The sequence below is a fragment of the Erinaceus europaeus genome, chromosome 14, assembly GCF_950295315.1.
Source record: "Erinaceus europaeus chromosome 14, mEriEur2.1, whole genome shotgun sequence".
In the NCBI taxonomy this organism is placed as follows: Eukaryota; Metazoa; Chordata; class Mammalia; order Eulipotyphla; family Erinaceidae; genus Erinaceus; species Erinaceus europaeus.
Window position 1 is genome coordinate 98,720,583 of NC_080175.1, and position 72,089 is coordinate 98,792,671.

General features: G+C 42.9%; 1 protein-coding gene across 2 annotated transcripts; it reads right to left on the bottom strand.

Annotated features, from left to right (window-relative positions):
• Positions 1-13,637: 13,637 nt before the first annotated feature.
• Positions 13,638-31,204, bottom strand: BTG3 (BTG anti-proliferation factor 3). 2 transcript variants are annotated; one of them, XM_060172161.1, is made up of 5 exons: positions 31,004-31,204; positions 25,277-25,455; positions 22,443-22,580; positions 16,416-16,623; positions 13,638-14,345 (listed from the first exon to the last, which is right to left on the bottom strand). In XM_060172161.1, the coding sequence occupies exons 2-5, from the start codon at positions 25,447-25,449 to the stop codon at positions 14,106-14,108; spliced, it is 759 nt and encodes a 252-aa protein (XP_060028144.1). In that variant the 5' UTR covers positions 25,450-25,455; positions 31,004-31,204; the 3' UTR covers positions 13,638-14,105. The 2 variants fall into 2 exon arrangements, with proteins under 2 accessions (XP_060028144.1, XP_060028145.1); XM_060172162.1 differs by lacking the exon at positions 31,004-31,204 and adding an exon at positions 30,754-30,873.
• Between the last annotated feature and the right edge of the window lie 40,885 nt (positions 31,205-72,089).

Sequence of the window (72,089 nt, forward strand, 5' to 3'; positions counted from 1 at the left end):
GGCTAAGTCATATCTCATTGATTGATTGGTTGGATAGAGACAGAAATTTGAGAGGGGGAAAACAGACACCTGCAGCCCTGCTTCACCACTCATGAAGCTTTCCCCCTGCAGGTGGGGACCAGGGACTTGAACCTGGGTCCTTGCGCACTGCAGTCTAGGCGCTCTACCACGTGCGCCACCACCTGGCCCCCTAAGTCATATTTCTAGTTAACTAAATGACAAATCTTAACGAGATTCAGAGAACACTGAATATAATTTGTTAATTCTAAGTCAGAATTAAATTCCTTTTTTAAAAAAATATTCCCTTTTGTTGCCTTTGTTTTATTGTTGTAGTTATTATTGTTGTTGTTGGATAGGACAGAGAGAAATGGAGAGAGGAGGGGAAGACAGAGAGGGGGAGAGAAAGACACCTGCAGACCTGCTTCACCACCTGTGAAGCGACTCCCCTGCAGGTGGGGAGCCGGGGGCTCGAACTGGGATCCTTATGCCGGACCTTGTGCTTTGTGCCACGTGCGCTTAACCCGCTGCATTACCGCCCGACTCCCTAGAACTAAATTTCATGTGTAACTTAAAGCAACACTGGGAAGATCAAGAAACCAACCCTGACAACTCAGTCCAGTCTTCTTGTTTGTTTAGTTTGTGTGTGTGTGTTTTGTTTTGTTTTGTTTTGTTAGGGGATGATTTTTTTTAACATTTATTTTGGATAGAGACAAATTAAGAAGGGAGTGAAAGATACGAGAATGGGAGAGAAAACCACACCTGCAACACTGCTTTCCCACTTCTGAAATTTCTCCCTTGCAGGTGGGGATAGGGGGCTTGAACCCAGGACCCTGTACATTGTAGAATGTGCTCTCAACCAGGTGCACCACCACCCAGCTCTCAACTGATATTTCTAAAGTGCCACTTGCTGGGGAGATTGGATGATGATGCACCCAGCTAAACACACATTACTGAACATAAGGACCTGGGTTTGAGCCCCTGCTCTCCGTGTGCAGGGGAGACATTTCATGAGTACTGGAGCAGGTCTGGAGGTGCCTTTCTCCCCCCCCCCCCCCCCGCCTTACCCTCCTCACTATTTTTACCTGAAAAAAATGAAAAAAGTAATTTAATTGAAGAGGTATAGAAAAATTTGTGGGATTCAGGACTCAGCGAGTAGAATGTAGGATTTGCATGCCTGAGACCCTTGGCTCAAGTCTCCAGTACCATCTGTTCTTGAGTAGACTTTTGGTCTCTTTCTCAAGTTGAAATAAATAAAATCTTTAAAAAAAAAAAACTTACAAGAAAAATATTCTTGCCCTAAGTTATCTGTGAAAGAAATTTTAAATAGCCCACAGAGAACTAGAAGACCAATCTCAGTCTAGTAAATGAAGGACTAGACCCTTGATCAGTTTGCTTCTCACTTCATTGCTGGGCTATGGAATCTTAACAGTAACGGTCAGTGAAGTAAGTAGACGAAGACCCAGGAAATGACAGAGATAAGGCCTGATAGTAAAGCCCCCACAGCTCTAGAAGCCATCATGCGATGTCCCTATTCCTAGTGGTGGGTTAGGCAGGTACTTGAGCCTGCTAAGAAAGGTCTCCCACTCCATTTCCTATGACTCATTTTCTCCACACCTCCAGATAGACCTTTAAGCAATAGCTACACGTGAAGGATAAGGGGCATAGCTTCATGTCTTTATGAATAAGCCATGTCCTTTGCCAGAGAACACCTGCCTAGTGTTCATGTGTCCTGAAAGTATCGTTCCAAAAACAGACGTCCATTAGGTTACCTATTCTGATGCAAGCTAAATTTCGTCTATATGTAGGACTTCGTGTGTGTGTGTGTGTGTGTGTGTGTGTGTGTGTGTGTGTGTGTGTTACAAACTTTACCTTCTGTTTAATGTGCTTACTATACCTCCTGTGAGTTGGAAGCTGGTTATTAATCTTTATTATTCCCACACCTAACTCTGACATGCCTATAGCTCTGTTCCATCTCTCTTGGTTACCACTATAATATAGCTGAGTAATATTCCATTGTGTATACACCACATCTTTCATCTATTCATCGGTCAGTGGGCATCTAAGTTGGGGATACTGTAAACAGTTGCAGTAAGCACTGTAATATATATATATATATATATATATATATTGGATTAACATTTTTATATTTTGGGGGGTAAATTCCCAGAAATGGTGGGGTACTTGGGTTGCAGAATTTTTTTTCCTGGATAGACACAGGGAGAGGGACAGTGAGAAAGAGCCACGGCACTAAAGCTTCCTTCAGTGCAGCGGGGGCCAGACTCACACTAGGGTCGCACATATGGCAAAGCAACCCACTCTTCCAGTGAGCTTCCTTCTGTGTGCTGGGAGCCGGACTTGAAGCTGGGCGCACACATGGCAAAACAGTGCAACACTATCCAAGTGGTCTGTTTTGTGGGCCCTGTTGATTTATTTGTTTGGGTGGTAGATAGAGAACCAAGCACAGTACCACTCTGACATGCAGTGATTGAGACTGAATCTGGGATCTCCATGCCTGAGAGTCAACACCCCTTCTCAGACCATCACTTTGTTGCTTTTAGTCTCCAAACTCCTTTCCACAGTGGCTGCCCAGTTTACATTCCCATCAACAAGGTAAATGTTCCCTTCCCTACACATCACCTCTGGCATTAGTTTCTTGTCTTTTTAGGAACAGGTGTTCTCACAGGTAATACCTTGTTCTTATTTGCATTTTACTTATTTAAATCTTTTTTTTTTTTTAATGAGATAGAGTTAGAAGATACAGACAGAAAAGCAAGGCTCTGCTCAGCTCTGGCTCATGGTGCTGCTGGATATTGAACCTGGGACCTCAGCCTCACGCATGGAAATTCTTTACATAAGCTTTATGTTGTGTCCCTGACCCTTCAGCTCCCTTATAAGAGATCTTGAGCATTTTTTTTCATTGACCTATAGACTATTGTTGGGCATTAAGCCAGCTCCCCCTGCTCCACCCTGCATTCCTGATACTATGGCCTATTCACATAATTATTGTTTTGCCTGAAAGATCCCCACCCATCCCATTCCTTTGATCTATCTTCTTTCTACCTTGAGACCCTCCCCACCTGCAGGGTAACACTCATCCCACTAGTTAAAACCCTCGCAACAGTTGCTAAGGAAGTTTCTACTTTCCTAGCTCGCTTTTGCCTTTCTCCACCCTCTTGCCTAGCCATTTCCGTTTCCGACTTGCTACTTCCGGTTCTATCCAATAAAAGCACTGTCTCTCTGATCAATAAAGGCGTTGCATTACCACTCCGCCACGAGTTCAAGACTCTCCTGTTGCTGAGTAAGTAGCAGCCCAGGCTTGGCTCCAGTTTGAGTTCTCTCCAACCCAGAGAGTATGCGCCTGGGAAGAGGCACCCCCACGCTAGCCTGGCAGACTATCTTTGTGTCATCTATGCAAAAATGTCTATTCAGGTCTTTTGTTCATTAAGATAAAAAAAAAAAAAGTTGGTTGTTTATTGTGTATAGCTTGGTGTGCATGGAGGAGGTATTGTGGAGACCCAATGCTGCCACCCAGTGGAAAGTCTCCCTGCAATTTAGGAAGAACCACTTGGGTCCAGCTGCTGCTGTGAAGCTGTTATTATTATTAGTAGTAGTAGTAGTAGTCCGTGTTTTCCACTTTTATAGTTTTAAAGGAATTTCAGCTTTGGATTCTACCAGGAACCCCTTGATTGAACAAGATGTATTTTGCAATATGTATGGGTGTGGTTTTCATCAGTAATTCAGACAAAGTTAAGCAAAAGGAGTTTGTAAGACAGTCCATCTGATTCTGTCTGGATGACCTTAAGAAACCCACTTAAATTCTGGGCTCCCTTTCCTTACTTAAAACAAGGACAATAAATAAGTTGGTAGAATTGTTCTGGGCCAAGGACTTAGGCTAGTACATGTCAGTGTTCCATAGAGGTTGGCTGTTATCAGCACTGTTGTATTATAAAACTTAACATTTGCTTTGTATCTTACTAATATAGGATAAAGTTAACTCTCCCAATTTTCACAAGACAGTTCTGTTTTATGCTTCCATTTGTAAAATTACTAACAGTAAACCTTTAGCTCTCAGTGCAAGGACCGGCATTAAGGATCCCGGTTCAAGCCCCCCGGCTCCCCACCTGCAGGGGAGACGCTTCACAGGTGGTGAAGCAGGTCTGCAGGTGTCTGTCTTCCCCTCCTCTCTCCATTTCTCTCTGTCCTAACAACGACATCAATAACAACAATTTTTTTAAAAAGGGCAACAAAAGGGAAAACAAATATTTTTTAAAAATTTAAAAAAAACTTTAGCTCTCAAATATCTCAAATTGGACAGTCAGCTTTATGATTACATAATCGTTGTAGTTTTTAGAGTAGCTTAGTAGTAGTAGCTCAAGGGGCCAGGTGGTAGCACACCTGGCTGAGCGCACGTTACAGTGTACAAGGACCCAGGTTCAAGCCCCCCTACCTGCAGGGGGAAAGCTTCACGCACGAGTGGTGAAGCAGTGCTGCAGGCATCTCTCTGTCTCCTATTTCTGGTTATCTCTATCAAATAAATAAAGATAATGAAAATTTTTTTAAAAGAAGTAGCTTGGTAGTACTCAGCCCAGCCCTGAGCACTTTTTCCCTATATGTAAAAGCCACTTGTATTTAAGAGTTGTGTTCCTATGGTAAAGATCAGTTTAACTGAAAAGGTGAAATGATTCACCTGGATAGTACACTTCACCATATACATGACCTTGCTTTGAACTTGAGCCTGCTCCAGGAAAGGAAGCTTCAGTATTCTTTCACTGCCTATCTAAAAACTAAATTAATCAATGAAGGTTTCTACGTAGGAATGCCATGACACTAATGAAAAATCAGTTTAGAAAAAAAGTGACAGAATGTTCCACACTTTTTAGATAACTGCATAGCAACAGTACAGAAGTAAAGCTAAAACTCTTGTTTTAAACATCTTCTGTTAAGATATTAACTGTAAATTGCCATAGCTAGAAGGCGTATAGGTGATCAAAATTATTTCAGTTTTTCCGCTGCAGTTTTATGTATTTTTTCCTAAATGCGCAGTATCACTTTTATTAACATAGAAAGTTCTGTGTAGAACTGTGGCATGGAAGTCTTCATTGCCAATGCTTACTTCTCCATGCAGCTCCATAGGAAAAAGAGGGTTATAATGGATAAAGAAAATTATTTGCCAAACTTTAGCTTGAAGTTGAAAAAGTATTTAATGCCCTCTAGTGGCCAAGAATTTTTTTTTTTTTAAAAAGATCATTTTTCATTGAATTCACATCCCCATCAAGAGAATATACTAAAACAACTATTTTATTGCTTTCTAATTGATGGAAAATACTGCTCACACAATATGAACAGTTTAAGGGTAACTGTATTCTTATCTTAGGGAATACCTTTCCAAACTCCAAACCCATAAAGATGTGCCCTGGAGTTACACTGGGTTAGAAACCCTGGTGTTTAGGTCAGCTGGGACGGTTAACTTGAAGATTCCACCAGTCAGTTTTCTCATGTGAAACGTGAGGCTAGGAGGCCGGTGGCACACCCAGCTGAGCGTTTATGCTACCGTGTGCAGGGTTCTGGGATCAAGGCCTGAATTCTACCTGCAGTGAGGGAGTTTCATGAGAGGTGAAGCAGTACTGCAGGTGTCTCTCTTCTCTAGTTCCCCTCCTTCCCTAACAATGTCTGTCAGACTTATATAAACTATGGTATTTTATTATTGCAAATAACGCGTGAATTTTATGCATTTGTAAAGTCTATTCATAGACTATCCTCTAGATACACAGCGTTTGAATTACTGGGTAAGAGAATATATGTTAGGCTTTTTTTTTTTTTGCCTCTGGAATTTGTCTTTCACCTGTACAAATACATACACATAGGTATATGTGTCTACATATGTGTGCATGTAAGTTTTTTATATTGTTAAATTGCTCTCTACAAGAAGACAAACCACAGCTAATGCTTGTCCATTTGCTAGGTGAACAATATATCATGGTTGTGAATTACTGGGTTGTCAGAAAAGTTGTATTTTTGAATGGAAAAAATGTATCATGGGGGCTGGGTGGTGGTGCACCTGGTTGAGCACACGTTACAGTGCGCAAAGATCCAGGCTCAAGCCCCTGGTCCCACCTGCAGGGGGAAAGCTTCACAAGTGGTGAAGCAGGGCTGCAGGTGTCTCTCTGCCTCTCCCTATCTCCCTTTTACTATCTCAATTTCTGGCTGTCTCTATCCAATAAATAGGCAATTTTTTTTTAATTAAGTCTTTCTAAAAAAAAAAATGCACTGTGACTCTTACAACCCAATTTACTTTCCCTGGGATAAGCGCCTCTTTTGCTTTTAGTCATTTGTAGGTCTTATATTTATTTGCCTCTGCTAACTAATTCCATATAGAAGCTTTTAATATGTTAAGGATACCAGTTTACCTTTTAAATATTTGGTAGGCATTTTTTTTTAACTTTTTTGGAATTTGTCTTTCAATTTTATGTGACAGGCAGTTTACACTTTTTTCTCAATTTCAAATCACAATTCTTTTTTTTCCTTAAATAGATGTAGAGAGGAACTGAGAGGGAGAGGGTAAGTAGAGAGGGAGGCAGACACCTGCAACACTGTTTCACTGCTCATAAAGCCTGCCCCATGTAGGTGGGACTGTGGACTTGAACTCCAGCCCTTGAGCATGGTAACATGTGCACTCTACCAGGTGTGCCCTTGCCTGGCTCATCCAGTTTGGGAATGAACGCCTAGAAGTAGGTAGCTTAATTCCTTACACAGAGAATGAGCCTTCTGAGTATTTCTGTAGTTTTCCAGAGTATAACTAAGTTCAAAATAATTTTTTAATTTATTTCTTATTGCCAGCAGGGTTACTGCTGGGGCTTGATGCTGGCACTACAGATTCGTGGCTCCTAAGGGCCATTTTTTCCTTTTTTTCTATTTTATTTTTACTTGACAGGACAGAGAGAAATTGGGAGAAGGGGAGACAGAGAGGGACAGAGAGACACCTGCAGCCCTGCTTCACTGCTGTGAAGTGCCCTCCCTGCAGGCAGAGAACGGAGGGTCACACTGGGATTCTTGTACATGGTGATACGAGCACTTAACTGAGTGTACCACAGCCCAGTGCTCAAGATTATTTAATTTTTAACAGCTCTTCAGAAAAGCTATACTCCTTACCTTTAGTCCTCTTCTTACCGCTGTGAGCATGGTCGCTTTCATGAACATGCTCACTATCACTGCACATTCTGAAGCATGACTTCCCAAATATCTTAGTCTGCTTTACTTTCTTTTACTTATCAGTCATGAAACTAATAATGCACATACAAGTTTACCCGTTAAACCTAGTCTAGATAGAAATGCTTACCACCTAAATTCTATGCAGATACACATTATAGGTATACAGAAAATACAAAATACTTTTTTAGCCATACTCCGGCTGTCTGGATCAAAATGCTTAGTATTCTCCAGTCTTATAAAATAAAATCCAATACTTTTGTGTTGATGAAGCGCGTTACGGAATAAACGTCAAACCATGCTAAGTGCAGTAGCTTATCTACTACAGGTCCTTATGGTAACTGCTTTTGATAAAGGTTGAATGTGTTTCCATTTTATTCCTTATGTGATGCTTAAAATCATGTATGATGTGGCTTGGGATATGGCAGTGGATGAAGCATTGGGCTCATGGCCATGAGTTTGGTTCCTGGCACTGCGTATGCTCTGGCTATAAAAAATAGTAAAAATAATTTTAAAATGACATATGAAATAGCAAAGGAACCTAGTGCTATTATTAACTCGGAAAGCATAGGCTGCTTTTCTGCAAAGAATAAAGTTTGCATAAACAGGACTTGCAGCAGTCTTCTCTGTAGCTAGGGCTTGTGTGACAGTTTCCCAACTGGTCGAATCTGTCAAGTTCCACCTGGAATGCAAGAGCACCCACTAGAGACCCTTGTTGCTCTAGCACCGGCACAGATTCCAGAGAATACATGGAGAACACTGCGCGCCGTGTGGAATCACCCACTAGAGACCCTTGTTGCTCTAGCACCGGCACAGATTCCAGAGAATACATGGAGAACACTGCGCGCCGTGTGGAATCACCCACTAGAGACCCTTGTTGCTCTAGCACCGGCACAGATTCCAGAGAATACATGGAGAACACTGCGCGCCGTGTGGAATCACCCACTAGAGACCGTTGTTGCTCTAGCACCGGCACAGATTCCAGAGAATACATGGAGAACACTGCGCGCCGTGTGGAATCACCCACTAGAGACCCTTGTTGCTCTAGCACCGGCACAGATTCCAGAGAATACATGGAGAACACTGCGCGCCGTGTGGAATCACCCACTAGAGACCCTTGTTGCTCTAGCACCGGCACAGATTCCAGAGAATACATGGAGAACACTGCGCGCCGTGTGGAATCACCCACTAGAGACCCTTGTTGCTCTAGCACCGGCACAGATTCCAGAGAATACATGGAGAACACTGCGCGCCGTGTGGAATCACCCACTAGAGACCCTTGTTGCTCTAGCACCGGCACAGATTCCAGAGAATACATGGAGAACACTGCGCGCCGTGTGGAATCACCCACTAGAGACCCTTGTTGCTCTAGCACCGGCACAGATTCCAGAGAATACATGGAGAACACTGCGCGCCGTGTGGAATCACCCACTAGAGACCCTTGTTGCTCTAGCACCGGCACAGATTCCAGAGAACACATGGAGAACACTGCGCGCCGTGTGGAATCACCCACTAGAGACCCTTGTTGCTCTAGCACCGGCACAGATTCCAGAGAACACATGGAGAACACTGCGCGCCGTGTGGAATCACCCACTAGAGACCCTTGTTGCTCTAGCACCGGCACAGATTCCAGAGAACACATGGAGAACACTGCGCGCCGTGTGGAATCACCCACTAGAGACCCTTGTTGCTCTAGCACCGGCACAGATTCCAGAGAACACATGGAGAACACTGCGCGCCGTGTGGAATCACCCACTAGAGACCCTTGTTGCTCTAGCACCGGCACAGATTCCAGAGAACACATGGAGAACACTGCGCGCCGTGTGGAATCACCCACTAGAGACCCTTGTTGCTCTAGCACCGGCACAGATTCCAGAGAACACATGGAGAACACTGCGCGCCGTGTGGAATCACCCACTAGAGACCCTTGTTGCTCTAGCACCGGCACAGATTCCAGAGAACACATGGAGAACACTGCGCGCCGTGTGGAATCACCCACTAGAGACCCTTGTTGCTCTAGCACCGGCACAGATTCCAGAGAATACATGGAGAACACTGCGCGCCGTGTGGAATCACCCACTAGAGACCCTTGTTGCTCTAGCACCGGCACAGATTCCAGAGAATACATGGAGAACACTGCGCGCCGTGTGGAATCACCCACTAGAGACCCTTGTTGCTCTAGCACCGGCACAGATTCCAGAGAATACATGGAGAACACTGCGCGCCGTGTGGAATCACCCACTAGAGACCCTTGTTGCTCTAGCACCGGCACAGATTCCAGAGAATACATGGAGAACACTGCGCGCCGTGTGGAATCACCCACTAGAGACCCTTGTTGCTCTAGCACCGGCACAGATTCCAGAGAATACATGGAGAACACTGCGCGCCGTGTGGAATCACCCACTAGAGACCCTTGTTGCTCTAGCACCGGCACAGATTCCAGAGAACACATGGAGAACACTGCGCGCCGTGTGGAATCACCCACTAGAGACCCTTGTTGCTCTAGCACCGGCACAGATTCCAGAGAACACATGGAGAACACTGCGCGCCGTGTGGAATCACCCACTAGAGACCCTTGTTGCTCTAGCACCGGCACAGATTCCAGAGAACACATGGAGAACACTGCGCGCCGTGTGGAATCACCCACTAGAGACCCTTGTTGCTCTAGCACCGGCACAGATTCCAGAGAATACATGGAGAACACTGTGTGCCGTGTGGAATCACCCACTATTTGTTGAACATGAAAAACAAAAAAAGCCCGTGATAAACTTGGACACTACCAGTACTAATTCTCTGATTACTTCCCCTCGGCCAATTCTTAGTACTTCAACTTTTTTTTTTTAATATTTATTTATTCCCTTTTGTTACCCTTGTTTTATTGTAGTTAGTATTGTTGTTATTGATAACAACAATAGTTAGTATTGTAGTTATAGTATTGTAGTATTAGTATATAGTATTGTATATAGTATATAGTATATTGTATATAGTATATTGTATATAGTATATAGTATATTGTATATAGTATATAGTATTGTATTAGTATATAGTATTGTAGTATAGTAGTTAGTATTGTTGTTATTGATCATCGTTGGATAGGACAGAGAGAAATGGAGAGGGGAAGACAGAGGGGGAGAGAAAGACAGACACCTGCAGACCTGCTTCACCGCTTGTAAAGCGACTCCCCAGCAGGTGGGGAGCCGGGGGCTCGAACCAGGGTCCTTATGCCGGTCCTTGAGTACAACTTCTAAGTCAAAAAGCTACAGGCTGTATTCCCTATGTAATTTGATTTACAATTCAGTCAAATAGAATAACTTTCAAATTATTTATTAGCCCTTTTACAGAAATGTAAATAATTTTGATAGGACAGAGAGAACTGGAGAGGGATGTGGGAGACAGGGACACACATATAGCACAGCTTTGCCACTTGGCGTAGCTACTCCTGCAGGAGACCAGGGGCTTGAACGCAGGTTCTTGTGCATGGTGTGCACTCTACCAGGTATGCTGCTCCCCGGTCATGTGCAATACTTTGTAAAAATAGAAACTTTGTGAGGCTGGCGAGAAAGAATATAGCTTATACAAACACACTTTCGTGCCTAAGGCCCCAAGGTTCCAGGTTTCATTCCGGGTAACATCATAAACCAGAGCTGAGCAATGCTCTGGAAAAAAGAAAGGGAAGGTGGGGAAGGAAAATAAAAAGGGAAGTGAAAGAAGGAAGGGGTTTTGCCCTGGCTTCATCTGTTGGCTAGTAGTTCCTTATGTCTTACACTCCCACTTATTTAATCTTCATAACTTCCTTTCCTCTACCCCCAACTTAATACTGAACCTTCTTGAAAGTTCCAAAAATTGTTATGTAATGTGGAGCATGGACTTTTGAATTAGGGCTTCACTTAGCTTTCTGAGATTTGAGGCATTTCAATCTTATCTACGAATCTTTATTTAAACCTGGATAATAAAAGTACCTCCCTCATGGAATCAAACTGTTTGCACAGGGCAACAGGACTTTTAAAAACTTTTTTCTACTATCTATAAATTGGATAGATTATTCCCCTTTTGCAGTCATCAAACAAGAAATCACTGTAGTCGCTGAGTAGAATACAAATGCTTCATTTTCTTAGATTGAAATACATATTTCTGAAAAATTAAGTACTTTGAGGTTAGTATTACACTGAAAAAAAAACACAAAAGAAGTAAACAACACTTTGTTTTCATGAAGGAGAAACAGTACATGAGAGGTCTCAACACTGCTCACCTCTGCCACACTGTTGTAAGTACCAGAGACTGAACCTGCAACCTAGGGCCTTACGAATGAGAGACTGGTGTGCTACAACTATGACATCTCCTTGGTCACTTGATGTCATGGAATTTACTTAAAGGATTTTTCTTTTTTTGAAGATCCACTTATTTCATGAGTGGCCAGAGTACCTTCTGACATGCATGGTGCTCGGAATTAAATGAGAGCCTAACATGTGTAAGCCTTTACCACTGCACTACCTCCCTGGCCACTTCATTTCTCCCCCAAATCACTTTACGGGGGGTAGGGGGGGTAGTAATTTATAGTACGGCTGTTGACAATTTCTTTTTTATTGCCACTGGGGTTATTGCTGGGGCTCTCTGCTGCACTGCTCCTGGCAGCCACTTTTCCCATTTTTCCCCTTTCTATTTGTGTTTAAAGGACAGAGAAATTGAGAGGGGAGGGGAAATAGAGAGGGAAAGTGAAAGGCAGACACCTGCAGACCTGCTTCACTGCTCATGAAGTGTTCCTCCGGCAGGTGGGGAGCCGGGGCTTGAGCCCGGGTCTTGTGCATGGTAATGTGTGTACTCAACCAGGTGTGCCACTGCCCAGCCCCATGAACACAATTCTCACCTTGCCATGATACAAGTCTACAAAAACACCCTCATCCCAGGTCCTTTTCCATCCTCACAAACACACCACGACTCCAAGACGCCCTCTCTTCCCCAGTCCCTTTGCTTTGGTGAAATACACTATACCTAGTCCAAGTTTTTGTATTTTAAGTCCCACCTATGTGTGAGATATATTCATGTCCAAGTTTAAACTCTTAAAACGGACAACTCTGTCACTATATGTGCTTATAAAACAACAGTGTAGGACTGAAACAAGTAATCTTTGTCATGAGCTATTTCTGCTCTAACTGGCTATCTGTGCACATTCCCCTAATCTGCTTATTATCACACAAAACCTAGGATTCATAGCAGTAGTAAGTAAATTTTTCATTAGAGGCTGGGAGTTAGCATGGTTATGCAAATCAAATTATATTTATTTTTAATGGACTCTTAAATATCTATTGATTAGATAGAAATCAAGAGGGAGGGGGGAGTGGAGAGGGAGAGGGAGGGAGGATACTTGCAGCACTACTTTATTGTGTGTGAAGCTTCCCCCTGCAGGTTAAGGACTGGGTGCTTGAAGCTGGGTCCTCGTGCATGGCAACATGTATGCTCTACCAGGGGTGTCACCACTTAGTCCTTTATTTTTAAACTTACTGTTAATTTCCTTGGAATGCTAGGTAGCACCAAGGAATTTTTTTTTTTTTTTGCTCAAGTTTAGATGAGCATCTATTTACTTATCAGGAAAATATGAGGATACTCTATGGTTCAGTATTTGAGTGAACTTATGTACGGCTTATTGAAGAATGCAATTAATATTTAAATTCTAAGTCTCTATGGTTAAAATATGTTAAATTTCACTGTAAATTATATATATATATATGTCCTTATGACTTGTATATTTTATACTTAAATGGAATTTATTTAAAATTTATGATAGAAAATTGTGGAATAATCAAGTTTATCCAATTATTTGCAAATTGTGATTTTTCTGGTAAGTCAAATAATTCAGTAAAACTAGGACTGTAAAGATATGGATGATGGGATAAACTGTTAGTTTAAAAAAACCCAAAATTCTTATTTATTTCCTTTTTTTGTAGTTCAAGTATACTTTCAAGACTGATGGCATTACATTGGTATAATATGAAGGGCTACTAAGGACTCTGAAGGACTGTACGCTGTCTGGCTATGCTTTAGGTCTCTAGTAAAGATTGCAGTGTACTGAGAAAAAACAAGACAGTTGAAAGTAGCTATCACAATACTTCTGGCATTAAAATCTGATATGACAATACAATTATTAGTACAGGCCAAATTCTTCGTTAGGAGAATTCTATGTATAGTGACTTTGGTGATAAAATGATATATTTATACTTAAAACAGCTACTACAAACTTAAGATCCCATATAGATAGATAGATAGATAGATAGATAGATAGATATTTATGTGTGTGTATTTCAGGCTCTGGGGAAGACATGGTTAATAAAATTAATTTAAAAAATATATATTTTCCTCTTTACTAGGTATGTGAGCACAGCAAAGTGAAATATGCCTTTTGTGCTTTATCTGTTTAATGCACAGAACAGAAACACTTTGTCATGCCTCAAACTACTTTTTATTTGCAACTACATGATTTCACATAACTTTTCTAAACAACGACATAAAAATTTTCCTTGTATATAAATAACTCACATATCCGCCATAAAGTAAATGCTCAAAGGTGCTAGAACAGACCATCCACTCCTACAGTATTTGCGTATCCAGAGTTGATGCACAATATATAAATACTCAAGTCCAATATTAAAAACTCAGGCACTTGACTAATAAAGTTTCTCAAACTATATCAATATATCTAAAGTGCATATATATAGATAGGTAGATATATATATATATATATAGACTTTTTTAAGAAAGATTATTCTCAGTAACTTCTCTATAAAAATAAGTTTGATGGTTTGGCCCACCCAACTTTACTACTATGAGTATGAACTTTTAACTTTCAGTATGCAATCAAGTTTATACTGCCTCCCCTAGCATGACACCAACAGAATCAAAAGCAGTTAGTGAGGAGCTAGCATGTGAGGATTAATCCAGTGATTCCGATCACAATGCATCCCAGGAGGAGTTACCCATGTCACTGGTATTGGGCGGAATGGTTTACTCTTCCTTCCCTGACTGGGGTAGCCAAATGGAATCGGAGGAGGGTAATGATTCTGCCGGCTGTCTCCTCTGTACACTCCTGGCTTTTTTCTGGGCAAAGGGTGCCACACTGGAAGAGGTGGGAATATCAGTTCTGAAATCTGCAGCGAAGAGAAAACATAATCTAAATTTTAAAGACTTCTATTTAATACACAAGTCAATGTTTTCTGAATGCACAACAATGAATAAACGCTAATATAGCACTCTGAAAGACCACATGTTTCAAACCAACAGTTTTCACAGATGGCTGCTTTCTTAGGAGTCACCTAAGAAAGGAGCTTTTAAACACATGCCCTAGCCCTAGTCCCACTGAACTATTATTGATAGACTAACAAAATCTGAAGAACAGAGGCCAGGCATTTTCAAGACACCCTGCAGGTGATTCGGTAGCCAATTTAGTGCTTGGAAATAACAGTTTTAGAACACTTTGTTAAGTCAAGTGAAACAACACCAAGTTCAAATTGTTCAAAATATTATCTGGACCTCTCTATTCAGAAGGCCACACTGATTATGCATTGCAGAGTTTTCTCATAGCTACTCTATTATCCTTAGCATCTGTACAGCAATGCATTTATACAATTAAAAATTCAAAAGCTGCAAAAATTCAGCATGGTAGAAAGTTCCAGTCTATCTGATTACCAGCTCCCCACCATGCCACACTCAAAAGATAAATGGCACTTATCAATAAGCACCACTCCACCACTCATGAGACCTCCCCTTCTCCATGGTGCTCCCATGTAGTGACTGGGGACTTTAACCAGTTCCCTACATGCTAGTCCACAGTAGAGAATGCACTATACTGGGTGAGCTATCTTCTGGTCTTCAGTTTAGTATAATTCATGTTTTATCTGTAATTACAGGGAACTAAGGAAGAATTTGTTCAAACGAGTAACTAATCTATATTACTGATACAAACTAGTACCAAGATAGAATAATAATTACTCCTCTGAGGTACTGACAAATGTTTATAATGGTCAGTAAACAGATGAAATTTTGGTGTTTACTTTGCCCCATTCCCAGCTAATCCCCACAACACACATGCAGACAGTGTTCTGATCTCTATCACCGGACTAAAGATTCCCCCATTGTGAACTTCATAAATCAATTTACTAGCAAAAAGCTAGCAGCTGTCAGTTCAGATTGATATGTAACATTTTTGTTTTGTTGAGTAACATAATTTAGTAAAACCCGAGAACAAACTGCCACATATTTCAATGAATTCCAGGCAACTTGTAGTAACTAATGCACCTTGCAGAGGAAAAAAAAAAAAAATATATATATATATATATATATATAATAAAGTTCTTAAAAGTGATTCCTGAAAAAAATACTAGGTTTATCTATCTTTTTTTTTTTTTTTAGGTTTATCTATCAATATAAAGAATCTCATGGGAACAATACAAATGTTAACTGGTAGTGAATATCGCTGTGGAAGCCCTAGTCCAGTGGCTATGGGAAGGAAAAAACTGTTACTATTAAGACTTTGTTGTTGTTAGAACTGGGGCCTTGTGCTTGTGATTTTTCCCCCTTTTTACTACCAGGCCACTTTTTCATTTAGACAGACAGAAGGGGGTGGAGGGAGAGAGGGAGAGAGAGAGAGAAAAGAGAATGAGACACCTCAGCGCTGGAGCTTCCTCCAGTGCTTTCTTACCACCCATACGGTGAAGGGGCTCAAACTTGGGCCATAAGCATAATGATGCAGGGGCCCCACCTGGTGAGCTCTCTCTCTGATGATCAAGTAATGGGCTGTCAGAAAAGTTACGAAGCATTTTTGCATAGAAAAACAAAAAAATACTTCAATGATTTTTCTGACAACCCAGTAGTTTTTCCTGTTGTTTTATAACGCACACTGTTCATAAAACATACTTTTCAATCTATTGTTTCTCTCAAGCTTAGAATTACTCAACTGAAAGAACTAAAAATTAAGTTACATGAAAACAATGTTCACCTGTCAACATTGAACATTTGTGAACAATGTGAATAATACAATAGACCCTTAATAAAGTTACTCAAGATACCTATTTACAACTCAGAGAAGCAGTTACCCCTTAGCATGGAAAAGTAAAAATTGTAATCTAAAAGCTTCAATCATAAACCAGTGTAACAGAAAAAGGACTGCATGAAATGGACTGGAAAGTCCTGCTCACAATCTTCAGTTATTTCATGGTTACCTGGTACACAGGGCTTGGGGCTGCAGTCACCGAACTGGGTTTCATTTCTACTTCCTTACTTGGTTCTTCATCTGAAGAAGAGGATCCTGAATGATAATCTGAGGTAACCTTATCAAGAGCCCTGGTGACTTTCTTAGAGATCTCATCCTTATTCTCATCTTCATTTTCAAAGCTAGCAACAATAAATGCATTGTTTTTCTCTCCATACCTAAGAATAAAAACAGAAAATGACCAGGTTAAAAGTTCTGAAGTTACATTAGCAAAGCATGGAATGTACATAACAATTAAGCAGCTCCATGAAAACAGACAAGCTACAAACTTGTACTTGTAGTCTACATAAAAGTAGACAAAGGTTCTCACATTCTCTTTACTAATCTTTCCCCAAACAAAAACAGCCATTTAAAAGAGAAATTATTTTGATTATATTTTCATATGAATCACTAAAAGTGGCTACACAATAAAATTTTCTACTGTATTTTTAACTGACCCATGCAATATACATGCTAATAATTAATTTCACAAATCAACCAGATATTTCCTGACATTTACTTTTATCACAGTTAAAGGGGCCTGTGTCTCCATATCCACACTGACATATATGAGAACTAAGATAATTACTGGATTAAAGAAACAACTATCACTGAAGAAAACAACGGGCTTTGATTCAATCTCACTGCTTACCTCATAGATTCTTAAGAATCTGCTCAACTTCTTTTTTTTATTTTTTATTTAAGAAAAGATAAATTAACAAAACCATAGGGTAGAAGGGGTACAACTCTACACAGTTCCCACCACCCAATCTCCATATCCCATCCCCTCCCCTGATAGCTTTCCCATTCTCTAGCCCTCTGGGAGCATGGACCCAGGGTCGTTGAGGGTTGCAGAAGGTAGAAGGTCTGGCTTCTGTAACTGCTTCCCCACTGAACATGGGCGTTGACTGGTCGGTCCATCTTCCCAGTCTGCCTCTCTCTTTCCCTAGTAGGGTGGGTCTCTGGGGAAGCGGAACTTTTTAAAGAAAAATGTGGAGAGCATGTTTTCTTTCCAAAATATTTGTAAAGCTGTCCTTAAAAAATTGTTAAAACATGCAACTTTGGCTCTTGTTACAAAAAGGGGGGGGGGGAGACAAATTCTGCAATGAGGGAAAACAACATACTCTACAGCAAGGCTAGTCATCTGCATTCAGATGACAGAAGAAACCCATAAATACACTTAAATAGATTACACAGCATAAACATTATGGAATCACTTCTATTAAGCATTAGGACAGAGAAAATTATTACATGCTATTTACACAGCATGTAATTAAAAATCATACTAAGTGATCCTAAGCTTAAAAAGAAAAACTTAAAATAGAAAAAGCAGGCTTAGTTATCAACTATGATTTCAATTTCATTTCAAGATTTGTTGTCTCAAATTAGTTCTAAATCAGCATGATTATAAGTAAAAGATCTTTGAAAGTGTATATGGAGCTTAAGGAACTTCATGGTGAGACCTATTCTTTTCATTAGACTTTGCTAATTTTCATAGTACAAAAATGAGAGCAAAAATGAAAGTAAATCTAAGTCCCTTGTATGTATTGGCACTAGTATATGACATTTAACTATCAAAATTTGATTTTCTTTTTAAGTCCTACAGATAAGGTTAAGTTTTCACTGCTAAAAGCTCTAAAGTTAATCTGAAATTAAAATACAAGAATGTTTGTGTGGCAAGGAATTTAGGATGGAGCTTAGAATACCAAGAATCACCCATCTGAGTACCAGCCAGTATCCAGTCAGCTTGAAGGTTGGAGAGATTAAATGACTTGCCCCTGTCTGCATACAGCTAGTTAGTGGCAAAACCACACCCAGAAATATGTACCATCCTGCAGTAACACTCTCCATGAGGTCAACCGAAAGCATTTAATGTTAATCATGGAGTCGAAATTCAAGTAGAAGAGAGAAACAGGGAGTATGAGGAAAATCTCTTCCTATTTTATAGAAGCAGAAACATCAATCAAGGACAGATGTATAATGATAGAAAACTTTATTAACACAGATTTCCTCAACATGCAATTCCAATTAGGCTCAGTAGCTTTCCCTTTGTAGTGTTTTGGTATCGTCTCCATGCTAAGTGCAATTGATTACTGTACCACTATAATACTAAAATGTTTAAGTCCTTAGACTTAGTAACGAACAATTTTAAGCTTTCCATTTCAAAAAGCATATATAAGGCCAGGTGGTGGTGCACACATATGATGTGCTGGAGGACCCAGGTTCAAGCCTTCCACTTGAATAGGAAAAGCTTCACAAATGGTGGGCAAGTGCTGCAGGTACCTCCTTCTCTCTCCCTCCATCCCCTCCCCTCTCCAATTATCTGTCTCTATAAACAAGGAGGTGGGAGGGATGCTGCTGGGAGTGGTGGATACATCATGCCAAATGCCAGTGATAATCCTAGTGACAACAGAACAATAACAATAAAGTAACTTAACAAAGATAAAAAAGGGCTTGTTTCATGAAGAGAGGACAGAGCACCACTTCCAGCATGTGCACTGCAGGGAAGTAGACCCATGGATTCACATATTTCCAGTTTTTTAATGGCACTGCTATAACGACAATTATTTAAATTAAAACAAATCCTTAATATCTAACTTATTTTTACCAGGAAAAAAGAAAGATCACAGAAACAATAAAAACCAAGAATAGGAAAGCTATCAGGGGAGGGGAGGGGATACAGAGTTCTGGTGGTGGGAATTGTGTGGAGTTGTACCCCTCTTATCCTATGGTTTTATCAGTTGTTTCCTTTTAATAAATAAGATAAAATAAAAACCAAGAACAAATGGTATACAATCTATGGAATATATTCTTAGAGCTTCCAGCTATTCTCAGGTGAGATCTCAATGTAAGAAAAATATGTTATCTATTATATATCTATTTTCTAACTACTTATCACTTTTATACACTTCCAATAACTTTAACTAGTGGAATAATATAGACTAGGGAAAATATTCTCTTTTAATGCATTTATCTTAATTTTTTAAAAATATGTACTTGATAGGACAGAGAAATTAGGGGGTGGAGAGAAAGAGAGGGAGAGAGAAAGAGACACCGGTAGCACTACTTCACTGCTCGAGAAGCTTCCTCCCTACAGGTGGGGACTGGGGCACTGAACTTGGGTCCTTGTTCATGGTAACTTGTGGTTAAGTAGGTGCATCATCACCCAGCCCTATTTCAAGATCAGAATTACTTTAATTTTCAGAATATATCTAATTTTGATCAAAAAACACTTCTAATAGTTCATTCTCATTTCTTGGTTTATAACAACTACTGCTTATCAACCACTAAAATGTCTTCTGTTTGCAGATTCTATTATCACTGAATAAGCAAGCCCAGTCTGAAGGTGATTTCTATTAACTGAAAAATAAAAAAAACAAACACCACAAAAGTCAGTGGTAAAATTTTAATCATATATTATTAAAAAGCTACTGAAAAAGTAAAAAGCTACTGAATGCAAAGATTTTACAATGAAAGATGGAAGGACATTAATTTTTAAATTATTGGGCATCACCAAATTATGAAGTTTTACTTAAATAGAATGTTCACGTTGCTAAAGCTTTTATTTTCTCATACCAAGACTCAGTTCAAGCATTTCAAGTATGTCTGTAATGCTTATATAATTAGCCAGATTCTGAGGCATTCTTGGACACAGAAATTGTCTAAAATTGTTATGTTAAATAGTGACTGTATAATACTATATGTTGGTTCTTTTTTTTTTTTATTGTCTTTATTAATTGGATAGAGACAGCCAGCAATCAAGAGGGAAGGTGGAGATATAGAAGGTGAAAGACAACAGAGACGCCTGCAGTCCTGCTTTCCCCCTGTAGGTGGGGACTTGGGAACTTGAACCCAGGTCCTTGCAGATTGTAACATGTGTACTCAACCCGGTGTGCCACCAACCTGGCCCCCTGTGTTCCTTAAACTTTTTCTTTCCTTATTTATTTATTTATTTTTAAATATTTATTTAATATTTATTTATTCCCTTTTGTTGCCCTAGTTGTTTTATTGTTGTAGTTATTATTGTTGTCGTCGTTGTTGGATAGGACAGAGAGAAATGGAGAGAGGAGGGGAAGACAGAGAGAGGGAGAGAAAGACAGACACCTACAGACCTGCTTCACCGCCTGTGAAGCGACTCCCCTGCAGGTGGGGAGCCAGGGGCTTGAACCGGGATCCTTAGCTGGTCCTTGCACTTTGCGCCACGTGCACTTAACCCACTGCGCTACCGCCTGACTCCCGCTTTTTTATTTTTTTATTGCCATCAGGTTTATCGTTGAGCTCAGTGCCAGCACTATGAATTCACCACTCCTAGTACCCTTTAACAATTTTCCCCTTTTTATTTAATTGGATAAGACAGAGAGAAATAGGGGGGGAATAGAGACAGAGAAAGATAAATACCTACAGACCTGCTTCACTACTCATGAAGTGCCTCTCCCTGCCCACAAGAGGGGGGGGGGAGTAAGGGATTGAACCTCGATCCTTGTGCATGGTAATATGTGTGCTTAACCAGCTGTGCCACCACATAGCCCCCAAACTTTTTTCCTTTATGTCAAAGTGTATGACACTTGGGAGGATGGCAGTTTAAGACTACTATGACTAACCTTTCAAATGCTACTTATAACTTCTAGTGTTTACTTTCTTATTTTACTTTGTGAGGAGAGTGAGAGACACTCAAAGCTTTGCTCTGGCAATGTGGCTGGTGCTGGTGACTGAACCTGAAGTCTCATGCATGCATGTCCTCTACTTGCTGTTGTCACCCTCAGCGCCACTGCTTATTTTTTGTAGGCTGGGAAACTAAAAGAACTTGATGGCAAATTAAGTCATACAGGATGGATTCATACCTAATTAAGAAGCAAGCAATTAAACACAGTAACTTTGTAATAGCTCCTGTTTTATGCAAGAATTCAATTAAATGTCTATGAAGTTGGATCGTAGCGTAAGGTGAGTCCACACTTATTCCCAGAATGTAAAAAAAATGTTTAGCATTCCTAGACTAAAACTTGAAATGTCTTTTTTATATTAAATTGTATTTACTATTGGATAGTCAGAGGTAAATGGAGAGGAGAGGGGGGAAACAGAGAGGGAAAGAGACAGAGACACCTAAAGCCCTGCTTCACCATTGTGAAGCTTTCCCCTTGCAGGTGGGACCAGGGGCTTGAACCTGGTACTTGTGCACTGTAGTGTGTGTGCTTAACCAGGTGAGCCACCCCCTAGCCCCTTATTCTTTTTTTTTTTTCTAACTGTGAATGAAGTACCGGTGAATGTACTACCACTTACAGCTGGGTTCTCAAAGCAAGAAGCTTTTATCAACAGCTTATACCCAGAAACTACAGGGTGGCCCCAGAGAAAAATCAGCAGAATAACCATGTATTTTGGGTAAGATGTGTTCATTTTAATTGCTGGAAATCCGGCCAAAGTCAAGACCACCTCTGACATATTAGGGTTGTAGAAAAGTATCTCTTCTACAATCATCACATGAATGGCATCTGAAAACCAAAGAGAAATGTCCTATAGGAACAGATGTAAGAAATCACTCATGGGAAGCTCTAGGTATCTGTTCTGCCTGGTCACCTGAAAGAAAGGGGGAGGAAGGTAAAAGTAGAGACAAATTGATAACTGTTATGTTACAGTCAAAAGTTACGCTTGAGAACCCAAGGCTTTAATCACTGCACAACCTCCCAAGTCTTATTTTGGAACAGAATAGGGAAAAGACAAGTGTACTACAAAAAATAAATATTAAATAAATAAATAAATAAGTACAAGGACCTGGGCTCAAGCACCTCCTCACCATTCTCCACCTATAGGTGGTCTCTCATTCTCCCCCTCCCCTTTCAATTACTAGCCTATCCAGAAAGAAAGAAAAAAAAATCACCATTGGGAGTAGTCTGTCACTATTATCAAAAGGGCACTTCATTTGAGAGAATTTCATCGAATCAGTTTCAGCATAGTTACCAGTTCAACTGCAAACTCAAGAACTCACCCAAACTCTAGAACTCACCGACAACACACTTCACATGGGTCCACCCAGAGGGTGAGTTCCTTTGGCAAACCCAGGTCACTGTACAAGATGCAGCTGTTTTCACAGGCTTTCAGGACATCAGGATCAACTCTTTGAAACTTATTAACACGAATGCATCTATAATAAAGTAGAAATTGTTCATAGCTTTCATTAAATTTTAATCATAAACCTTATTATATCCACTAAAATTGTCACTCTGAACAAAACAAAAACAGCAGCTCTGATGGTGAACACAGGGTACCTATCCTAAAGAAACAATGTATGTCAGCTATAGGTAGAGAACCATCCAAGACCACCCAGTCTAGTGACAAGAAGAAAATGTGAGTCCAAGAAATCATTAGAACAGGCTCAGTTTCATTGTACTCAACTTCACATGTACATCGAAAGAGCAAGGAAATGAAAATTACATGAAATTATGTAAATCTCTTAATGACAAAGTTTTATAGGTCGAGTTCTTATGTAATAGTCTCATACAATAGTCTCAAACAATGTTACAAATAACATTTAGAAATTCTTGTGAAGGGTCAGTCTTCCTTTGCCATCCAAATATACCCCAGGTAGTAAAGCAAGTGCTGAGAAGGACAGTTTTCTCCTTATCGCTAAGTGTTCAACAAAGAGAGAATCAGTCAAGGATATAACATTCATATCACTTACTTAAGATTAAAGTATAACCTGAAAGGATGTTTACTTCAGTTAAGTTCTGTCACACAGGATTTCGTTATTTAACTCTCACATTAGGTACAAGTTCTGTGCTCTAGCAGTATGATCTATCTATTTAAAAACTAAATAAGAGGGCAAATAAAGACAACAATGAGATACCACTTCACTCCTGCCAAGAATGTCATCAGAAAGGATAGCAGCAACAAATAGGTTGTGGGGACAAAGGAACCCTCCTGCACTGCTGGTGGGAATGCCAATGGGTCCAACCCCTGTGAAGAGCAGTTTGCAGAACTCTCAGAAGCCTAGAAGTGGATCTACCCTCTGACCCTGCAATTCCTCTCCGAGGGATATATCCTAAGTAATCAAACACTCCCCTCCAAAAAGATTTATATGTACCTATATTCATAGCAGTAAATACAGATGCTTAAATACAGACTAAGCTTCAATAAATATACATACCTCCCGTATTTTATGCTGTCTTTTATTCTAAATTCTATGACTACTTATCTATTAACCACTTTTCAAAAACAAGACTTGAAAGTTACATAAAAATAATCTATCATTTACTTAATGTTGACACTCTAGTTCTTTCCAATTTCTTGAGTTATGAAATGTAAGAAGCATCCATATTCATTCATCTGCATCTGACTCTGCTTCTAGGATATTTTAGAATTATAGTTCAAAAAAGAACATTTTTTACAGATTGATAATACTGTCAAATTGCCCCCAACGCATCTTATTTGTATACTGCAAAGAAATAATTTTAACAAAAATAGAATGTAGCCATTTGCTTTTTTGAATAACAGTGTACTGTGGTTTATCCTACATTCTATTCATTTTTTTATAATAGTAATGACCCACTACTAACTCTAACACTTTTCTAGATCAAAGATAGCTTTCAATATGATATTTCTGATCACATGCCAATTTAATCCTCTTTAGGTTAACATTTTTTTCCCTCAAGTTTTTAAAATTAATAGAATTGAAATCGTCCAGTCTGACCCTTAAGCATTTTCTTGATAGTTGCCTCCTTTCTCAGTAAAAGTACGGTGGCGAGGCACTTCTAAAAGCTCCTATCCAATGTCAATTAGATCAGTATAAAATGCTTCAACAGTTCTAACTCACCAAAGCTGTTCACTATCAGAAATGAAGATGAGCAGAAAGAAAATTAAAGAGCATTACATGAGAAGATAAAAACTATTGAGTCTGTCTCAGAGATCACCCACATCCCCACTTTATTCACATTTTCAATTTACTAGGGAACTGTTTTGGATAAAAATGAGGACACACCAATTACTTTGATTCTTTTATTTTTCATACAAAGTATGTTCACCTGGCTTTTAGTAAACAAGAAATAAACCATTTTCAGCACCTTCTTAGATCTTTTATTTTCGAATTCCATGAAAAGAAAATTTTCTATCAAAGCAAAGAAGTACTCTTCCCCTCTTTTTTGAGTTCACACCCACAAGTGGGGTAAGGCTTGACAATTTTAGTTTAGCACAATATTCGCAACTCAGGTTCCCAAGTAGTCACATAAACAGTAGGGAGTGAGCATGCCAGGACATGTTCTGCAAAAGTCTGTCTTTTTTAAACTGTAAATGTAACTTATAAACCAGAGTGTAAAAGATAGATGGGAATAAGACTACCTTCCCTCTGCGAACCAAAGCAGGATAATACTGTGTAGTACAGAAAACTTGCATGGATTTGGGGTCAGTTTGACCTAAGTTCAAATCCAAAAACTAATATTTACCAACTATGCATCATCTATCAATAGACTGCAGCAGCCTCAAAAAAAAAAAGTATTAGATATAAATGAGAATGTTCCTGTGCCAAGAACATATTAGGTGTCTAATAAGCTTAGCTCATGTTTTCCATTAAATTTTTTTTAAATATGGCACATGTAATTTACTTTTAGATACAAGACTAACTTCCATCAACTCCTACCATGTTCACATGTGAATTCTAGGGCTCTCTAACAACTGCTTATATTTAAAAATGATCAAAGAAAAACACTGACACATCCTAGAATTCTGCTCTTTGCAGACAGACTATGGCAGGCATGGACTAGTATTCTTTAATCCTCTAGTTACGCATTCATTGAAGATGAAGAGCAGATTAGCCTCTTAGCTTAATCCAACTGCCCAAGCATTTACCTGTAAGCCTGTCCTTTTGATGGTTTTTCTGGATACCAATGGTTTTCATATTTTTCCTGAAGTATTAGAGTCAATTTCTCAGCAAACCTCTCAACTGCCTCTTTTTTCAACTTGTCATGTTTTCGAACTAGCCTTGTGAAAAAGAAGACAACAGCAGCAATTTCGTTCTTCATCTTCCCCTGCAAAGATAGAAATTTTCCTCAAAAAAAGTCAAAACAAAAAACAAAGTTCAGTTATCCTTCTCATTTTATTTTATGTTTAACTGGCTCATCTGGAGCAATGATTAATTTACATTATACAGATCCTACTATAAAATATTACTTAAAAACTTAACACTTGATATTGTGAAGTTCAGCAGAGAACATACCTAAAAAACAACCTTCCAACCAGATCATTCAAAGCAAGAGATTGATAACATCATTAGTAGCTCTTACTATGCTAAGACTTAGCTAATTTTAAGTTTACTAAATATTAACTTTAAAGAAACAAAAACAAGTCCACACAAAACATGTACACTCATGTTTATAGTAACACTATTCACAATAACCAAAAAGTGGAGATGCCAATGTCCATCAGTTGATCAGGTGGCAGTGTTCATACACACATATGTATACGATAGAATATGATGCCACAATTTTCACAATGAAAGTAAATAAAGTACTAAAATACATGCTACAGTATGGACTTTGAATAATCTATGGGGAAGAAATCAAATGCTGTATAAAAACAAGCACTGTAAGATTCTACTTACAGGGTACATAAAATATGAATATATGAGAAATTAATGTTAAAAAGTCCCGAACAAAAGTTTCTAAGACAAAAAGTATTAGTAGATTAGTGAACAGGAAAAGGTGTATGGAATTTTTTTTGGAGGGCAATGAAAAAAATCCCAAATAAGACTAGTGATAGCTGTACAACTCTAAAAACCAAGTATGTAAATCATATTTCGATAAAGTGGATATACAAATGGAGCAAAGTTCGAGCACTGAGTTTCTGTAAGTATTTTTAAGGGCAGAAACACATTTACCTAAAAGATATGTGACACAAATTATTGGCTCTATTGAAGCAATTTGAGAGTAGGAACCGTGGCAAACGCTAGAAGAAGTAGGAACCGTGGGTTATCTACAAGAAGTAAACTAAGAATCAGATTTAGCTGCATTCGGGAACTGCCTCAAGAAGTCTTTAAATGACATGTCTGTTCTACCACTGATTGAGGTATACAGGGAAAAAAAAAGCTCGTCTCAGAGTGTTCCGATGTTACGTGGTGAGCTCATCTGGCTGCTCTAAGTCACTGGAGGAATGGAGATGCGGCATCCCGGCCTTCAGAGCCGATTAAAGACAGCGTCTGCCAGACTCGGCATACAAGTCTAGCCGACAGTTGGTGTCCTCACACATCAAAAAAGAAAAAGCCGGCTGCTTCTCCGAGCTTCCTCTTCCTTTCTCGGAGCTGCTCTTCCAGGTCGACTGTGGGCAGAGTCCTCTCCTCAGTGTGCACACCCCCACAAGGGCTCTGCCCCCGTGAAATCGCGCCACCCGTCTAGTCGGCGGAGGGGCGCCGGTGGGGTCGCCCAGCTCCTCGGAGCCCTACGGCGCCGCCAAGACACGCACAGCAGCGGCCTCCCCGGGCTCCTCTCACATCCTGCCACGTCGCGCTGCGCTGCGGGGAGAGCCAGAGCCAGAGAGCCAGAGCCAGAGAGCCAGAGCCAGAGAGCCAGAGCCAGAGAGCCAGAGAGCCAGAGCCAGAGAGCCAGAGCCAGAGAGCCAGAGAGCCAGAGCCAGAGCCAGAGCCAGAGAGCCAGAGAGCCAGAGCCAGAGAGCCAGAGCCAGAGAGCCAGAGCCAGAGAGCCAGAGAGCCAGAGCCAGAGAGCCAGAGCCAGAGAGCCAGAGAGCCAGAGCCAGAGAGCCAGAGCCAGAGAGCCAGAGCCAGAGCCAGAGAGCCAGAGAGCCAGAGCCAGAGAGCCAGAGCCAGAGAGCCAGAGCCAGAGAGCCAGAGAGCCAGAGCCAGAGAGCCAGAGCCAGAGAGCCAGAGCCAGAGAGCCAGAGCCAGAGCCAGAGAGCCAGAGCCAGAGAGCCAGAGAGCCAGAGCCAGAGCCAGAGAGCCAGAGCCAGAGAGCCAGAGCCAGAGCCAGAGAGCCAGAGCCAGAGAGCCAGAGAGCCAGAGCCAGAGAGCCAGAGAGCCAGAGCCAGAGAGCCAGAGAGCCAGAGCCAGAGAGCCAGAGCCAGAGAGCCAGAGCCAGAGCCAGAGAGCCAGAGAGCCAGAGAGCCAGAGCCAGAGAGCCAGAGAGCCAGAGCCAGAGAGCCAGAGCCAGAGAGCCAGAGCCAGAGCCAGAGAGCCAGAGAGCCAGAGCCAGAGAGCCAGAGCCAGAGAGCCAGAGCCAGAGAGCCAGAGAGCCAGAGCCAGAGAGCCAGAGAGCCAGAGCCAGAGAGCCAGAGCCAGAGAGCCAGAGCCAGAGCCAGAGAGCCAGAGCCAGAGAGCCAGAGAGCCAGAGCCAGAGCCAGAGAGCCAGAGCCAGAGAGCCAGAGCCAGAGCCAGAGAGCCAGAGCCAGAGAGCCAGAGAGCCAGAGCCAGAGAGCCAGAGCCAGAGAGCCAGAGAGCCAGAGCCAGAGAGCCAGAGCCAGAGAGCCAGAGCCAGAGAGCCAGAGCCAGAGAGCCAGAGAGCCAGAGCCAGAGAGCCAGAGCCAGAGAGCCAGAGAGCCAGAGCCAGAGAGCCAGAGCCAGAGAGCCAGAGCCAGAGCCAGAGAGCCAGAGAGCCAGAGCCAGAGAGCCAGAGCCAGAGAGCCAGAGCCAGAGAGCCAGAGAGCCAGAGCCAGAGCCAGAGAGCCAGAGCCAGAGAGCCAGAGCCAGAGCCAGAGAGCCAGAGCCAGAGAGCCAGAGAGCCAGAGCCAGAGAGCCAGAGCCAGAGAGCCAGAGAGCCAGAGCCAGAGAGCCAGAGCCAGAGAGCCAGAGCCAGAGAGCCAGAGCCAGAGCCAGAGAGCCAGAGCCAGAGAGCCAGAGCCAGAGAGCCAGAGCCAGAGAGCCAGAGAGCCAGAGCCAGAGAGCCAGAGCCAGAGAGCCAGAGAGCCAGAGCCAGAGCCAGAGAGCCAGAGCCAGAGAGCCAGAGCCAGAGAGCCAGAGAGCCAGAGCCAGAGCCAGAGAGCCAGAGCCAGAGCCGAGAGCCAGAGCCAGAGAGCCAGAGCCAGAGCCAGAGAGCCAGAGCCAGAGCCAGAGAGCCAGAGAGCGAGAGCCAGAGAGCGAGAGCCAGAGAGCGAGAGCCAGAGCCAGAGATCCAGAGAGCCAGAGAGCCAGAGCCAGAGAGCCAGAGCCAGAGATCCAGAGAGCCAGAGAGCCAGAGCCAGAGCCAGAGAGCGAGAGCCAGAGAGCCAGAGCCAGAGAGCCAGAGCCAGAGAGCCAGAGCCGAGAGCCAGAGTGCCAGAGCCGAGAGCCAGAGAGCCAGAGCCGAGAGCCAGAGATCCAGAGAGCGAGAGCCAGAGAGCCAGAGCCAGAGAGCCAGAGCCGAGAGCCAGAGCCAGAGAGCCAGAGCCAGAGTGCTAGAGCCGAGAGCCAGAGAGCCAGAGATCCAGAGAGCCAGAGATCCAGAGCCGAGAGCCAGAGAGCCAGAGATCCAGAGCCGAGAGCCAGAGTGCCAGAGCCAGAGCAGAGAGCCAGAGCCAGAGATCCAGAGAACCAGAGAGCCAGAGAGCCAGAGCGCCAGAGAGCCAGAGCCAGAGATCCAGAGATCCAGAGAGCCAGAGCGCCAGAGAGCCAGAGATCCAGAGAGCCAGAGCCGAGAGCCAGAGAGCCAGAGCGCCAGAGATCCAGAGAGCCACAGCCAGAGCGCCAGAGAGCCAGAGAGGCAGAGCCAGAGATCCAGAGAGCCAGAGATCCAGAGATTCAGAGCCAGAGATCCAGAGCCGAGAGCCAGAGTGCCAGAGCCAGAGCCGAGATCCAGAGAGCCAGAGATCCAGAGAACCAGAGATCCAGAGCCAGAGAGCCAAAGATCCAGAGAACCAGAGATCCAGAGAACCAGAGAGCCAGAGAACCAGAGATCCAGAGAACCAGAGATCCAGAGAACCAGAGAGCCAGAGAACCAGAGAACCAGAGATCCAGAGAACCAGAGAACCAGAGAGCCAGAGCCAGAGAGCCAGAGATCCAGAGAACCAGAGATCCAGAGAACCAGAGATCCAGAGAACCAGAGAGCCAGAGAACCAGAGAGCCAGAGAACCAGAGATCCAGAGAACCAGAGATCCAGAGAACCAGAGAGCCAGAGCCAGAGAGCCAGAGATCCAGAGAACCAGAGAGCCAGGGCCAGAGCCGAGAGCCAGAGCCAGAGATCCAGAGATCCAGAGCCAGAGAGCCAGAGCTGCTGCGCCGCCTCGACTTGCCCGGAGGCCGAGCTGCTTCGCTCCCAAAGTGTCTGCCACGTTTTCCCTTCTCGTCTGTCCCGCAAAGACGGCGCACAGAGAACACCAGGCGCTTAGTGCTCGTCTCCGCCGCTAACACAAGGTGACTCGCGTTCTCTCTCTCTCTCTCTCTCTCTCGTTTTCCTACCAGAGCCCTGCTCGGCTCTGACCGCCGGTGCGGGGACCCGAACCCGGGGCTCTGGAGCCTGAGGCAGGAGAGTCTGTTTGCAGAGACACGGTGCTCCCCCGCGCCCCCTTCAGAGCGGGTCTCTCTGTCTCCGTGTCAGCAACGCGCGGCAGCTCGGCCTGCTTATCCCAGAGCCCGGGACGGCCCCTCAGAGCCTGGGGCCGGAGACTCCGCGCGAGCCGCTCGCTGTCTCCCCGGCGGCCGCGGGGGCCGGGGATCGAACCCGAGGCGCCCATCTGCCCCCGCGCCGCCCGTCTCCCGCCCCGCCCACCCCCGCGCGCACCCCCGCACCCGCGGCCACTCTCGCCGTGACGTGACGTGACGTGACGTCACGGGACGCGCTCCCCCGCCCGCCGGGCGCCTCAAGTTCTACTTTGTTCCCGGGGCGCCCGGGCTCGGCGGCTGAGGGGGCGGCGCGCGGACGGTCGTCTCCCGGCCGGACGGCGCCGCCTGTGGAGACCGCGGGGCGGGTGTCGGGTGCCGCGTGTGCGTGTGCGTGCGGGGGCGGCGGCTCCTCGGCCTCGGGGGGGCACCGCCATCCGGCCCCCCACAGCGCCTCCCCCGCGCCGGCCTCCCGGCTTGCGAGTGGGGGGCGGCCGACGCCCCCACAGACACGCACTCAGACACACAGACACACACCCCGCCCGGGCGCCCCGCTCCCGCAATCCCGCGGGTCCCCGCACTCCGCTCGCGCGGGCTGCTTGGTTGGTGGGTTGGTTGGTTGGTGTGTTTGGGGGCGTTGGCGGGTCGGCGCTGAGGAGAGGGGCGCGGCCTCCCCGCAGCCCGCCGGGCTTCCCCCGCTCGGCCGCTCCCCTCGGCCGCCGTCGGCACACCGCCACCACCCCCGTCACGCCCGGAGGGACAGACGGACCGACGGCCGCGGGCAGCCCCCCGGCCCGCACACACCCACTTCCGGCTCCCCCCGCCCCGGCACGGGCACGGCCGCAGGAGGGGCGCTCGGGGCGGCCGCCCACAGCCCGCGCGGCCGGCGGCGACGTGGCAGGAGGAGCCCCCCCACCCCCGGGCGCGCGACGACCCGGCCCCGCCGGCCGCCACTCGACGTGGCCGACGCCGCCCCGCCATGGCCGCCTCCCCCCCGCACCCGCACACGCACACGCACACGCACACGCGCGCCACCGCGACGAGAAGAGTCTCCTCACCGCCGCCCGCCGCCGTGCGGATGCAGCTTCCGCGGGCGCGACCTCCGACCTCCGTCCTCCGGGCGGGCACCCGGGGACGCCCCCGCCTCAGCCGGCCGGCGCTCGGGGGGCAACAGCCGAGCTCTGAGGCGAGCGGCTCCCGCGTCGTCGGGCGGCAGAGCGCGCGCTGAGAGGACGGGCGGGCGGGCGCGAGGGCGGGCGCGAGGGCGGGCGGGCGGGCGGGCGCGAGGGCGCGAGCACCAGAGCGATCTCGCGCGCGCGCGAGAGCACCAGAGCGCGCGCGGGCCCGGAAGAGGGGCGGGGCTCTGACGCGGGAAAGGGGGGCCGGCGCTCGGAGATTGGCCCGCGCGCTCCAGGGGGCGGGGACGGGGCGGGGCTACACGGAGAGTCCGCCCCTGATAGCCACGCCCCTCCTCGCCCCGCCCCCGATAGCCTCGCCCCTCCTCGCCCCGCCCCCGATAGCCTCGCCCCTTCTCGCCCCGCCCCTGATAGCCCCGCCCCTGCTCGCCCCGCCCCTGCTCGCCCCGCCCCCTGATAGCCTCGCCCCTTCTCGCCCCGCCCCTGATAGCCCCGCCCCTGCTCGCCCCGCCCCCTGATAGCCTCGCCCCTTCTCGCCCCGCCCCTGATAGCCCCGCCCCTCCTCGCCCCGCCCCTGATAGCCCCGCCCCTTCTCGCCCCGCCCCTGATAGCCCCGCCCCCCGGTCGCGCGGGCCCCTCGAGCTGGACAGCGCGGGAGACGCCGCGTCGGGGGCCACGTGGAGCCCGGCGCCGCCGGCCGCGGGGCCTTCGGGGGTCGCGGGACCAGGTACCCCGGGCTTCCGCAGGAGGACGCGTGTGGGACCCAAGGATTCTTCTTCTTCTGACTGTAACTGTTACTAGCGGTTTACTAATGATGAGCGAGCACTCAGTGCCGCCGCCAGAGCCCCGTGTCCCGCCCCTCCACTGGAAGCTTCCCTGTTCTTCTTCTTCTTCATCATCATCAGTCTAGAGCATCTTCCTGTATTTCTTGGATAGAGACAGCCAGCAATGGAGAACGGAGACAGAGACGCCTGCAGCCCGGCTTCACCCCTTGCAAAGCTTTCCTCCTGCAGCTGGGGGCCGGGGGCTCGAACCCGGGCCCTTGTGCGCGGTAACGTGGGCGCTCAACCAGCTGCGCCAGCTTCCCTGGTCTTCGTCCCTCTGGGAGCAGGGACCCAGATTCTCCGTGGGGAGCAGGAGGTGGGAGTTCTGGCTTCTGTCACTGCTTCTCCGCTGGACATGGGTGTCGGCAGGTGGACCCACACCCCCAGCCTGTGTCTGTCTGTCTGTCCCTAGTGGGGCAGGGCTCTGGGGACGGGAGGCGCCAGGACACACGGGTCAGAGACCCAATTTTGTTTTTTTCTTTTTTTTTTTTTAATTATTTTTTTATTTCTTTTACATTCGACAGTGAAAGCAATAGTTTGTACACGCATAACGTTTCCCAGCTTTCCACATAACAATACAGCCCCCCACTAGGTCCTCTGCCATCCTTCTTGGACCTGAATTCTCCCCCCCCCCCCCCAGCCACCCCAGAGTCTTTCACTTCCAGTTCAGGTTCTACTTGTGTTTTCTCTTCTGATCTTGTTTTTCATCTTCTGTCTGAGAGTGAGATCATCCCATAGTCATCCTTCTGTTTCTGACAGATTTCACTTAACGTGAATTTTTCAAGGTCCATCCAAGATCGGTTGAAAACGGTGAATATTTTTTATTTATTTTAAAAAGGAGACATTAACAAAACCATAGGATAAGAGGGGTACAACTCCACACAGTTCCCACCACCAGAACTCCGTATCCCATCCCCTCCCCTGACAGCTTTCCTATTCTTTATTCCTCTGGGAGGATGGACCCAGGGTCATTGTGGGACGCAGAAGGCGGAAGGTCTGGCTTCTGTCATTGCTTCCCCACTGAACATGGGTGTTGGCAGGTGGATCCATACTCCCAGCCTGCCTCTCTCTTTCCCTAGTGGGGCAGGGCTCTGGGGAAGCAGAGCTCCAGGACACATTGGTGGGGTCGTCTGTCCAGGGAAGTCTGGTCAGCATCATGGTAGCATCTGGAACCTGGTGGCTGAAAAGAGAGTCAACATACAAAGCTAAACAGATTGTTGACCAATCATGGACCTAAAGGCTGGAATAGTGCAAATGAAGGGTTGGGGGTCATCCATTTTGTAGATAGCTAGCAGGCATATTTTAGTTGTATTGTAAAGGGCCTGTAGCTATACTAGTTTTTCTTCCAATTCTATTTTTTATTCATTCATTCATTCATTCATTCATTTTACCAGAGCACTGCTCAGCTTTGGATTGAACCTGGGACTTTGGAGCCTCAGGCACGAATGTCTGTTTGCATGGCCATTATGCTGTCTATCCCCCCCACCCCCAGTTCTGTAGGGCCCACCCTACATTTGGCATCTGTGGACTGACTAGTCCTGGCCCTTCTTGCTGCAGCCGTGACAGGCGTGTCAGGTGGGCAGCGGCCCCGTTTTATTTTAGGCTGTTTGTCTTTCCTGGCCCTTGGCTCCCTCTGAGCTGGGATGACATGTTGGCCGTGTGACCGAGGATGGCACCTAACAGTGCCTTGCACGAAAAAGTGTTGTAACACACACACACACACACACACACACACACACACACACACACACATACCCGTGGGGCTCCAGGATTTCTTCCCTTTAAAAAATGTTCTTTTTAATTACATAAATTTTGAACTTTATTTTAATAAAGCTATTTAATTAATATAAATTATTTACTTAATGTGTATAATGGAGTTATTTATATAATAGAAATTGAGAGGGAGGGAGAGAGACAGAGAGGCACCTGCAGCCCAGCTTCACCACTGGCAAAGCTTTCCCCCTGCAGGTGGGGATGGGGGGCCTCGAACCCCAGTCCTTGTGCAAGGTAATACGTGCACTTAACCAGGTGAGCCCCCCCACCCGCATCAGGCTTTCTTATTTCCAGACACTTTACAAGGCCTTCCTTCCCAATCCCTGAGCAAATACCAACGTGGAAAAGGTACATTAACTTTCTGAAGAAAAGGAGAAACATGCTTCAACCTTTTACTATGATGGACCTGGCAGCACTCTCCTAGTTTTGTGAAATGGCTTGACTCCATCAAATGGGTCAGAAAAGTACAAGATATTCCTGTATTCCTGTTTAGGGGGATGACCAGTTTGGGGGTGGGGGGATTTTTTTTTTTTTTTTTTTTTTAGTCTTAAGTGTTTCCAATTAAAACTTCTCAGTGAAGGAATGATTGTTCAAGTTATAGATTAACCAGATTTCTGGCTACCTTGTGCCTGGAAGCGTGTTATTGGCCCAGTTTTATGAACCAATTTTTATTGCCGATATAGGTGATTATCACCTATTAGCAATTTAAAATAATCACTTTTTAGCAGTAGTAAGTATGCACTCCTAAATCAGTGTACTAACCTTTATTGTGACAAAGAAATGATTCTGTTCTCCCATGGGCTATTTAATGGCCAGTTTAAATAAAGAGGATACTAATATTTATACCCTAAGAAGATGCTTTGACTTTAAACTTTTTTTTTAATTGAGAGGAATGAATGGTTTTCAGTAAATACAGTTGTGGATCCATGTGTAAAATGTCTGGCTTCTCCGCGACACACACTCACTCACAGGCTAGGTCCTTCCGTACCATCATGAACCAGGACCTAAAAGCTAAAGCTCCCCTCCTCCCCTCAAGTCCTTTACTTTGGTGCAATACACCATGGTTTTAAATTCTTAGCCGCCGTCTGACTGAGGTTGTTTTATTGATGAAGGCTTTTATCTCTGCAATTTCATAAAAGAGCTGGGTAACCACAAACATTCAAAATTTGACCAGAAATTACTGTAATTTGAGAATGGAATTTGTGTGTCATGTTTATAAGTCTATGACACCCCCCCCCCACACACACACACACATGGTTTCATATTCTAAATACATAGTGCCTGAAACCGTATTTCAAGATGACTTTAAAAAGATTCTCACAGCATTAACACTGGGAAGCAGATCAACAACAAGCACATCTTAAACCCTTTGCCTTTTTTCTCTTCCACCATTTTCACACAATACAGCTACTTATATACCATTGTCTTGCAGAACTCGCCCATGGCCCTGGCTGTGCATTTCAGTTCTCCCTCAGCTCTTTCTCCCTGAGTCAGAGTCACCAAAACTGAGAAGTAGTTGAGCAAGCCAGAACCCCTTTCTCTAGGAGACTCAAAAAGGGGACCAGAGTTGATAGAAACACTTAGACATTAATATGTGTGCTTTTTTCCACATTTACCTCTAATGGCAATAGGAGTATCTGCTTTTAGCACACGCGGTTTCTTTTGAAAATGAGCTCTACTAATCGAGCAGGGAGTTTATAATCACACGTATTTTGTGGTCGTATCCCCAACTTACTGGCTGTGACTTAGGCTCAATCGCCAATACATATGGATAGATTTCAAAATTGGCACTTATTTCCCATTAAATAACTGTGTGACTCTTTAAAACCTCGTATTCTTCTGAGCTCAGAAAAGTTCACCATTGAAAGCAGAACATTTGCAAATGCCACTTTTTCAATCCAGATCCCAAGTTAGCACCTGAATGCAAAGCCTTCCGTCTCACAGGTAGAGTGTCCTGTTGTGTCACATCAGGGGAGAAAGTGCAGCCTTGGGAGCCACCGGTGGTCTAGGAAGTGGGGTGTAAGGCTTTTAAACAGTTCTTCAGAATGCCCCAGGTCTTAACCATTTGATTCAATTAAAACAGTCTACTTGCCTTCACCTGACATATCCCAAAACTGACAGTGGTCAAAAGACACAGATGTACAGAAAACACGTGGTCTCTCCTGTTTTCCTATGATGACACGCAGCAAAGCTGACTTCCACAAGTCATAACACAAGCTCCTGAACGAGGCAGTGCAAGCTCCACAGTAGCACTGAGCTGGCGGAACCCTCTACCCCGCCATAACTGCGTCTGTTTCAAAAGATACGTTGTGATCCCCCTTGCGGATTCTTTGTTGGTTACACATCAGGATTGTTGTGTGACCTCGGTTAGGAAAAGGTATGGGTTAGAACGTGGAGGAAGACTCAGGGTGAGCTTCATATTGAAAACCCCTGTGCCAGACTTCCGGGACAGGTGTCACTGGTGTTGGCATTTCTTTGACAATACTCTTTTGTTCTTTGTAGATTTCAGGGGCCAGGCAGTAGTGTACGTGGTTGAGCACGCATGTTACAGAGCATGAGGACCTGGGTTCAAGACCCCAGTCCCCACCTACAGGAGGAAAGCTTTCATGGGTGGTGAGGCAGGGTTGCAGGTGTCTCTCAGTGTTCCCCTCTCTGTCACCCCCTTTTTCTTGACTTCTGACTGTCTCTATCCAATAAATAAAAATAATTTAAATAAATAGATTTTGGGCTGGGGAGACAGCATAATGGCTCTGCTAATGACTTTCATGCCCAAGGCCCCAAAGTCCCAGGTTCAGTCCCCAGCACTACCATAAGCCAGAGCTGAACAGTGCTCTGGTAGCTCTCTGTGTGTATTTTTCTCTGTCATTGAAAATAAATTTAAAAAATACTTTTAAAAGAGAAATAGATTTCTATTAGTAAATAATGTGTAAACTCCCACCCTTGTTTAAGGTAGCTAGTAGAGAATGTGGGGATTTTAACTTAGTGAAAGGTTCACTAGAAAGGAAAGAACTGCTTTTGAAACACAACTGTATTAGGACTTCATAGCAGAACCAGTGAGATGAATATGTGGACAAGATTTATTTTAAGGATTTAAAAAGACTTATTTGAAGATTTTTGTCATGAGGGTTTAGTCAGCTTGAAATCTGTAGGGCAGGCTAACAAGCTGGAACTCAAGGAGAGTTGAAGTCTTGGGGAGAGATAGTCTAGTGTTGACTTAAAGTGTCTTTCATGCCTGAGACACCAAGTTCTATCCCCAGCACCAACATAAGCCAGACCTTAGAAGTGATCTGATTAAAAATAATTCATGATAGGGGCTGGGTGGTGGCACACCTGGTGGAGCGCACACAGATCACAGTACACAAGGATCTGGGTTCAGGCTGCTGGTCCCCACCTGCAGGGGGGACATTTCACAAGTGGTGAAACAGGTCTGCAGGTGTCTCTCTCTTTCTCCTCTGTCTCCTTCTCTCTTCTCAATTTATCTGTTTCTATCCAATAATAAATAAGTCAAAACAAAATAAAACAAAAAACAATAAAAAGCAAATTGAAGGGAGGAAGTTCCACAGACTTGTAAGCAGCATTTTAAACCTTTCTTGCTCTAGGGAAGTGGAGGGGAAGTGGCCAAAAGCATTAGGAAATTGCTCCTAAGGTAGAGTCACTCGTTTGATGCGGCAACAGGAGTTGTACTAGAGAGAGAGTTAGAATTAATGGAATTCACACAGCAAGTCCTAACATTGGATGGCCTAATGAGAGCGATTATGGCTAAGCTTTCAAAATCTGCTTTGTCAGCAGGTGATTCAAGGCGATGTAACCATCAAAGGCATTTCTCACCTCCCCAGTGCCCTAGAAGGTGAAACATGGACCTAAAGTAGACACATTCATGTCATGTGTGATGTAGTTGGTGCAAAAATAATTGGATTGGGGGGCCAGGCAGTGGCACACCTGCGTAAGTGCACACCCTACAGTGGACAAGGACCTGGATTCAAGACCCTGCTCCCCTCCTGCAGGGGGGAGCTTCACCAGTGGTGAAGCAGGGCTGCAGGTGTCTCTCTGTCTCTCTGTCTCTCCTCTCAATTTCTCTCTGTCTCTATCCAATAATAAATAAATAAAATTTAAAAAATGTTTTAAATTTTTTTTTAAAAAATTGAATTTTTAAGAAAGATACGATGTGTGTGTGTGTGTGTGTGTGTGTGTGTGTGTGTGTGTGTGTGTACTCTTAAACTAAAGTACTTACACTTTTTGTATTCAGATGGAAAGCTTGGTGAGTAATAAACTAACTGACCCACATGCTTTACTTGGAAGGGAAACAGAAATCATAGACTTTATTGAAAAGATCTGTTGTCCGATGAAAGAAAGCAGGCACATCTCTCAAATCCCCCCCACACACTATTTACTTTTTTTCTTTTCTGTCGCTGCAGCCTCATCTGTGGAGGACGCCACAGTTCCAGAGTCGTATTCGGTACAGCAGGTGCAGTCCAGAGCGCCTTTTCAGCAAGTACGATGCAGGCTATGTAGACGGGATGGGACAGTCAGGTACCCGAGTGATATTTTCTTCTGTTGTGTAGGTGGCGTTGATAACCCATGTTGACCAGGTTGTTTTGAGGAAATGCTAGTGGGTGAGGAGCAAGCTATCATCTTTAATCCTTTCTTGCTCTGTTACTGACTGTCTCCCCTTATCCTTGATTTTGCTTTCCATTTTTCTTTTCGGTTACCTACAGCGAACCATACTCTGAAAATGTATGTGCAATATTTTGAGAGAGAAAATATTCATATAACTTTATTGCAATGTGTTCTTCTATTTTTAATAGTTATTCCTGTCAATTTCTTACAGTGCCTGGTTGGTAAATTAAGCTCTATCACAGGTGTCAAAGTAAAGGAACAGACATATCACATAGAGGGCTGGTGTTATGCGAGGTTTCAGGAAGTCACTGAGAGTACTAGAGAGCCCCTTCTGATAAGGGGAGCTGCCATAAATATTTGTTGAATGAAGGCACACTATTAAAAAAGAATACCAAGGACCTTACTTTATTAATCATGTCTGAGAAAAACAAGTCAATACTGCTGGGGAATTATGCAGATGCAGTCACATCTGCCAAGCTGGCCCCTCAGGCTAGTGCCAGTCCCTCGAGAGTTGGGACATTCTTGGAGTGCCTTTACCAACCAATCCTGTCCCGACACGTCACTCCTGGTTGTTGCCCTATAAAAGCCCTCCTACTTCCGCCTCTCTCTCTCTCTCTCTCCCTCCCTCCCTCCCTCCCTTCCTCTCTCTCTCTCCCCCTCTGTCCGTCTCTCTCTCTCTCTCTCTCTCTCTCTCTCTCTCTCGCCTGGTTTTTTACCTCGGTGATGGAAGGGTGGTGTGCTTAGCGGGGGACAGCCATTTTTGGCTAGCTCCACGTGGCCCGAACCACTGCACTCTGACCCAACCCTTAGGTGCCAGCGCAAATAAAGAATTGTGTTCCCTCTCTGTTGGGTAGTTGCCATCTCCCCCTGGCTTCTTCTTATCCATATGCCTATATAGGGATTTACTGATCCAAAGGTTTGGTCTATTTACATAAATCACTTTTACATAAAGCACTCCAGGGCATTGGTGGTTCAGTTATAGGATTCTCGCCTGTTCCGCCCCCTCCTTGTCACACTCTGATTTTCACCAGTCACTTTTCTCTCCACCCTCTCTATATCACATCCTGTTTCCACCCTACTTGGAGAGTATAAAAACAGCTGCTCTTCTGATTAAAGACACTTGGAAATTGCTTTCCGGCTCTGAGAGTTCCAGAGTGTATCTCCTGCGGAAGTTGGTGCAGCACGAATTCCTGATCCCTCTCCCACACAGCAGCCTAGATCAGCTCCAGTTGAGTTCTCTCCAACCCAGAGAGCACTAGCTCGGGAAGAAGTACCCTCAGGCTATCCCGGCATCTGGTGCCCGGAACAGGGACCCGTAAGCAGCAGATTTACAAGAAGACATCTTAGATAAGTACACACCTTTTGGGTATCTGCAATATTGTGTTAAGGCACTGTGATTTTTTTTCTTTTTTATTGTTTTCCGGAGATCTTTCCACCATGGAAAATCTTTTCCAAATCCTGCATTCTTTTTCCAGTATACAATTTTTATATATCTGGGACATTTTTCTCGGGGCTTCACCTTATATCCTGTTGATCATCATAGCAGCTTTTAAGGGATATATAGGTCAACCTCTCAAAAGGCTTAAGGACCTAGAGGCTGAGGTCAAAGAGATAAAGGAAGTAATCATAGAACTTAACCAGCACCTTAAAAACAAGAAGAAGCAAAGGCCTGTCGTGATCTTGACCCACCCTAATTCCTCTGCATCTTGCCCTGAGGCCCCTATTTTGGCATCTTGCCCTGAGGCCCCTATTTTGGCAGACACGTGTCCGAATTCTCCTTTGGACTCCACAGCCACTTCTTCGGCCACCCCCATTTTGGCAGAAACGTGTCCAGAACCTCCTGCTGCCTCCACGGCTGCTCCTTCACCCCACCCTGTTTTGATAGACACATGTCCGAATTCTCCTGTAGCCTCCAAAACCACTTCTTCGGCCACTTGTCCAGAAGCTTCCACTTCGATGACTCCTCCTACCGCTACACACTTAAAGCAAGTTCACACATTTCCGGTCAATGTTGCCCCCAATAGACAAAAACCTCAGGCCTGGTATCCATATTCCGCCACAGATCTGAAGGAACTACGCCAGTCTATCAAAGATGACGGTGTTCATGCCCCATGGACCAGGTCCATTTTACAAGGCCTGCTTCAGAACCTTAATACCCCTCAAGATTGGAGAGATGTGACTCGTGCTACGCTCCCAGGCCCCCTCTTCCTGCAATGGGAGGCATTCTTTCGTGACGAATGTTTACAACAATCGCAGAAAAATATTCAAAATCAGCCAGAGGGTAATTTTGATGCATTGTTTGGAACAGGCCAATTAGAAACAGGGATTCAACAGGCGGAAGCCAAGTTTCCAGCGGGGTATTTTGATCAAGTACGCCTGTGTGCATTAAAAGCATGGGAGCGATTAACACCACCCATGGGAGCAGCCTCAGCCCCCATTCTCTCCCTGCAACAAGAACCTGATGAATCCCTCGCTAAATTCATTGCCAGGGTCCAGTCGAGTTTGGAAAGGAAGATTTATAATCCTGATGCTCGTTTTCTCCTTCTGCGATCCATAGTCTGGGATGGAATGCTTCCGCATTTTCGACAGGCCTGTATCACTCTTAAAAACGAACACCCAGATACTTGGATTCTAGCTACACAGGATCTCAGATCAAGCTCTTTTCAAGGACCTATGTTACAGGCCTATGCAGCTACCTTACATAAGCAAAAAGGAGCTTGCTTTCAGTGCGGTCGCCAAGGGCATTGGCGTAACCAATGTCCAGAAAATAGACCGCGACCCCGCCTCCAGTCAGGGCGACCCCACCTCCAATCAGGGCAACCCCGCCTCCAGACAGGGAATCAGAGACCACGAATGCCTTGTCCCAGATGCCAGAAAGGATTTCACTGGAGGAGAGATTGTTGGTCAAGGTTCCATAGGAACGGCACGCCTCTGCCAAATGTAAACAGGGATTTAAACTAGGTATGGGGCTTCCCTTAGCCCCGCCCCCAAGAGGGAAGGAAGCAGGTCGCCCGCTTGGTGCTGTGCCCTTCTTCCACAAACAGAAGCCCAGCTTGGGACCCAATCCGTCGCTATACCCACCACGCCAAGTAACAATAACAGAGGGTGAGCAGAAGGAGGAACCCGTGGTATGTGGGAACTTCCAGCATAGAAATAACCGGCTGGAGCAAGAGAACAGCTCGAATTCAGAGCCTGAGATTTTATGGACCACCCCTGTTTTAGAAAGGGGTCACCCAACTATGACAGTAAAGATTGGTAATATTCCTTTTAAGTGTTTGATTGACACGGGAGCAGATAAGACAATATTAAGACAAGCAGAGGTTCCCCAGAGTTGGGAACTCCTCCCAGGACCACGCTTACATGGTGTTGGAGGATTGACTCAGGCATTCCGCACACGAGATTCCCTTGTGTGGGAAGATCCAGAAGGGACTACCGGACGCTTTCAGCCTTTAATAGCTGATATAAGCACCAATTTATTGGGAAGAGACTTGCTGGAATCTTTAGATGTAGTGATATCCTCAGACACCTCTGCAGGACACCACACTCACTCCTGTGAGACTGCTAGACCCAACCAGCACCCCCAATACTAACTGCCACTGTTCGTAACAGAACTCCCCACTTAGATTGGCTTTCTAATGAGCCTGTCTGGGTGGAACAGTGGCCTTTGCCTAGGGAGAAGCTAGAAATTTTAAAAAAACTCGTCCAAGAGCAGTTATCTTTGGGACACATTCGTCATTCTCGGAGCCCATGGAATACTCCAGTCTTTGTAATTAAAAAGCGCTCAGGAAAATGGCGCCTCCTCCAAGATCTTCGTGCAGTTAATAAAACCATGCAGGTTTGGGGCTCCCCCCAAAGGGGTTTGCCTCTTGCTTCTGCAATTCCCACAGGAATTCCAATCATAGCTATTGATATACAGGATTGTTTTTTCTCTATTCCCTTACACCCACAAGATTGTAAACGTTTTGCTTTCTCTGTTCCTTCTATTAATAATGCCAGCCCTGCCGATAGATTTGAATGGGTGGTACTGCCCCAGGGCATGGCTAATAGTCCTACTATTTGTCAAGAGGTTGTTAAATCTGCCCTTTTTCCATATATTCATAAGGGCCTTAAGGTTTTTCATTATATGGATGACGTGTTAATATGGGGAGAATTAGATACAGATCTCTCCGCCCTACGTGATTTTCTAATCCCTGTCTTAAAGAGAAGTGGACTTAATGTAGCTCCTGAGAAGATACAGCTAATCCCTCCAATATCTTTCTTAGGCTCAGAGATTTCCCTAACGCAGATTCGTCCTTTAAAACCTTGTGTTACTTTTCCTTCTAATCTCACTCTTGCTTCTTTACAAAGTTTTCTTGGAAATTTGAATTGGCTTAGGCAGTATCTTTATCTGCCTACGAGCTGCCTGCAACCACTGTTCGATCTGTTAAAAGGAAACAAACAGCCCTCCTCAAAGCGTATGTTAACCCCCGAAGCATCCTTGGCTCTGGAAAAAGTTAACCAGGCTCTTCAGGACATGCACCTCGTTCGATTCTCCCCCTCCTCTCCAGTAAATCTTCTAATCTTTAACTCCACCCCCACGGTAGTGGGGGCATTGTGGCAGAAACATGGCGTTCTCGAATGGCTTCATACGCCAGTAGGCGGAGCTCCAAGACTCCTTACCGAGATTGATGCCTTAGCATTTATGGTTCGCCAAGGAAGAAACAGATCGGTTCAGGTCTTAGGAAGGGAACCAGATTCAATCATTCTTCCCTTTTCTCTCACTGATACAGAATGGCTCATACGCCACCATTCTCGTTTTGCCATAAGTTTAATGGGTTTTCCAGGACAATTAGATAATCATTTTCCCTCTAATAATTTGATAGCTTCTTTACCTCTGTTGCCTCTACTAGTACCTAAACTTTTCTCTCGAGATCCCATCCCCTCTGCTCCTACAGTGTTCACTGATGGTGGAAAAAACGGAGCTGCTGCCCTTATATATTATCCAGACCAGCAATACCCCAAACCTCTCTTTACTGAACTTCCTGATAATTCCCCTCAGTACAAAGAACTTTATGCTGTTTTCCTTGCATTAAAAGCTGTACCAGAATCCTTCAACCTTTTTTCTGACAGTGTGTATACTGTTAACTTACTTCCATGGCTTGCTCGATCTTATGTAAGAATTGATGACAACCCACTTTCTCCTCTTTTAATTCAAATTGCCTCTATGCTCTGTTCTCGAACCCATCCACTGTATGTTCAGCACCTACGTTCCCACAGCCCTCTTCCTGGTCCCCTGTCCGAATGGAATGCTGCAGCTGACCGCCTTGCCTCCACAGGAATTCTCCTAGCCTCTGTCTCTAATCCTGCTGACTTTCATTCCCTAACCCATGTTAATCTTAAAGGTCTTCGAGCTCGATTTCCTGATATTCCTCTGCCACAGTTAAAACGTATTCTTGCTACATGTTCCTCCTGTGCAGGTCTAATCAAAACACCTGCTATTCAGACTCTAGGGGTTAATCCTCGAGATTTAAAAGCCAACGCTCTTTGGCAAATTGATGTTACCCACATACCTAACTTTGGCAAACAAAAATATGTGTTCGTCTCAATTGATACCTTCTCTAAGTTTATGTGGGCTACAGCTCAAACTGGAGAAAACTCAAAAAAGCTTATAAGCCATATGCTCTCCTGTTTTGCTGTAATGGGCTTACCTCTTCAAGTTAAAACGGATAATGGACCTGCTTTTACCAGCAAACAATTTAAAGATTTTTGTTCCCTCTGGAACATTACTCATACTACAGGCATTCCGTATAATCCACAGGGACAAGGCATTGTTGAGAGAGCCCATCAAACTCTTAAGGCTCAATTAAATAAAGAAAAAGGGGAAATGTACCCCCCTAATATCCAGCTGGCAAAAGCCTTAACTACATTAAATCTCTTTAATATTTACAAAAACTCAGACCAACCTCCTATAATTCTTCATTGGCAAACACCACCCACCCTCCCAGCTATTAAAGTCAAATGGAAAGACCCACTTGATAAAATTTGGAAAGGACCTGACCCCCTGTTGACTATGGGGAGGGGTTTCGCATGTATTTTTCCACAAAATTACTCCAAGCCTGTTTGGGTTCCTGCCCGCCATGTCCGGCAATACCCACATGATGGCGCTGATATCCCTGAAGAACAAGAAACACTGCAAGAAGACTGGCTGCAAGAGGACTGGCTACAGGATGCACCCCAGGATCCATAATACAGCATGGCAGAATAAAAAAAAAAATCTGATTCACAGAACTTCCCCCCCCCCCCGAATGAATGTCTTATGCTATGACTGGCCAGTTGTGTTTTGTGAGTGAGTGAAAAAAAAAAAAATTGAGTGAGTTGAGTGACCAAAATTTTTGTATGACCCATTGTGCTCAGAGTACTCTGAAAGTTAACTGACTTTATATCAAACGGCTGGACGCAGCCATGGTTTCTGGAGACGTCCAGAAACAGTCCAAAAATTGTTCATTCCCCCTTTTGATTTCTTTTTTAAGTCTTGATATCAATATGAAATGTTTAGTCTTAAACTGTGTGAGTAAAGATGGTTCAACTATGACAGTAGTTCTAAATTCACATTTGAAATGATATATCTTATTTACAAGTTTTTCTCCTCTTGTGTGTTATAAACTATATGTTTAATATGCGTGTTTCAAGTTTGGTAAACATTAACTTGACAGTTAAATCGTAACTTCGAAGTTACATTTTTACGAGAAGAGGTAAAATCAATTCATTTAAGTAACTGAGTGTTTAAGGTAAAACTCTAAATATTCAATGTGACAATTCATCATCTCCTAAGTTAAAATACAAATTCTCTATACAGGACATTTTTGGAGGGCCCCCAAAAATGTCCTGTAAGCTATCTTGTGGAAATTAATCCACAACAAATTTGGCATCAATTTGATATTGTAAATGTACCAAAAAAAAAAAAATTGTCACTAAAATGTGTTAACTCTAGTAACCTGAGTTTGCTTAAAAACCCAATGTAAAAATAGTTAAGAATCAATATATGTAACTTAAATTCGGTATGAAAACTTTGCTATATAAAGACTGCTACATGAGGTCACGTAAGATGACCTTTACACAAAATTATAAAGATACCTAAACCAGTTATAATCATTGAGTTATCAATTGTAGTAAACTTCTAATTTGTTACAAAGTTTTTTCATAAGTAATTGACTACAGCTATGACAAGCCTTCGCATAAAGAAGCATCTGCTCATATAGAATCCCCAGAAATCCATCTTGGACCCCTGACCTCTGACATCACCCACAATTACAGCCATCCCCCGAAACCCATGGTGTGACCTGACACGATCTGGAGAACCTGATTCACAGACTCCAAAGGACAAGACTTTCCTACTGCCTTTCTCTCAACCATCGGTGTCTGCTCTTCCTGCTTCTGTTTCGCCCATCATGTTTTGGCGGTTCCAGGTCACTCTCTACAGAGAAGAAAAGTTCCGGTGACCGTCCTCCTCCATCAAGATAGACGTGTGGCATTTATTTCCTGGCCTTTGACATTGGACTGATGCTTCTATAGAACTTGCTGGACACTCCTTTTATACTGCTGGACTTCTTGAAGAATGACTGTAGCAGTTCATAGAACTTACCGCCAGCTGACTCGGGATTTTGCAATGCCAGATCACCCCTCTAGCCCCTCGGCTTATCAGGCCCCCACTCCTCCACCCATCAGGCTCACTCTGTCTCTTGCTACTCTTACTTATCCCTCCCTGTCTTGTGCTAGTTATTTTTGAAGACACTTACACACTATCATTCTGCTTTCTTCCCAACAGGTTTCCGTTCACCCCTACACTGCTATTCCCCTGACAGAGATGAAGCCTTTTACAGACATTGACCCAGTTATATATGGCCATTAAGTAAGAGGAAGATGTTGGGGAATTGTGAGGATATGGTTGAGCTTGGAAGGGCTTGAGCCTGAGGGGTGTGTCAATCCTGTTAGTCTCTCTCTCCACGGAGAGGTTGAGCAAGGAGGGACAGTAGAACCCCAAAAAAGGTGTGCCTCTTATCAGTATCCCTGCCTCACAAAGTGCCCCGCACTCCTGATACTATGGCAAAAAGTTAAAAAGAAAGGGGGAGATGTTGGGTAGTTGCCATCTCCCCCTGGCTTCTTCTTATCCATATGCCTATATAGGGATTTACTGATCCAAAGGTTTGGTCTATTTACATAAATCACTTTTACATAAAGCACTCCAGGGCATTGGTGGTTCAGTTATAGGATTCTCGCCTGTTCCGCCCCCTCCTTGTCACACTCTGATTTTCACCAGTCACTTTTCTCTCCACCCTCTCTATATCACATCCTGTTTCCACCCTACTTGGAGAGTATAAAAACAGCTGCTCTTCTGATTAAAGACACTTGGAAATTGCTTTCCGGCTCCGAGAGTTCCAGAGTGTATCTCCTGCGGAAGTTGGTGCAGCACGAATTCCTGATCCCTCTCCCACATAGCAGCCTAGATCAGCTCCAGTTGAGTTCTCTCCAACCCAGAGAGCACTAGCTCGGGAAGAAGTACCCTCAGGCTATCCCGGCACCTCTCCGCTTCAGATTTCCTTTTCCTCTCTTCTCCAAGTCCCGCCGGCTGCAAAGCAACACAATACGACTCATTTTTACATTATTTTATGTTATGGTGCCATACTTACATGAGATATAATAGGAAAATAATTTTGAATTGACCTAATAGAGAAACTTTAAAAAACTCATATTTTTCAGACACCTATGGTGGGGAGATGAGAAATCATGCTCATGTGTCAACAACTGCACTATAAATCATTAACACCACCAATAAAAAGATTTTAAAAAATTTTAACTTGATATTTGGGCTGGGGATATATCATAATGGTTATACAAAAGACTTTTCTGCCAGAGGCTCTGCAGCCCCAGGTTCAATCTACAGCACCACCATAAACCAGAGGTAAAGAGTGTTTTGGTGTCAGAAACAAAAACTCATATTTACAAGAGTATCATTGAATTAAGTACCATTTGAAGTCCTTCAGAATCAGTTTCTCAGTGGATAGAGTGCAGAACTTGCATGCATGAAGTCTTGGGTTCCATCACTGGAACTGTTTATGCCAGAGCGGTGTTCTGGTCTCTCTCTCTCACATAAGATAATTGCATCTTTTAAAGATAATACAGAAAATAGCGATTCACTCATCACCTTTCCCCCCCCCCCCCCCCCCGCACTAGACTCTGGCTTTTGGTGGTGCTGGGGATTGGAACTGGGACCTTTTGTGCCTCAGGGATGAATGTCTTTTTGCATAACCACTCTGCTATCTCCCCAGCCCTCATCAAACCTTTCAAAGAAACATCTGCTTTTTGTTAATATAGATGCTTAGAAATGTATACAATATGGTTGCTGTTTTAGAGGCATTTTAAAAAAATTATTTATAAAATGGAAATATTGACAGGACCATAGGACACGAGGAGTACAACTCCACAGGTTTCTTGTTGTTGTTGTTGTTGTTGTTGGCGTTGTTTTTGTTTTCTTTGCCAGCAGGAGTCTTGTGGAGCTCGGTGCCTGCACTACAAATCCTCCACTGCTCCTGGCAGCCATTTTCCCCTTTCTTATTTCTATTATTTTTAACTTGATAGGACAAAAATAAATTGAGATGGGGAAGACAGACACAGAGAGAGAGAGAGACAGAGAGACACCTGCAGACCTGTTTCACCACTCTTGAAGTTACCTCCCTGCAGGTGGAGAGCAGGGGACTGGAACCTGGCTCCTTTCACACTGTATAACATGAGCATTTAACTGGGTGCACCACCACCCTCCTCTATTAGAGTTCTTCAAAGAACCGAAACAAAAAGGCAAGACCAAGATGTCTCAGTAGAGAGAGCACCTGTGTTTTCCTCCTCTCAATATCAATAGCAAAGCCACAACAATACATGGAAAACTCCACTTAGAAAGACGCAGTCAGAGAAAAGATGTCACCATTCAGGAAGTGGGACACAGAAAACACCCTCCCCAATAAAGAAAAAAAGCATGTCCAGGGTTCAGGCAGTAGCGCAGCAGGTTAAGCATACGTGGCGCAAAGCACAAGGACCTGCATAAGGATCTGGGTTCGAGCCCCCACACACCCCCCCTCACATGCAGGGGGTTCGCTTCACAGGCGGTGAAGCAGGTCTGCAGGTGTCTGTCTTTCTCTCTTCCTCTCTGTCTACCCCTCCTCTCTCCATTTCTCTCTGTCCTATCCAACAACAAAATGGGAAAAATGACCTCCAGGAGCCATGGATTCACAGTTCAGATACCGAGCCCCAGTGATAACCCTGAAGGCAAATAAATAAATAAATAAATAAATAAATAAATAAATAGAACATGTCTTATGCTTGACAACAAACTATAGTTGAAGAGATCTATTAGGTGTGGGGCTCTGATCTGATGAGGAGGGGGCAGGCTATACAAAAATTATGACACCCCAATCCTGTTCCTACAACTCCACAACTCAAACTAGGAAATGAAAGAATGGGAGAAGAGGGCTGAGGCAGCAGCCCGCCAGACAACTATGGTAGCTTGCCAAACACATCGGAATGTAGTTTCCAGAGGAAGAAAGATGTGGGAGGACAATTGCCTGACTGGCTCACAGCCTGCCAGATGCTGTTCCCTGCCCAAGATGTCAAAACCTAGACTGAGGCCCCTGTGACAATCAGACCTGAAACCCCACCTACAACAAACTATAGGTTACTGAGCATGAACAACCTTGAAATTGTTGTTGCTACCTAGGTTCAAATACTGAACCTTGACTTAGATGGATCCACATAGACCATTCAACATAATAAGACAGGTGAAATTAACCTCACTAGTGAACCAAGACAACAACTGGAAGACAATCTTAAATTCAAAAGAACTTTAAAACTTCCTAAAGAGGAAATAAAACTTGTATTCTTCTTCCTCTTCCTCTTTCTCTTTTTCTCCTTCTCCTCTTTCTTCTTCCTTTTTACTTGGGGAGATTGTCTACAGTTGACAGTAAATACAGTTATTGGTGCATGTATAAAATTGCTCAATTTTCTGCATCCAAGATGAAGTGAAAAAGGTGAAATCACCATTTTTAATAGCTGAGTAGAATTCCATTGTGTATATAGACCACAAATTTTACAGTCACTCATCTGTTGTTGGACACCTAGGTTGCTTCTAGTTTTGGGTGTGCTGCTAGGAATATAGGTATACAGACATCTTTTGGGGTGGGTGAGTTTGATTCTTTAGGAGATATCCCCAGAAGAATTGCAGGGTTATAGAGTAGGTCCATTTCTAGCCTTCTGAGAGTTCTTCAGATACAAACCAAAGTGATTAAGTTTGATGGAAGAAAACTTAAAAAAATCATGGTAACTAAAAATGAATTAAGAGAGAAGTCACAACAGAAACGAGAGAGATAAATAATATAGTAGCTGAGATTTAAAAAAAAAAATACAGTAGAGACAACTACCAGCAGAAGGACTAAGGCCAAAGGTTGAAGTGTTATGCTAGAAGACCAAGTAGGGTAGAGGTAAGTAGGGAAGAAAAATAAGCCAGAAAAAAAAGACTGAAACAGATGAAGTTAATATAAGAGTGTTAGGAGCCAGGTGGTGTTGCACCTGATTAAACGCACACCTTATAGTAAGGAAGGAACAGGGTTCAAGTCCCTGGTCCCGACCTGCAGGAGAGAAGCTTCCTAAGTGGTGAAGTAGTGTTGCAGATGTCTCTCTTTCTACTTCTCTATCTTCCCCTTCCCTCTCAACTCTCAACTTCTGTCTCTATCCAAAATTATACATATATATGTAGATACAAAAGAATGTTATGGGACAATATCAAGAGTATCAGCATTCACATTATAGGACTACCAGAGGAGAAGAGAGAAAGAAAGGGACAGAAGTCTTACTGGGAGAAATAATGGCTGAGAATCCTTCTGAACCGAAAAAAGGCGATACGATCACCAGATCCTAGAAACTCTGTGAGCTCCAAAATAAAACCAAACTGATGAGTCCCCACACCTGTAGACATCTAATCTTTTACAAAGGGGCTCAGACTATTAAATGGGGAAAGCAGAGTCTCTTCAACAAATGGTGTTGGAAACAATGGGTTGAAACACGCAGAAGAATGAAACTGAACCACTGTGTTTCACCAAATACAAAAGTAAATTCCAAGTGGATCAAGGACTTGGATGTTAGACCACAAACTATCCAATACTTAGAAGAAAATATTGGCAGAACTCTTTTCCACATAAATTTTAAAGACATCTTCAATGAAGTGAATCCAATTACATAGAAGACTAAAGCAAGTATAAACCTCTGGGACTACATTAAATTAAAAAGCTTCTTCACAGCAAAAGAAACCACTACCCAAACCAAGAGACCCCTCACAGAATGGAAGATCTTTACATGCCATACATCAGACAAGAGGCTAATAACTAGAATATATAAAGAGCTTGCCAAACTCAACAACAAGACAACAAATAACCCCATCCAAAAATGGGGGGGGGGCAGGACATGGACAGAATATTCAGCACAGAAGATCCAAAAGGCCGAGAAACACATGAAAAAATGCTCCAAGTCTCTGATTGTCAGAGAAATGCAAATAAAGACAACAATGAGATGCCACTTCACTCCTGTGAGAATGTCATACATCACAAAAGGTAACAGCAGCAAATGCTGGAAAGGGTGTGGGGTCAAAGGAACCCTCCTACACTGCTGGTAGGAATGTAAATTGGTCCAACCTCTGTGGAGAACAGTCTGGAGAACTCTCAGAAGGCTAGAAATGGACCTACCCTATGATCCTGCAATTCCTCTCCTGGGGATATATCCTAAGGAACCCAACATATCCATCCAAAAAGATCTGTGTACATACATGTTCTTGGCAGCACAATTTGTAATAGCCAAAACCTGGAAGCAACCCAGGTGTCCAACAACAGATGAGTGGCTGAGCAAGTTGTGGTGTACTTACTGTTGAATGTAAAACATTAATCCCCCAATAAAAAATAGTACTAAAAAAAAAAAACTAAACTGAAGTACACCAAGATACATAAAAATTAAAAGGGCAAAGATAAGAGTGAATTTTCAAAATGAAATATTACTTCCAAGGGAATTACTGTAAGACTATCAGCTTATTTCTCAACAGAACTTTTATAAAGTCTAGAAAGGATTTGTATGATATATTCAAAGTTTTGAAAAGAAACTTTTTTGCCCTGGAGGTGCTGCAATGAGTGGGTAAAACAGTGGACTTTCAGGGATGAGGTGCCAAGTTTTTTTATTTCTGGCCTCACGTGACAGAGTGGTTCCCCACCCGCCCAAGTACATAGGAAATATAAAGACACGCTGAACTAAAATCGCAGAAATTCAGTAATTTATTTCATGTATGTATCTATATTCATCTCTAAAAATTGTCAACTTTTAAATCTATTTAACTATCATTTTCACATGTAATAAAAATGAATAATTTCTTAATATTATTTTGATACTATCCATATTAAAATATCCCTATTTGCTTCAACAGTGAGTTTAAAAAAGCTTTATTTATTTACCCTGACATGACAGCAGAGACCAGGCCATAGCTGAGCTCTGGCTGACGGCAGTGTGAAGGGACTCAGTCTGCGGCCTCTGGGATGTCAGGCATGCAAGTCATGTGTTCAGATTCTTAGATATCTCGGAGGTCCTCAAACACTTCTTCTTTTAATGATGTTCTTTTTCTATAACATTTAGTATTTTTTTAATTGGATAGAGACAGAAAAATTGAAAGAGGGGGAGGAGATAGAGAGGAAGAAAGACACCTACAGCCCTGCTTAACCACTTGTGAAGCTTTCCCCCTGCAGGTGGGGACCAGGGGCTTGAACCTGGGTCCTTGTGCACTATGGTGTGTGCACTTAACCAGGTGCGCTACCACTTGGCCCCCCTCAATCACTTCTTTATAGCTTTTAGTCAGCTGAGTCACAACTCAAACAAACTCCACATCCTTCATTAGAATGTTCTTACACTCCAAAGTTTCTTTACAGAGTTTGGTTGGCTGAGTTGTATGCAATTCAAAGACTGAATGTTCTGACTCTTAGATCTTTTTAATCTGGACAAGACTGTTGGTATGCTTCTAAATTCTGCTTCTAAGACCCCTTCTGTTTCATTGGTTTAATCCCCCCTGCTTAACACTGTATTCTATTTACATAACCACTGTTAACTGAGCACCGCCCTGCCTCCATGGAATTGGTTTAATCCTCACTGGTTCGCACTTTTTCCTTCTCCCCACCCCCTATCCTATGTACATCCTCTTCACACCTGACTCTTCCATCTCAGAATAGATAAGGACAAGATTGTGATTAGAGATAGCTTAGATTGCGCTGCGTTCCACATGAATTAAAGACTGAACTGCGTACCACTCAGCCATGAGTCCCTGGTCGTCTCTCTCTCCCGCCCGTGAAGCTAGCCAGACGTAATATCCCAACATAATGGCACCTGAACAGGGACAGGAATCTCGGATCCACACACATGCAGCAGACCAAAGAAGATCAGATAAGTAAAGCCACCATGGCCTGCCTTTCTACTTATGAAGAGGTTTTCCCAAGCCTCTACTCTTTCTTCATGAGGCAGTTTCTCTGTCTCGGGAACATTTTGCTCTGGGCCACACTTTGATTCCCTGACCGGGAACTTTGGTTCCTTATGACCGTGATCACAGAGCTTGGGAGATGCACGGATATTTCTCCTGGGACTTTTTGGACTTCCTCTCCCGTGTTTCCTGCAGAGAGGGATTGCTCTGGCTTGGGGGGCATTCTCCAGTACCCTAGTGGTCCCCAAGGATGGAGACACGTGGCTAGTTCTACCCTCCTGATTTAATTCTTTCTTCGATGGGAAGACGTTTTTAAAAATGGGTGCCTGCAGCAATCCAGCAAGAACCATCAGAAGCACCCTAAATGGAATTTCAAAGAGCTTTTTGGACTAGGATGCCCTCCAGGGACTCATGATGCTACACGGTGAGATCTGGATAATCTGGTTCAAGGTGAAGCTGCTTACGGTTTTCTCTCGATTCCCCTCTCATTCTTCTCTCTGAATATCTTAAGTTTGCTGTCTGCTTTCAGTTGCGTTTCATAAGAGAGTGATTTGAATGACTAAATTTTTGTATGACATTGACTTTACAAAAAAAAAATGATGGACACAACCATGATTTCTAGAGACATCCCGAAACAATCCAAAAATTGTTTTTTTCTCTTTTGATTTTTTTTTACGTCTTGGCATAAATGTAAAATATTTAATCCTAAAAACTATATGAATATGGGTGGGGTAGATAGCATAATGGTTATGCTAATGATTCTCATGCCTGAGGCTTCTAACCATGGTTCTTCTATTGAGCTTATGCTGTTTAAACAACCTTAAAAAGTTTTGTTTCACAAGTAAGTGAATTACAGCTGTCGTCTTCACATGAAAAAACATCTGCTTTGGACTGACACTTTTATTGGACTTACTGGTACACCTCTTGGACACTTTACACAACTTTACAGCAGTTTCCCTTTACGCTGCTGGGTTTCTCAAAGACTGACTGTAGCCAGCTGCCTTGGGACTCTATAGGCCATGCCCCCTTGCCTGTAGGCTCTGCCCACAGAGTCAGGAAACGCCCTTTGAGGCATGAAACGCCCCCAGAGGCAAGAAATGCCCTCCCACCTGCAGGCCTTGCCCTTTGAGGCAAGAAATGCCCCCACAGGCCTCCCCTTGGCATCACACTGGTTCTTGCTGCTCTCTTACTTGTTCCTCCATGTCTTCTGCCAGTTCTTTTGAAAATGCCTGTACAATATAGGTTTCTGTTCACCCCACACTCCTGATACTATGGCCATTACTTAAAAAGAAAGGGGGAATTGTTGGCATGCTTCTAAATTCTGCTTCTAAGACCCCTTCTGTTTCATTGGTTTAATCCCCCCTGCTTAACACTGTATTCTATTTACATAACCACTGTTAACTAAGCACCGCCCTGCCTCCAGGGCATTGGTTTAATCCTCACTGTTTTGCACACTTTTTCCTTCTCCCCACCCCCTATCCTACGTACATCCTCTTCGGACCTGACTCTTCCATCTCAGAATAGATAAGGACAAGATTGTGATTAGAGATAGCTTAGATTGCGCTGCGTTCCACATGAATAAAGACTGAACTGCGTACCACTCAGCCATGAGTCCCTGGTCGTCTCTCCCGCCCGTGAAGCTAGCCCAACATAATAGCCTGACAAGACTGCCTTTCTTGTTTGTTTGGTCTAACATTGATCTTTTAGTTATTATTTTACTGTCCTGCTCTGCACTACAGTCCTCTACCTTTTGCTATATACTTTCAGTAAAATCTCTTCACTCAGTCTTGAGTTAGAGGTTCTCATGAAGGCAAATGAACTGGAGAACTGCTTTCCCTTGGAGGGTAGTAGGTGACAGAAAAGAGAGTACAAGTACAAAGAGTAAAACCTACAACAGAGATTAAGAAGAAAACACAAGTAGAAACAGAGAAAGATGAAACAGAAAAACACACAGTCTCGCTCAAGCTCCCTCACACCGACCAAAGGAAATAAACTCAGTTTGAGAAAATGGAGAGATCATGTGTTCCAGGTAACTTTATTTAATTTATTATTTATTAAAACATTTATTTTGGATGAAGTCAGAGAGATATTGAGAGGAGGGGGCAGATAGAGTGGGCACGATACCTATAGCACTGCTTCACCACTCATAGAGCTCCCTCTGCAGAGGGAGACTGGGGTCTTGAACCCTGTTCTTTGCACACTACAATACAGTGCACGCAACAGGGTGTGCCACCACCCAGCCCCTCAGGTCATTTTGGAAAGATCAGTATTATCTTATGAGGATGATGGAACTCTGAGTAATAAAACGTGTCATCCCTCTAAATAGTTTATCATTATATTGTAGGCTTTTTAGCTGAAATGTCAAACTAACCATTTTTCTTAGAAGACATTTGCTGTAGAGTTATGTAGAGTTAGGTGCAAATGGTCTAGTATAGTTCTAGAGTTTGTCTTAGACTGTAAAATAAAACAATGAGCTGAGAATGTCTCCCTCTTACTCAGTTTCATCACACCACTGCTTTCCACGCGCTTCTGCTTTTTGCTGGCCAGCACACTGCTTCATCTGCGCCAACTAGTTCAGAGTGTTGCGTGAAAGTACTGCACACACAGGCAGCTGCTGACTTTGTTTTAATTCAAGTGTGAGATCTGCTCTCACAGAATGTCAACTTGTATTCTTTTTTAATGAAATGTTTTTTATGAGTTCCAAATACTTTAAAACATTGCCAGGATTAGCTTTGAAAAACAGTGTGCAATAATCAATGCAGATTCCAGCAACACCTCGAAATTACCAAATACTCATCCACATAGAGACCTAGTGAGGTCAGTGTGACAGGAGTAATGATTTTTAAAAATTTACTCTTGTTTCCATTTTCACAGTATACATTTATGTAGGGGTTGTCACTGTAACCATTTCAACCAGCTGATGCATGCAGTGCTACAGATATTTGTTTGTGCTGCCCAGGCACAAGTGCAGTAGACTAGCCTCTGCTTGACATGGAGATAATAAAGGGAAAGTGAGAGTTATGTCATATTATCTGAAAAGTCTGAATTTGGGAAATTTAAATAAGAAGCAACAAATAGTTGAAATTTTGGGTAGAAAAAAACTTATTTACTGATTTATTTCTAGTGTCAGTATCACACAAAGAGTCAGAGTGGACACTTGAAATTGACATGTTCACACATCTCTCCACGCATCTGTAGATTAACGTCACGGACTGTGATAGAAAGCCAGAATGCAAAATGTTTAGCTACAATGCCTGGGAGACAGCGTAATGATTCTGTTTAAGACTTTGACGAGACTCCACAGTCCCAGGTTTAATTTCCAGCACCCACATAACCCAGAGCTGAGCAATGCTCTGGCCTGACAGTATTTTTCTCTCTGTATCACTTTCTCCTCTCTCTCTCTCTCTCTCCTTTCATTCTCTCTATGTCATTAAAGTAAAGTAAATAAAATGTCAAAAAAGAAAAGGTAAAATCTTGCTTTAAAAAAAAAAAGAAACTTATTATTCAGAGGTATGTTGAAAAGAATTCAATGTGAGTTCACAGATTTTCTTTTTTTTAATTTTTTAAAGAAATTTATTGGGGAATTAATATTTAACATTTGACAGTAAATACAATAGTTTCTATGTGCATAACATTTCCCAGTATTGCATATAACAATACAACCCCCACTAGGTCCTCTGTCATCCTTTTAGGACCTGTATTCTCCCCCCTACCCCAGAGTATTTTACTTTGGTGCAATACGCCAATTCCAGTTCAGGTTCTACTTGTGTCTACTCTTCTGATCTTGTTCTTCAACTTCTACCTGAGAGTGAGATCATCCCATATTCATCCTTCTGTTTCTGACTTATTTCACTCAACATGATTTTTTCAAGGTCCATCCAAGATAGGCTGAAAACGGTGAAGTCACCATTTTTTACAGCTGAGTAGTATTCCATTGTGTATATAGACCACAACTTGCTCAGCCACTCATCTGTTGTTGGACACCTGGGTTGCTTCCAGGTTTTGGCTGTTACAAATTGTGCTGCCAAGAACATATGTGTACACAGATCTTTTTGGATGGATGTGTTGGGTTCCTTAGGATATATCCCCAGGAGAGGAATTGCAGGGTCATAGGGCAGGTCCATTTCTAGTCTTCTGAGAGTTCTCCAGACTGTTCTCCACAGAGGTTGGACCAATTGACATTCCCACCAGCAGTGTAGGAGGGTTCCTTTGACCCCACACCCTCTCCAGCATTTGCTGTTGTTACCTTTTCTGACGTATGACATTCTCACAGGATTGAAGTGGTATCTCGTTGTCTTTATTTGCATTTCTCTGATAATCAAAAGACTTGGAACTTTTTTTTCATGTGTTTCTTGGCCTTTTGGATCTCTTCTGTGTTGAATATTCTGTGCATGTCCTCTCTATTTTTGTATGTGGTTATTTGTTTTCTTGTTGTTTAGTGTGGCATGCTCTTTATATATTTTGACTATTAGCCGCTTGTCTCATGTATGGCATGTAAAGACCTTCTTCCATTCTGTGAGGGGTCTCTTGGTTTTGATAGTGGTTTCTTTTGGTATGCAGAAGCTTTTTAACTTGATGTAGTCCTATAGGATTATGCTTGCCTTAGTCTTCTTTGTAATTGGATTAGTTTCATTGAAGATATCTTTAAAATGTATGTGGAAAAGAGTTCTGCCAATATTTTCCTCTAAATATCTGATAATTTCTGCTCTAACATTCAAGTCCTTTTATTGTCATTTTTCACTGACTTTTGAATGTTAATTTTGTAATTAACAATGATTTCCAAAAGCTTCTCATTCAATTCCTTAGATTTTTCTATGTATTCTATCATGCCATCTGCAAATAGGGAGAGTTTTAGTTCTTCTCTTCCAATTTGTATCCCTTTAATTCCTTGCTCCTGCCTGATTGCTATGTCAGGAACTTCCAACACTATGTTGAATAGTTATGGTGGTAGTGGGCAGCCCTGTCTAGTACCTGATCTGAGGGGAGATGCTTCCAGTTTTTCAACATCGAGTATGATATTGGCTGTAGGTTTGCTATATATAGACTCCACTATCTTCAGGAATTTTCCATCTATTCCCATTTTTTGTAGTGTTTTGATCATAAAGGGATGTTGGATTTTGTCAAAGGCTTTCTATGCATCTATTGATATGACCATGTGGTTTTTGGTCTTGCTTTTATTGATGTGGTGGATCACATTGATTGATTTACATATATTAAACCAACCTTGCATGCCTGGGATAAACCCCACTTGGTCATGATGAACAATCATTTAATATACTGCTGTATCTGGTTGGCTAGAATTTTGTTCAATATTTTAGCATCTATGTTCATCAGAGATATTGGTCTGTAATTTTCTTATTTGGTTGTGTCCCTGTCTGCTTTTGATATCAAAGTGATGTTGGCTTCATAGAAGCTGGCAGGGAGTATTCCAGTGTCTTCAGTCTTCTGGAAGACTTTTAAAAGTAGAGATATTAGTTCTTCTTTGAAGGTTTTGTAGAATTCATTTGTAAAACCACCTGGTCCAGGACTTTTATTTTTGGGAAGGTTTTTGATAACTGTTTCAATTTCATTAGCTGTGATGGGATTGTTCATGTTATCTGTTTCCTCTTTACTTGATTTTGGAAGTTCCTAAGTTTCTAGGAAATCGTCCATTTCTTCCAGGTTCTCTAGCTTGGTGGCATATAGTTGTTCATACAAGTCTCGCATGATATGCTGAATTTCTGCGGTATCTGTTGTGATATCTCCTCTTTCATTTACAATTCAATTTATTTAGGTCTTCTCCCTTTTTTGTTTTGTGAGTCTGGATAAAACGTTGCCGATATTGTTCACACTTTCAAAGAACCAACATTTATTTTCATTGATCTTTTGTATGGTTTTTCTTATTTTCAATGTTACTGATTTCTGCCCTAACTTTAGTGATTTCTGTCCTTCTGGTTGCTTTAGAGTTCCTTTGTTCTTCTTCTAGGTCTTTAAGATGTGCAATCAGGCTGTTTATTTGTGCTTTTTCTTGTTTCCTAATGTGTGCTTGTAGGCTATTAACTTCCTTCTCAGTACTTCCTTAGCTGTGTCCCAAAAGTTTTGATAGCTTGTGTCTTCATTTTCATTGAACTCTTGAAACATTCTGATTTTTTTCCTTTATTTCCTCATTGACCCAGTAGTTGTTAAGGAGTGTACTGTAGAGCTTCCACATTTTGGGACTATTTCTAATCTTTTGTGGATTGTTAAATGTTAGTTTAATTCCACTGTGGTCTGAGAAGATGCTTGGGATGATTTCAATGCTCTTGAATTGGCTGATGCTGTCTTTGTGGCCTAACATATGGTCTATCCTTGAGAATGACCCATGTGGATTTGAGTAAAATGTGTATTCCAGTTTCTTGGGATGAATGACTCTGAAAATGTCCAATAGTTCTAGTTTATCTATCTCTTCATTTAGCTCCCTTATGTCTTTATTGATTTTCTGCCTGGATGATCTGTCAAGTTGAGAGAGTGGGGTGTTGAAGTCCCCTACTATGACTGTGTTGCTGTTAATATATTGCTGTAGCTCTTTCAGTAGATGTTTGATGTATTTAGGTGGCTTCTCATAGGGTACATAGATGTTAATAATTGTTAAGTCCTCTTGATTGATCCTCTGAGCATTAAGTAGTGTCCATTTCTATTTTTTTTAATCTTATCTATTTTAAAGTCTATCTTGTCAGATATGAGAATAGCTGTTCCTGCCCTTTTTTGTGGACCATTGGCTTGTATGATAGTTTTCCATCCTCTCACTTTAAGTCTGTGTTTGTCTTGTTGAGTTAGGTGAGTTTCCTGTAGACAGCATATTGTTGGATTGTATTTTCTGATCCGTCTTCCTACTCTGTGTCTTTTAATAGGTGAATTCAGGCCATTGACATTTATTGATATCAAAGATTGAAGATATTTTAACACCATTCTTGTAGAGTTTTAGAGTGTTCTGATATAGGTCCTATTTATGATGGTCTGACTGTTTATAGAAGATCTTTTAGAACTTCTTTCAGGGCAGGCTTGGTGATGGTTGATTCCTTCAACTGTTGCTTGTCTGAGAAGGTGTTGATGCCTCCATCTAGTCTGAATGACAGTCTAGCAGGATATAGTATTCTTGGCTGAAAGCCTTTCTCATTGAGCACTCGATAGATATCTTGCCATTCTCTTCTGGCCTGTAGTGTTTGTGTGGAGAAGTCTGCTGCTAATCTTATGGATTTCCCTTTGTAGCTGTCTCTTTGTTTTTCTCTTGCAGCCTTCAGGATTCTTTCTTTATCCTTATTCCTTTCCATTCTAAATATGATGTGTCTTGATGTCTTTAGGTCTGGGTTAATTCTGTTTGGGACCCTCTGGGCTTCTTGAATCTTTATGTCTTTGATGTTGTCTAGACTAGAGAAGTTTTCAGCTATTATGGCCTGAAGAATGCTTTCTTCCTCTCCCTCTCTTTCTTCCTCTGGTAAGCCCATAATGCGTATATTGTTTCTTTTGAAGTCATCCCATAGGTCTCTGTTGTTTTCAGCATCTTTTAATCTCTTTTTGAGATCTCTTACTTCTTTTTCAGTTGTCTCTAATTCGTCCTCGATCTTGCTAATTCTGTCTTCAGCCTCATTAATTCTATTATCTCTTCCCTCTACTGTTTTCTGGAGTTCATCTATTTTGTTACCCTGTTCTGATACTGTTTTAGCTTGTTCAGCTAGTTGTGTTCTTAGCTCAGCTATTTCAGCTTTCAGCTCTCTAATAACCTTGAGATAGTTAGTGTTTTCTTCCAGAGTCTCATATGTTGTTCCTGTATTTCTGATTACAATTCTTTCAAACTCTTTACTCACTCCTGTGATTATTTCCTTAGCTAATGTTTGGATGTTGAACTCATTTTGTGCTTCACCCTTTGTCGGACTTTTAGCTAGAGTGTTGTCCTCGTTCATTTCTCCAATATTTCTTCTTGTTGGTTTACCCATTTTATATATTATGTTATGAGTTCCCTCTCTTAGTATTTTTGAAATTACTGATCACTATTTCCTGGATTGACTTGTGTCTAAGTAAGGTAATTAAAGGGTTCACAGTGGTGGAAGTTAACAATTGTTTCAATAGTATTTTAATCCCTGAGTTGGAGCTCAGTGATTTAAAAGACTCTTTTTTTTCTCTCTCTCTCTCTCTGTAGGCTATGGCAGCCTGAGGGCTTCTAAACTATAAGTAGGTTTCTTAGCTTAATCACTGACTCCTGACCAAGAGATAAGGCAGGGTGTGGCAGAGATAATCCAGTGGTTATGCAAAGAGACTTTCACAGCCTCACTGCTATGCCACTGAGGTATAGGTCTTCTCCTGAGTTTTCTGGTTAGATCTCTGTCCCCAGGTGTCCCTCCCTGCCACTGTTCCAGATTCTGAGGACAGTAGCAATGGAGACTCAGGGTTGCACTTGGTGGGTCTCCGGGGAATCCTCTCCTCCCTTCAGCTGTCCCCTTGTTGGTGGAACAGACTGCAGGTGGTGTCTCAAATGATAGACCGATGGACTGTTACCAGCCACTTAGTCTCTCCCTAGGCTCCTCTCTGTCACCAGCCACACGTGTTTGCACTCACCGGTGATTTGGTGGGTTCCTGTAGTTGTTCTAGTCCTGTCTTGTTTTGGTCCCAGGTGGTCTCCTTTGGTATTCCTAGTTGATCTGGGAGAGGAGAGGAGAGAAACCTTTTTTTCTTTTTATTATCTTTATTTATTTATTGGATAGAGACAGCCAGAAATTGAGAAGAAGGGGGAGATAGCAACTGAAAGAGACATAGCACTGCTTCACCACTCACAAAACTTTCCCCCATAGGTGGGGACTGGAGGCTTGAACCCTGGTCTTCGCATGTGCGTTCAACCAGTTGTGCCACCACCCAGCCCCTGTCTTATCTTTATTTACTGGATAATGGCAGTCAGAAATCGAGAGGAAATTGGGTGATAGAGAGAGACTGAAAGACACCTGCAGCACTGCTTTACCACTTTCAAAGCTTTCCCCCTGCAGGTAGGGACTGGGGGCTTGAACCCAGGTCTCAACCAGGTGCGCCACTACCCCGCCCCCAAATGTTTTTTAAGTATAGATTTGCAAGAGACCCTTCAAAAAAATTTTTTTAATAATGTCCTTTTGAAAATGTTATGGCAAGAACTAGAGATAAAAAGTTAGCAGCCCAAATTCAACTAGCTAGTTAGTGATGAAATGAATACCAAACCTTTGGGTCAGTAAATTCCTATCTCTGTATATTTTCTGGATCTAGTAAAAATTGGTATTATTACTCTTTGTTCTATTGAAGCCTATTTATAAACATCAAGTATTTGTAAAGTATCTTATGGAAAATAGGATGTTTCTTTTTTTTTTTTTTAGATATACCAATATTCTTATTTAACAAACCAGAATTTGTCTTCCTTTTCACCATATGATCTCCTAGCAGGTAGTCCAGTGACAGCCCTTACCCCCTGCCCCAACCACATTTCAGTCTCACCTGGCATTTCTGAAACTCAGGATAACTTTGAATTTACTTTTTAATTTTTTTCAAATTTAACAGGAGTTCAAGTTGCAAAATTTACATTAGTAATAGAAGAGTTTTTCTTAAAGATATATCCAACCTTTTTATATATAAAACTTTTGTGTGTGTGTACTAATAAAAGAGTATTTGTATTAAAGTTAAGCCATAAGAAATGTCATTATTCATTATGTCATATGTCATTTATTCATTATGGTTTAACTAATTTATAATGTCTCCTCGGTGTGGAAAACTTCACAGACCCTTTCTAATCTGTCATATTTTTATTCATTCATGCTATCAAGTGATCATCAATTCAAGTAACTGAAGGTCTTTTTGAGGACACGCTATTTTTTAAAAATTATTGTATATTTTATGTCGAGTTTGGTGTCTAGTAATTATATTCCCAGAAAAGACTCCCTAGGAAACTGCTTTTAAAAACACAAGATATCCTCTTTGTTCTTTTATCTTCCAGGTTGTTTTGGCTATTGGAGATCTTTTGCATTTTCATATACAATATAAAAATTTAGTTACCACTTGCACAAAGAAGGCTGTTCAAATATTTACTAGACAGCCTTCAGGATCAAGGATGGGAAAAACTATACTTGAAAAGATAAGGGAAGTATGCAGAATAATAAGAGAGTTGTATGTGGATATGGAGACTCAGCTAAAAGACTACCAGGAAAAGCGAGTGGAGGCTTCAGAAGGACAGCGTGCAGGAGATACAAACCAAGGAGAGCCGAGGCTTGATGTTGTCTAATTCTGCAACCTCAGCTCATCTTGGAGATAGTTAACAAAACTGAGCCTTCTAACTGAAGAACATGGTATTTCTCCCCATCTACTAGATTTTCTTTAATTTTTCTTTGATATGCCATGTAGTTGTTAGTGTACGAGCCTTGAACATTTTTTGTGGAATTTATTTTAAGCATCTAATGTCTTTGATATTATTGTAAACAGTATGGTTTTATTTTAATTTCTAGTTATTTATTGCTAACATGCAGGAACATGGTTTTGTATACTGACTTTGTACTTTGCCATCTCACGAAATTCACTTTTAGTTTTAGTAGGTTACTCCTCAGATTCTTCAGGGTTTTTACACAGATAATCATATCATCTGTGAACAAATTAGTTCTCCAATCTATTTTTTAGTTTCACATTACTATATTTCCTCCCACCCCGTCAGGATTATTGCTCTACAATGAATCCACTATCTTATTCAACCCCCTTTCCTTTCCCTTCCTTCCTTCCTTCCTTCCTTCCTTCCTTCCTTCTTTCCTTTCTTTCTTTTTTCTTTCCTTCTTCCCTTACGCCCTTTCTAACTTTTTCTTTCTTTTGCCTCCAAGTTTGTCACTGGGGCTTTGTGCCTGCACTACAAATCCACTGCTCCTGAAGGCCATTTTCCCTATTTGTTGCCCATGTTGTTGTTATTATTGTTGTTGTTGTATAGGACAGAGAGAAATTGAGAGAGGAGGGGAAGACCAAGAAGGGGAGAGAAAGGACACCTGCAGACCTGCTTCACCGCTCACGAAGCAACGCCCCTGAAGGTGGGGAGCCGGGGGCTCGAGCCGGGATCCTATGCCTGTCCTTGTGCTTCATGCCATGTGCGCTTAACTGGCTATGCTACTGCCCCACCTCCCCTTCATTCATTTTTCAAGAGACAGAATTTAAGAGAGGAAGGGGAATAGAAAGGGGGGGGAAGGAGATACAGTTATATTATCCACAATATTCTTCAGTGCTAATTGTATTTTAGCAATGATTTTTGAAACATAAAAACTGTAAGTAAAAGATACACTTGAAATAATGCAAAAAAATGCTTATATAAAGGCTTTTTGTTGGCTATGAGAGAGAGAGACACAGAAACGAAGAGAGCTGCACTGCAGCACAACTCCACCACTTGTGAAGCTTGTCACCTGCAGACAGAAACTGGGGCCTCGACCGAAGTTCTTGAGTGTGTAACATTTGGCCTCTCGCCATATTATTTGTTAGAGCCTCTGGTGCGGTGTAAAGTAGAAACGGTGGTAGTGATTATCAGGTTGAGGGCATGCCTTTCTCTTCCTGTGTTTCTGAGCTAATTTGCTAACAGCAAAATAGAATTGTCAGGCTAATATAATTTTGAGTAAAATATTTTATCTTAGTTGTGTTGTTTAATCTTGCAGTGTACTATCTTTTTAATGAGATTTATATTGTGCTGTTTTCGACGGGTTAGGTTGTTTTCGCCAGGCTGGCTTCACGGGCGGGTAACAGATGACCCAAGACTCATGGCTGGGTTGTAGGCAGTATCTCTTTATTCATGCAGGACGCAGGGCAATCTAAGACGAGCTAAGTTAAACTCAAAGTACAGTACCCTCAAACTCACAATGCTGTCTTTATATATACTTCCCAAGTAGGGTGGAAACAGGATGTGACATAGAGAGGGTGGAGAGAAAAGTGACTGGTGAAAATCAGGGTGTGATAAAGAAGGGATCAGGGTGTGACAAGGAGGGGGGTGGAGCAAAAACATATCATGAAACTGGGGATTGAACCAATGCCCTGGAGGGAGGTGCTTGTTAACAGAGGTTATGTAAATAGAATGAAGTGGTTATGTAAATAGAATAGTGTTAAGTGGGGGGATTTAAACCAAATGAAACAGAAGGGGTCTCATGCATACCAACAATTCCCCCTTTCTTTTTAACTAATGGCCATTGTAGGGTGAACAGAAACGTATATCGTACAGGCGTTTTCAAAAGAACTGGCATAAGACATGGAAAACAAAATAGGCGAGCAGCAATAACCAGCGTGATGCCAAGGGGAGCTTTTCTTGCCTCAAAGGGCAAGGCCTAGCAGGCGAAAGGGCATTTCTTGCCTCTGGGAACACTTCATGCCTCTGGGGCATCTCTTGCCTCAAAGGGCGTTTCCTGCCTCTGTGGGCATCTCTTGCCTCTTGGGGCGCTTCATGCCTCTGTGGGCATAACCTAATAAGGAGGGGGAGTTTTCTGCCTCTGGGACAGAGCCTGCAGGCGAGGGGACATGGTCTATAAAGTCTCAAGGCAATTGGCTGAAGTTAGTCTTTGAGAAACACAGCAGCGTGTACCAGTAAGTCTGATGGAGGTGTCAGTCCAAAGTAGCTGACCACAGAAGAAAATGCCAGAGGATGAAACGCTGCACGTCTGTCTCGATGGGGAATGTCGGCCACCAGAATTCTGCTTTTCTGTAGAGAGTGAGCTTTGGAGTCTGTGAATCTGTTTCTTCAGGTCGTGCCAGGTCTCATCATTGGTTTCCTGGGGTGTGTTTGTAGTCATTCCATCCATCTTGTGGGTGATGTCAGAGAACAGGGGTCCAAATGGATTTCTGGGAATTCCATTTGAGTAGATGCTTTTTCATGTGAAGACTTGACAGCTGAAATTCACTTACTTGTTGAACAAAACTTGTAGCAGATTAGAAGTTTACTATAATTGATAATTCCATTATAATTGGAAGTCCTTTCTAGTATGATTTTAAAGTTGTTTAAACAGTTTAAATTCAATAAAATGTGGAAAGGTAAACAGAAGAACCACGGTTAAAAGCCTCAGGCATGAGAATAATTAACATAATCATTGCACTATCTGCCCCACCCATAACTCATACAGTTTTCAGGATTAAATGTTTCAGATTCATGTCAAGACATAAAAGAGAAATCATAGGAGGGAAAAAACAATTTTTGAATTGTTTCTGGATGTCTCTAGAAATCATGGCTGCGTCCAGCATTTTTTTTTAAGTCAATGTCAAACAAAAATTCAGTCATTCAAATCATTCTCTTATGAAACGCAACTTGAACCAGATTATCAAGATCTCACCATGTAGGATTAAGAATCCCCGGAGGGCGACCTAGTTCAAAAAGCTCCTCGAAATTCCATTTAGGGTGCTTCAGACTGTTCCTGCTGGATTGCTTCAGGCACCCATTTTTAAAAGTGTCTTCCCATCGAAGAAAGAATCCAATCAGGAGAGTAGAACTAACCACGTGTCTCCATACTTGGGAACTGCCAGGGTACTGGAGAATGCTCTTCAAATTAGAATAGTCCTTCTCCATGGGGAACATTCGAGAAGAAGTCCAGAAAGTCCCAGTGGAAATCCCCGTGCATATCCCAAGGTCTATGATTACGGTCATAAAGAACCAAATTGTGGCCCGGAGCAAAATGTAGTCCTTTTCCTCAGAAAACATGGGAGAGGGAATCCAGAAAGTCCAAGGAGAAATCTCCGTGCATCTCCCAAGCTCTATGATCCCGGTCATAAGAAACCAAAGTTCCCAGTCAGGGAACCGAAATGTGGCCCAGAGTAAAATGTTCCAGAGACAGACTAACTGTCTCATGATGAAACAGTAGAGGCTTTGGCAAACCTCTTCGTAAGTAAAAGAGAAGACCATAGTGCATAGGTAGGCAAAGTCTTCACTTATCTGGGAGTTGCGCAGGTCTGGCCCCACGTTGTGGCGCCATATGCTGTTTTCGACAGGTTAGGTTGTTTTCGCCGGGCTGGCTTCACGGGCGGGTAACAGATGACCCGGGACTCATGGCTGGGTTGTAGGCAGTATCTCTTTATTCATGCAGGACGCAGCACAATCTAAGACGAGCTAAGTTAAACTCAAAGTACAGTACCCTCAAACTCACAATGCTGTCTTTATATATACTTCCCAAGTAGGGTGGAAACAGGATGTGACATAGAGAGGGTGGAGAGAAAAGTGACTGGTGAAAATCAGGGTGTGATAAAGAAGGGATCAGGGTGTGACAAGGAGGGGGGTGGAGCAAAAACATATCATGAAACTGGGGATTGAACCAATGCCCTGGAGGGAGGTGCTTGTTAACAGAGGTTATGTAAATAGAATGAAGTGGTTATGTAAATAGAATAGTGTTAAGCAGGGGGGATTTAAACCAAATGAAACAGAAGGGGTCTCATGCATACCAACAATATTGATGATTCATCTAAAACTTTTTTTCTTTTCTTTTTGTTGTGGTTGCTGGGACTTCACTGGCCAGAGTCTCAGTGCAGTGAGGGCTAGGACTCAAAGCTGGGTGTCACTCAAGGCAAAACAGGTACTTTCCCTGGTGAACTCTCTTGCCAGTTGTAAAACTTTCTGTTGAATGGAAGACTTATTGGCTGAAGTAAAAGGATGTGTTATTTGATCGGAGAATCTTGTACACAGTCTTGTGATGAAAGACATCTGGTTTCCTCCTGGGATATTTGCTCCTTTACTCTCTGACACAGTTGCTAGACTCTTTCCTTGTGATGGTAAAAATAACTACAGAAGTTAGAGATCTTACATCTTCGCAGTCTTAAGGCCACCAGGAGAGTACTCACCTCTGTCTTGGAAATTCCAGCAAATATTTTGCTGTGACTGTGGCCTTGGTTGGGCTGTTTACCCATTCCTGAAAGAACTGGACAGGCCTGGGGAGTGTGATTAGTTAAAGGTCCAGGCTCGTGTCCAGTGCACCACCTGGAGTCGGTGTGGGGCCAGAAGCCAACAAACCACAGTGTGAGAGTGGCCGAGATAGGCCTGAAAGGAAATGGGGATGACTAGCAAACGTAGCGGGAATGGCTTCTGAGCAGCCGGAATCAGTAGCAGTCCACTGTACTAATACTTACTCAGAACACAGTATGTACAGCAACTCTAAATGTCCTCATTTATTTATTTTCAGTGCAACCAGACAACACAAGGACTATTCTTATTCTAGTTTTTCAAATCAGGAAAGTGAGGTTTAGAGGTGTCTTATAGACTCAAACTCATGGCTAAGTTATAGGACTTCAAAGGTCAAGCAATGAGAAACCTTGGCCTGGCAGCCTCTCTTATTAACTCTCTAACCAAATACTTTGTAATCTACTCTTGCTCAAGAAAGAAAGAGCACAACGGTAAATATAGCAACAGAACCTCCCAAGGGGCGGGTGGTGGGTAAGAGGGTGCTTTATAATTACAGAATGTAGCTTTATTATTTTTTTCTCTTTTTTTTTTTTTTTGCCTTCAGGGTTATTGCTGGGGCTCGATGCCTGCACTGTGAATCCACTGCTCCTGGAGGCCATTTTTTCCCTTTTGTTGTCCTTGTTGTTTATCATTGTTGTTACTATTATTATTGTTATTGCTGTCGTTGTTGTTGGATAGGACAGAGAGAAATGGAGAGAGGAGGGGAAGACAGAGAGGGGGAGACAAAGACAGACACCTGCAGACCTGCTTCACCACCTGTGAAGCGACTCCCCTGCAGGTGGGGAGCCGGGGCTCGAACCGGGATCCTTACCCTGGTCCTTGTGCTTTGCGCCACCTGCACTTAACCTGCTGCGCTACCTCCAGCCCCCTTTTTTCTCTTTTATTTTTCTCTTTTCTTTTTTCCTCAGAGCATTGCTCAGCCCTGGCTTATCACAGTGTGGAGAATCGAACCTGGGACTTTAGAGCCTTAGAGAATTTCTTTGCATATCCGTTATGCTATCTCCCTGGCAGTTTTTTTTTTCTATTAAAATAGATTTAATTTTAATTTTAAAATCCTATTTAAATTTTAAATTGAAATAGACTAAATTTTTTACTGCCAGTACTTCTGTAGTATCTCATGCCTGCATGGTTGCAGCTTTCCTCCTGGATTTATTTATTTATTTGTTTATTTCTGCCTTCAGGGTTACTGCTGGGGGCTGGGTGCCAGCACTATGAGTCCTTGGTTTCCTGTCAGCCACCCCCCCACACACACACATGCTCACACATACTATTTTTTTCTTCCTAATTTCTACTAGTTAGGATTGAGAGCGGACGGGGAAATAGAGAGAGAGAGAGAGATACCTAGCTAGTTATTTGTCTTGAACAAAGCATGTAAATACTTAGAATTTCATTTTACTTTTTCATAAAGTAAGAGTAAATAACACTGTACTCCATAAAGGTGTGTTTGTTTGTATGTGTTAAATGACATAGTACTCACGAAAACACTTTATAAACTATTAAGAACTACACAAAAATTAGGAGTTTTTTTTTTATTCGTTTGTTATATGTTCCCTGTAGGTAGACAGAATATTTTAACAATAGCAGAGATCCAGGAAAAAAGTAATCAGAATCTAAAAGGAGGCAAAGAAAATATACTATTACCAACAAGGGTAAGTTTAAATGAGTTTATGTTTTTAAAACTTCAGATCACAACTCATAATAAATGATTATGTGTCTATTTATATAGAGATACATATAAGTATATAGTAGATAAGATATTATCTTAAGTAATAGGACTATGAAAAAGATATTTAAGAGATGGAACCAGTCAAGATTGTAGGATTTGTTATATAAAGGTCCATTACAATAAATAAATAATCAAGCCTAGCAAAAATTCTAACATAGGTACCTTGGAAAGTGATTTCTTTTTTTCTGGAGTAGGAATGAAAGAACAGGTTTTCGAGAGGACTTCTGTTGAGTGTGAGATGTTGCCCACTAAAAGTTCATAACACAAGATCACAAACTGTTGAAAATGGGGTGAAGCAAGTTATATACAATACTTATGGTAACTATAAGACAAAGTATAGCACAGGGACAAATTGGAAATACAGACATATACATATATATATCAGGAAAAGAATCAACAAGAACTAAAGACAGCCTCAAAACAGAAATCAGAATGGCCATAGGTAAACCTCATTTATCAATAATCTCTCCAAATATAAATGGCTTAAATTCAACAATCAAAAGGACTCAAAGTGACTGAAGGGACTGAAAAGCAAGATCCATCTGTTCTGTCTCCAGGAAATACACATCAGAAAGAAAGACAAAAAGAAGCTCCAGGTGGTAGGGTACAAGACATTCTAAAGCACCAGTGCAGACGAAAGCACAGAACAGCTAGCTATTCTGTTATCAGGTAAAATAGACTTTCAGGCAAAGAAGGTGAGTAAGAGACAGGCATGGAGTCTACACATGGATCATAGGGTTAATCCAACAGGAAGACACAACCACTGTCCATATAAATTCCCAATATGACTGTACCCAAATATATAAAAGAAGTACTGACCTCAAGAGCAATATCAACAGCAAAATAGTATTTGTAGGAGATGTTACCACACTACTCACAGTAGATAGATCATTGGCACAAAAAAATCAACAAGAAATAGAGACTTAAAAAAAGAAAGAAAGAAATAGAGGCTTTTCATGAAATCATAGATGAGATGAACTTAACAGATATATGGAGAACCTTTCATCCGCAAAGGAAAAGAAAATACACATTTTTTTTTTTTGCCTCTATGGTTATTGCTGGTGAATCCACTGCTCCTGTGGCCATTTTTTCCGTTTTTATTGGATAGGACAGAGAAATTAAGAGAGGAGGGGAGATAGAAAGGGAAAGAGAAAGATAGACAGAGACCTGTAGACCTGCCTCATGGCTTATGAAGCGACCCCCTGCAGGTGGGGAGCCGGGGGATTGAACCTGGATCCTTGCATAGTGTGCCACCACCTGAACCCCCCCTGCCACACACACCAAGAATGTACATTCTTTTCAAATGCACATGCAACATTTTCAAGAATTGACCATATATTGGGATGGGACACAAAGACAGCCTTAATAAACACATGAACATTGAAATCATAAAAAGTGTATCTTCTGATCATGAAGTGGTGAGGATGGAAATCAGTCGCAAATGAGGAACCAGGCAGTTACACATCTGGGTAAGCTCACGTATTACCATGCACAAGGACCTTGGTTCAAGCCTCTGCTCCCCACTTATGGGGAGAAAGCTTCAAAAGCAGTGAAGCAAGGAATGCAGGTCTCTCTCTCTCTTCTTCTCAGTTCTCCCTCCTCCTCTCAATTTCTTTTTGTCCTATTTAAAAAAATAAATAAATATATAGCCATCAGGAGTGGTGGATTATTCATGCAGGCACCAAGCCCCAGCTAGTGGCAGTAAATAAATAAAATCAACCACAAAAAGAAAAAAAAAATACACCCAAAATATGGACACTAAACAGTATGCTTCTGAATAACATACCTGGGTCATAGAAGAAATCGAAAGAGAACTTAAAAATTACCTGGAGAACAATGAAAATGAAGAGGCCATCTACCAGGCCCTGCGGGATACGGCAAAATCTGTCCTAAGGTGGAAGCTTATAGTAACCCTGGTCCACGTTAGCAAACAGTGACGATCTCAGGTAGCTGAACAACTGCCGTGTAGTTCTCTGGCCCACTTTTTATTGGGTGATTACTTTTCCCCTTTTCTTGAGCTGTCCCAGTTTTGCCTAGATGGTTGATATTGGTTGCTTGTTGGGTGTGTGATGTGCAAATGTCTTCTCCCACTTACTGGGTTTCCTGGTTATACTTGTGTGGTTTGCTTCCAGTGTGTAGAAGGTTTTTAGTCTGATGTAGCCCTATTTAATTACTCTTGTTTTCATTTCCCCTGCCCATAGAGATGAGTCTCTAAATACATCTTCGACATGAAGATTTATGATTCACTGGTGTTTTCATCTATTATTATTTGTTTCTGGCCTAATATCCAGGTCTTTGATCCATTTTGATTTTTGATGCATGGCATTAAATGATAGTCTGATTTCACTTTTCTACATGTGGCTGTCCAATTTTTCCCAGTGAAGAGAACTTCTTCACCCTCATTGAATGGTTTTGGCCCCTTTATTATATACTAGGGGATGTATATGTGTGCGCTCATTTCCGGGCTCTCAATTCTGTTTCATTGATCCAAGTGTCCATTTTTGTTCCAGTAACACATTGTTTTAATTACTGTTGCTTTGTAGCAATACTATTAGCTGATGTTCAGGAGCATAATACCTTCAGTTTTTTCTCCTTTTTCCTTAAAAATGTTTTGGCTACTCGTTACAAAT

Excerpts from the sequence above, each read along its gene's own strand:
- BTG3 (XM_060172161.1), bottom strand. The coding sequence starts at position 25,449 with ATGAAGAACGAAATTGCTGCTGTTGTCTTCTTTTTCACAAGGCTAGTT. Across the intron at positions 22,581-25,276 it reads TCAAAAGGACAGGCTTACAG|ATGCATTCGTGTTAATAAGT; the intron begins GTAAATGCTTGG and ends ACTTTATTATAG. Across the intron at positions 14,346-16,415 it reads CCCCAAGCCCTGTGTACCAG|ATTTCAGAACTGATATTCCC; the intron begins GTAACCATGAAA and ends TCTTCGCTGCAG.